Source organism: Camellia sinensis, chromosome 2 (genome assembly GCF_055761805.1).
Source record: "Camellia sinensis isolate YWXY chromosome 2, ASM5576180v1, whole genome shotgun sequence".
Taxonomy (NCBI): domain Eukaryota; kingdom Viridiplantae; phylum Streptophyta; class Magnoliopsida; order Ericales; family Theaceae; genus Camellia; species Camellia sinensis.
Window position 1 is genome coordinate 58,522,832 of NC_138962.1, and position 72,089 is coordinate 58,594,920.

At 42.0% G+C, this 72,089-nt stretch overlaps 2 protein-coding genes across 3 annotated transcripts; one reads left to right on the forward strand and one right to left on the reverse strand.

Moving 5' to 3' along the window:
* Positions 1–699: 699 nt before the first annotated feature.
* LOC114315988 (disease resistance protein At4g27190) lies at positions 700–8,183 on the forward strand. 2 transcript variants are annotated; one of them, XM_028262624.2, is made up of 5 exons: positions 700–979; positions 1,113–1,190; positions 2,481–2,582; positions 4,820–7,805; positions 7,884–8,183. In XM_028262624.2, the coding sequence occupies exons 4-5, from the start codon at positions 4,939–4,941 to the stop codon at positions 7,888–7,890; spliced, it is 2,874 nt and encodes a 957-aa protein (XP_028118425.2). In that variant the 5' UTR covers positions 700–979; positions 1,113–1,190; positions 2,481–2,582; positions 4,820–4,938; the 3' UTR covers positions 7,891–8,183. The 2 variants fall into 2 exon arrangements, with proteins under 2 accessions (XP_028118425.2, XP_082770645.1); XM_082914519.1 differs by having other exon boundaries at positions 822–1,190.
* Positions 8,184–48,882: 40,699 nt separating this feature from the next.
* LOC114315963 (uncharacterized) lies at positions 48,883–56,014 on the reverse strand. Its single transcript, XM_082909893.1, has 5 exons — positions 55,862–56,014; positions 50,319–51,032; positions 49,666–49,743; positions 49,362–49,518; positions 48,883–49,262 (listed from the first exon to the last, which is right to left on the reverse strand). Exons 1-5 carry the CDS (start codon positions 56,012–56,014, stop codon positions 48,883–48,885), a joined length of 1,482 nt encoding a protein of 493 aa, XP_082766019.1.
* Between the last annotated feature and the right edge of the window lie 16,075 nt (positions 56,015–72,089).

A 72,089-nucleotide genomic window follows, 5' to 3' on the forward strand; every position in this document is an offset into this window, starting at 1 on the left:
AACAATATTTGTATAAAAATCTAACTTATACAATAGTACCCAAATCAATTAAAATTTTACAAAATTAAATACAAATTACCCTAATCACTTGATTAGGGTTTCATCTTAACCCTAAGATTAGGAAATTAGTTCGACATAATTGTAGAATTATCAGTCTACAAAAGAAACACTCTCTACACTCTCACTAATTATTCTTCCCAACACTCTTGCCGTCCTCGCCCGAGCTCTTCAATTTATAAACCTGCAAAACAAAAGCAAATAATAAAATAAAAGATGAAAGTTGGCAGATCAATTGTCTTTCTCTTTTTTTTTTATTTTTTATTTTATTTTTTTATTTTTTATTATTAGATATATAATGATGATGTTGGATGGATATGACGGTGGGGTGAATCACTGAATTTTTTTTTTATTTTTTATTCTATTTTATAATATAACATTAAAATATATTATTTATAAAATTTATGTACAAGCATTTAAAATATAAATAAATACATAAAATTATATAAAATTATAAAATAATATAAATAAATAGACTAATAAAATGTATATTAGCAGGTTAATTGTGTAACATTTAGGTATTGATCAAAAAATTTGGAGATCAAATTAAAAAATGCATGAAAGATTGTGGTAAAATGATATTTGCTCAAACTAAAAACTAAACTGATTCACAAGTGAGGTCTGCAAAAGGATTTTTTTTTTTTTTTTTTTTTTTTTTTTTTTTTTAATCTGTGCAAAAGGAAAAATTATTGGTTGGTTTTGAGAAGTCATACGGCGGTGATCCTCATCAATCACAAACTAATATGCTCCTTATGCTTTCCAATAAATAACAAAAAGAAATCATGATTCTATTTTCTCGAACAATTACAATACATGTAAAGCATCCCTGACGCTGATCGTGCACGCCAATAAACTTCTCAAAAGATAACTAGACTTCCTCAAGTCAGCAATGGCGCGCTCTGCAATGTGGACCCTAAAACCAGTATGAATGCTACTTTTCCTATTTTGATTCTTAATTTTCTTTCATTTTCTTTTCCTATGTTGTTGGCTGAAGTAAGATGAGAGCCATCTCCGATTACCTAATTCTCCTTCACCCACCACCCATTTTCCTTCAGAAACATACAAATTATAACCGAAATTCCAGTGGCTTTTGTTTCCGATTCCAGTTGCTTTGTATTCAACGCATAGATAAGGTATATTCGCTCTTTTTTTTTTTTTTGGTTCCTTCAGTGTTGCTTTCTCTCTTTTCTGATCCAGATAATAGGCATCAATTAATTACTAGGATTCTAAAATTCGTAAGTTTATTATATGCGTCACGAATTGATGCTTTGGATTGATTCATTCGATATTTGAATATCGATGTTCTGGTTTAGAGTTTAACAGAATTTGATGCCTTTACGACTATTTTGTAGTTCTAAAAAATAATAATAATTGAAAATTATAATCTAACAAAATTTTTGGATTTTCACCATTTTTTTAAGGGGGAATTATTGCTCAGGGTTGTTTTTAAAAAATTATTATATATTAATGAAAAAATTTATGATATTAATTATTAATATTTGTGATGTTTTCTAAATACTTTTCACTGACACCATGTCAATGTAATTTCCGCCTTTTTTTTAAATCCAAATCCAAATCCTTATTTTCTTTTTTGAATTTATTGGGGATAAGTCTATTTCTATGGGATCATGCATTGGGTCTTACAAATGATTTTTTATAGAGATAAGAATATGACTAATGAAATTATTTGGTAAGAAAGATAAATTATTGTTTTGAAGATTTTTTTTTTTTTTTTCCTATTTTTATCTCACTATTGCTGGATCATTGCCTTGCCTTGCCGGCTGCTGGTGGTGGTGGTGGTGGTGGTGATATGAATCAGGATCCCCTCCTTGCATTTCCTCTTTGATATCAAAAAACATGTGTTCGGAAAACTCGAACTAAAAACTATTTTTTTAAAGAATTTAATAAACAGTTTTCCGAACACATGCTTTCTGATATCTGATCAACTTGATTTTTTACATGTATGATATACTGAACAAATCTTAAAATATAAACAGTTTAGATTATCAAAATTAGGCCTAAAAGTGGGCCCAATGGGCTTGCAAGTAGGAAATGCAAAGAGGGGATCCTTGCTCGTGGTGATATGGACAGATGGATAGATTAGGGGACAAATAGGGGACATGTAGACATATAAAGGGATGACACGTGGATAAATAGTTGACACTTGGAGAGTTAGTTGGACAGTGGACAAATAGACAGATAAGTAGGGTAAATCTTTCAAATTATTTTGTTCTTTTGGCCCAAAAAAATAGAATTTGGAACTATTATTCCAAAAATTTTAAAATTAAACTTATGACTTGTGTGCCTTTTATTTTTCTTCATTTTATGTATTTATTTAATTATGGTTGTTCCTCTCAAACCTTTTTTCTACATTGATCTTGAACTAAAAGGCGGAACCTTTGATCTTTTGATTTTTGGAACAGGAGATTCCGTGGAAAGCCTCCAGCGAGTCTTGATGGATTTTTCTACATTGATCTTGAAGTGATTTTACGGAAGATTGAGATTTAATTTTATAAAAGTTGAAGGTACGATAATGATTTTACTTTTCAACTCTCAAACTCTTAATCCTATAACTTTAAAGTAGTGTTTGGTTCTTTAGAATGAAATAGAATAGAATAATTATTCAGTCAAAATATATATTGTTATATTTGGTTGATTTAAAAAAATAATAAAAAATAGGAATTTTTTTTAAAGATCCCTGATATTATAATTTTATAAGATAAATGGCATATAATATTTTCATAATAGTTATGAGTTTTCAACATTTTCACAGAAAAAATTCGACTCTAAGAAATTTCGGCCCCAACATAGAGAAATTTCAATTTTCACATAGAGAATTTCACCGAGGGACCTTAGCTAATAAAAAAAATATTTTGGACCTCTCTCCTAATACACAAAGTTGGAGAGGGATGTTTTCCTAATTTTTCTTAAAATTACAAATCATTTCACTATTTTCTTTGTTTTTAAATAGTGAAATTTCTACCTTCTGATCAGATAGTCAAGTTTCACTAAATTTGGATAATGACAAAAGATGAACTTGCTCTCTCTCTTTCTCTTCACATATATATATATATGTGTGTGTGCGCGCGAGAGAGAGAGTATGTCACATAGATTTATTATAATTGCCAATGTGGTTGACCACCCTGCATTTGTAGAGGTTTATTTTTTATTATATATATTTTTTTCAATCAAGGGAGCAAACTTACTTTACCCATATCTACAAAAATAAAAATAAAAATAGGAAAGAAAAGGAAAAATAACCAAATTAAACCAAATCAAATCAAACTTTAAATCCTATCAAATGGGATCAACTAAAGAAAGGGAAAAATGGTTGGAAAAATTTACTTTACCCCCCTTATATTCTAAGGCTCAAGCACTTTACCATCTATAGTTTATTTTGATAAAAAACACTCATATAATTTTGAACTAAAGTTCAAATGTTAATTTTTCTATCCAAATTGGATAGGAAAAACAAATAAAGTCAAAGTTGAATTCAAATGAGAAAATATTATGTTGCTCTTCACTTCATCTTCTTTATTTAACCTATGTCAAAACCATAATCCTAACTTAACAACCCCCTCTTACCGCCCTCTTGTCACTGTCCACCACCTCCCAAGCCTTATAGTGCCACGTGCTGCAGTTGTGTAAAAAATTGACTTTGTATAGCAATAGCTAAATACTGATTTGATGCATAACTACATTTGTTTTTTTGTTTTTTTAACAATCTTATTTCTAGCTTTACAAATTATTATTAGTAATATACTCTTTAGCTGCTTTTTTTTTTTGTAATGGTTAGTGAAAAGTCAAAAGCTTTGAAGTATATATAACTTAAAAATATAGAGTACAAAATATGAGGCCTCCTCTAATTGGGGTTTTAAAGCAATGTCCAATGGCCATAATGGTCCTTGGCATGTAAGTTATGAAGTACTGATATACATACGAGATACTGAGAATATATGATATGATATGGTCAAGGAGATATAACAAAATCTAAGAAAATAAGATAGGGGTATGGCTAAGATACATTTGCAAAAAAAAAAAAAAAAAAAATATGTTTATAATTTTTACTATTGTATTATACATAAACTCAAAGAATGGTAAGAATCTATTTTTAAGAAATTAGGTATTTGTTTAAGATCCCGCAACAACTACTTTACTTTTTTTAGTGGGTCCTATATAAATTTCATTTTAATATCATCAAGTACAAACAATTTATATTGTCCTTATGTTTTTCCTCTTTCACACTTGTACGCAAATTTACTTGTTTAATTATTGAAATATGATTCAATATGATTATTATTTGCTTTCTAAAAAGTATAGTTATGGATATGGGACACATATATGACTCATTAAGGATATAGTAATTAGATAGATTCTGAGAAAGTATGGTAGTACTTTAATTTTACTGTTTTTTTCTTCTATAGAAAGTAACCATAGCATTGAATTTTTTTTTCTTGTATTTATCTTAACAATTATACTCTAATGCTATGCAAAAATGGGAATATAAAAAAAACAGTATATGGGAATATACTCTATATTTTTAAAATCTGGCTGACTATAGGTTTATCCTTTTCAAATGAAAGATCCATTAACCATTCATATAGTTTCAAAAAATGCCACCAGTATATGGGAATTCTGTTAAAAAATAAAAATAAAAATAAAAATGTAAATGATATATTTCCTGTACATGGCTGACTGTTTTAATCCATCCTTGCTGATACTGTTTCTTTTTCTTATTTGAACTTCTCTGGTACAAGTTCAGTGTTTCTCAATGACGGCTGAAGTAGCAGCAGCAGCAGCAGCAGCAGCAATGGGGCATTGACCCAAGCCAAGACAGCATTCTGGGCTCCAATTGTGGACACAATTGCCTCTTCAAATGACATGGAGGAGATTTACACAGCATTAAAGGAGGCAATTGCAATGTTAGGTGCTAAAAGGGATGATCATCAAAATGCAATCCAAAGACAAAAGATAAAGATGCCTTCTAAAACTTATGATCAATGGATTCACAGAGTTATTAAGACTGAAGAAGAAGTGAAGAAACTACTAGCCAGATATGATAAACAAAGTGAAAGCTCACAAACAATTTGCTTTCTTCCACGTTCAAATTTCAGCAATGAGATGAAAAAAAAGGGTGAGAAAGTAATAAAACTTTTGGAGGATAGCAATCAACTTGGAAGTATTTTGGTTGATCAACCACTGGAACCTGTTATCAAGCTGATAGCACCAAATATAAAAAAGTTTTCAACACTTCAAATGCCACTAGAAGAGACATTGGATTTGCTGAAAAAAGACAAAGTTAAAGGAATTGCAATCTCCGGAATGATGGGGACTGGGAAAACAGCCATTATGAAGAACTTGAACAATCATGAAGAAGTAGCCAAAAGATTTGATATGGTCATGTGGATAAAGGTTTCAGCAGGGGAGAGCAACGAGAATTTGGACATGAGCCAGTTGCAAAAAGCTATTGCTAAAAGGTTGAAAGTGGATATGGAAGGCAGTGATTCTGATGACATTGCCGAGAGAACATCAAATGAGTTGAACGGAAAAAGGTATTTGCTACTTCTGGATGACGTTAAAGCAGACCTTGATATACATCAAATGGGAATCCCTCCTTGTGAGAATGGGAGCAAGATCGTATTGACAACTAGAGAGAGCCATATTCGTTTCCCAAGAGTGGATAGGGTGGTCAAGGTGACATATTTATCTCCTAAGGAATCATTCAGAATGTTTCAAGATGTAGCAAATTGCCCAAAACTTAAAGATGATCGTGAAGCAGAGGCATGTGCGTGGAAAATAATCAGAGAGTGCGGTGGTCATCCACTTTTAATAAATATAATAGCGAGTGTGTTCCAAAAGAAAGACTTGAAATTATGGAGTGAAGGATTTAAAAGCTTGAAAAGATTTTCAGAAAAAGGTCAACATGAATTGAAAGAATTGAGGAATGTGATAAAATTCTGTCATGATGATTTGGAAGATACTCAAAGGAAATGCTTACTATATGGTGTGTTATATCCTGAAGAAATTCCCATTTACATAGATTGTTTGTTGGAATGTTGGGAAGCTGAAGATTTCCTTGGAAATGGTGGTGATTCAAGAAAGGCATATATCAATGGAATTCATATATTGAATAGCCTTAAGGACAAGTCATTACTCGAGGAAGATGAGAGTCGAAAGTATGTTATGATGCACAAATGTATCAGACAGGTACTCTTATATATCTTGTCAGATGATCCTAACTCTAAACTTTTGGTGCAACAAACGCCCCCAGATGCAAAATGTTGGAGCGAAAAGATATGGATCTCTTTGATTGAAAACAAGTTTGACAAGTTACCGGATTGCCCAAATTGTGGCTCGCTCTCCACACTCTTCCTACAGGAAAATTTGGCTTTGAAGAGTATTCCTGCATCATTCTTTGAGCAAATGACTAGTCTCAAAGTTTTGGACTTGTGTCATACAGGAATTGAGTTATTACCATCATCTCTATCACAAGTGATTGGTCTCAAAGTGCTTTATCTAAGGTATTGTGAATATTTGAAGGAACTCCCATCTAGTTTCGGAAAACTTGAACATCTTGAAGTGCTTGATATCCGGGGCAGTGGGTTCAATAATATACCGTCTTATATTGGAAATTTGAATGGTCTAAGGCATTTTCGAGTTTCCTTTGCCAAATGCAAAGGTGAAAATGATACTACAGAGGTGGAGTTTAATTGCAATGTGATTTCCAAGCTTTCTAAATTGGAAGAATTGGTCATTGATGTGAAATCACCGAGACACAAATCCAATAAGGTGGTAGTGAATATCATAAAAAATGTGGTTACTTTGAAAAAGTTGACAAAACTTCAGTTTTGCTTTTTAGATGAGGTTGTAGATGTCATTGAGGTGGAGACTCCTACTACTGATCTCCGAATCAATGTTCCTGAAGCAAATATTCTTTACACTTTTATTGAGGAAACCAGCTCATGGAGAAACATCAGACACATCCGGTCATTTCAATTTTTCATTGATTGCCCAGACTCAAAATACCCTTGTATTCCTAAATTTTATGAATACAAAAGGTATGTTAGATATTGCAATGGTGAAGGCATCAATCATCCAATTTTTGAGGTCCTCGCTAATGTTGATGCATTCGATTTGGTGAACAAGAAGGACATCAAGCAACTATCAGACTTGGGAATTCCAAGCATGAAAGAGGTACAAGGTTGTCAAATTGAAAGTTGTAGTGCACTTGAAACAGTTGTGGACACTGTAATATTGCCCAACGTAAAGCATTTATACATGAAGAATTTACCAAAGTTGCAAAACATTTGGAATGACCGAGTGGATCTTGCTAGTCTAACCAAACTGAAGACTCTGGTTTTGAGTAGTTGTCAAATGTTGAGAATTATTTTTCCTTTGGTTGTGATTCAACATATTCGTCAAATTGAATGTTTAAAGATTGAAGACTGCCCAGAAATTGTGGAAGTAGTCGAGCAATCTGCAACCACTGGAAATCAGGAACTTTTGCCAAAACTGAGAAAAATAGTACTTTGTGGCCTGCCAAAGTTGGGAAGTATTTGCACAGATGAGTCATTGAAGTGGCCAGCCTTGGAGAAGGTCAAGATTCATAGTTGTCCAGCCTTGCTCAAACTACCATTCAGCAAAGATAATGCGGAGAATCTGAAACTTATCCAAGTAGAGCAGCAGTGGTGGGAGAATTTGCAGAATCGAGAGGTCAAAGAGCAACTTCAACAATTTTGCACCTTCAGGTAATGTTTTCATCTTTATAGTGTTTTTGTCAAAATAATTTGCATAGTTTCCTACCTAATTCTAAGCTTAACATGAAGATCCTAGATTATACAACCGTGGTGTTCATGAGTTGGTCCAAAGAGCTTTTCGAGAGATCATGTTCTTAGAAGTTTGGGTTTCTTTGCATCCTCCTTCTGTTTGTTGATACATTCCAGTGGTTGTGGAGTTCTCCTGTTTGGTTTGATTTCCTTCTTGTTTTTGTTCTGGTTGTTCTCTCATTCTGTTTGGCAAGACATATATAAGAAATTAAAAACCTAAATATGATGATGAAGGCTTAAGCTTCTTGTATCATATTATTATTTATAATTTGAATCACTATTTTGTGTTTGTTTGAGACATTTAAAAGTTCATAATACTGTTGCTCTCTCTCCATAATTATATCATACCATGATATTTTATTGTTGTTGTCCTTGACAATGAAAAAAAACCCTGGAAGTTAATTTTAGCCAAGGGGAAAGGGGACAGGATGTTGGGGATCATTTCCATGAATTTTTCATTTGGTTGACTCAGTTTAACACATTATGATTTGAAAATCTCATTTAGTGAATGCATAATTCAGCCGAAAGTTGTGATATTTCATTCAATTTAATTACATCAAACATGGTGCAACATTATTGTGCAAATCAAGTGCAATTAAGGTACCGTTTTTTTATATTTATTTTTTCTTAGTTCTTTATATTTTTGGTCTTAATAAGATTACATCTAGATTAAACAATTCTTTTAGAATTACTATTGTTCACATGATTCATATTATATTATTTTAGTGGTGGCCATTTTTTAAATAAGTCGGTAATTTTTCTACCATAATATTTGAATTTCTTCTAGCTTGCTCTGTGTATGCAACATGATAGGGACTAGCTTGCACTAGCTAGCTAGATATATATATATATATATATTTGAGTTTTAGGTAATTCACAAAGCTTAATTTGGTTTGGTTATAAAGTTTAATACTTTTGATTATTTTGAGCATTTGTAAGGTTTACATTTGTGATGATTTGCACCATCACTATCACTTTACTTCATATCTTACCTGTATTTGATTCATTTCACCATTTTATTTTATATAGCACATGTAGTCACCCAATAAATGTTTGTGTTGGGTAGGACTTATCATATTTAAAAAACGACAATGCTACGTAGCTCAAATTTTATGGCTCAAAAGTGGCTCAAATGGCCAAAACGACGTCGTTTTGAGTACAGAACAACATAAAAATGCCAAAACGACGTTGTTTTGGCCATTTGAGCCACTTTTGAGCCACAAAATTTGAGCTACGAGACATTTTCCTTTAAAAAATTAGCGGTCTGCACATGTGATGCATGTGCAACTTGGAAAAAAATAATATTATAAAAATAATGACAAAGAAATATGTTCATATTGTGTGTGTCACTCAAATAGTAAGAGTCTTTATTATTAAACTCATGGTCATGGTTTTGAGTCTTGTCCTCCTCTTTATATAATATTTTTACAAAAACTTGGTATTTTGGAAAAATTCAAAATATGTGACACTAAAGTGTCAACACACAGACCTTCCCTGTCAACACCATCACAGACCTTCCTTTTATATAATAGAGTAGATAATGGGATTCAATGTCACCATACCTTATAAAAGGTCAAGGAAAAATATTTGGGACCCCCACAAAAGAGGACCCCCCTTCCCTGTCAACACCATCACAGACCTTCCTTTTACATAATAGAGTAGATAATGGGACTCAATGTCACCATACCTTATAAAAGTCGCGGAAAAATGTTTGAACCCCTACAAAAGAGGACCCCCACTGATGTATTGACCATTGATGTGTTTGAATTTTTTTTTGAGAATTGTGTCTGACAGTGAAATGAATGGTTCATATCATTTTGAGAGTTGTGGGGGTTGTGTTTTGTGGGGGTCTCTATCATTACTGAAGGTCAAGAGTTTTCACCTACCACTAAAACATTCCGTAATATTTAACCTTTTATTTTAAAGGTGTATATACTTAATTAGTTTCTAATCATATGCAAGAGTGCCACATAATTTAATTGGTCAGATTATATTTTCTGACATGAATTAGTTTAGTTTTGAGATTCATCCCATCCCACATAATTTGTAACTCAACAATACGAGTCATTTTGTTTGGCTAACTTCCCAAGTCTCGTTTGCTATGTTCAAATTTTAAAATTTTGAATTTTTGCAAATGAAAATAATACATAGGAAAAAGAAAATGAAGTGAATATCTATTTTTCTTAAATAAATTCAATATCTAAATAAAGTCTTAATTTTGTTGTCTTGGTCCGTTTTGAGCAATATATATATTTTTATTCCATGTATTTCTTTGAGACAACAGTATTTTTTTTTCCCCGATATGCATGTACTTTCCAAATAGATAATTTCAACCAAGGATATAGTGAATCCACCTCCCCTCGTTTAAATCGAAAACCCAAGCATACTCGTGCAACAAATAGACTCGTATTTAAATGATATTGCTTTCATATCATGCCTTAATTTTCTTTAATATAACATAATCTACACTTCTATTGTCTTGGTTCAATTTTTACAACGAAAAATGTTATATATAAATGAATTTCTTATTAAATTTTTATTTACCTCTAAAAAAATTAAAATAAATAAGAGCAGATGTCAAGTCTGATTTGAAATTCAAATGAATATATCCAAAGTCCAAAATCAAAAAACCATCATCGCGTAACAATGGTGACAAAAAACCAGCAGATGTCAAGTCTGTGTATTACCACTATGCTTGTGCCTATGTTGCCATTTGACTTTTTCTATTGGAACAAAAAATGTTGCCATTAGTTTAAAGACACAAAGTTCTTGATGCATGAAAGATAAAAGAAATAGAGAGAGCGAGAGTTGTAGTATCTTTGTAAGTCACTCATCAAGAGTAATGAAAGAGGTACATTTTTCAAAATGCATGAACAAAAAGTGAAAGAAACAACATCAGCAACATCAATGACTACAAAAATACGCAAGATCACATTCATATCAAAGCGTAGATATATAGTTTCAGTCTCAAGCTTTAGCAAATCAGAAAGAAGTTAACCTCTTGTAAGAATACAAAAGAGCAGGCACACAGCAGGCCAGCCTATTCAAAGACATCAAGACTCACAAGCCATCAAATTCTACTTGAGGATATATTATTAATGTTAGGGAAATATATGATTTTTTCACTAGTGTAAATCAATTGAAAGGAAATAAAATAAAGCAAAAAAATTAAATCAACAATGGTACAGATTTTTATGTGATTCCCTCAATATAAGGTACATTCATGGGACCATAGTCCGATTCCAATATCAATAGAAAGTTTAAAAACAACTACAATGGAGACAGTGTAGAAGACACAAGAGAATGGACCAAAATAGCTCCCACCAAAACTACAGAGTGCTGCCCAAAAAACAGTCCTTCGAAGCAGAACCAAACAAAGCTTTGAACCTCACGGCAGAGACAACAACCAAACGGATCACCAAGACTTGGACTGTCTTTACCACACAGCACTACTTCAATGAACCCACCGAAAAATAGATATGATGTATATATATACACTTGCCAATAAACAATACAAAGTGTATTGTTGTCCTTTGGACTTCCAATGAGACAAATAAATATACTTGCCACCAAAGCATGCCAAAGGCTTTATACAATACTCAAATGTAAAGCTGTCAACAAAGTTCAACTAATACCAAACTCAATTAAATATTTTTTGGGTAAACTAATTAAGAGGGCAATTTATGTCGAAATTAGGCCGAGCTAAGACCATCTGTTGAATGGACCGAGCTAGGTACACACTCTTGGTCATTGGGCTGCGCTGTGGGCAGAAATGAGAATGGAGCAAGCTCGGTCATGGACTGGACGGATATTCGGCCCAAGACTTGGATCGAGGTGGTTATGTTTGACCAAGCAAGATCGGGGTATTGAACTGGTTATCTTGGTTGAATATTTCTGGTTCTGTCTGGTGTGGGGCAAGGCCATGCTAGCTCGGTTTAGCTGCTACTGAGTTGAGGTAAGGAGGTTCGAGCCATCTCACTTGGTTGATAGTAAGTAGGGTGTTATCAGGATAGGTATTATCCTTGGAAGTATGATTCCTATTGGAGGACTCTTTTAAGGAGGATTGGAGTCCTACTAGGATTGTGCCATGGGAAATCTATAAAAGCTCATGACATGACCTATGTACAGGTATCACAATTCTTATTCTAAAATACACAAAGTTTATTGTCTATTGTCTTATTGTTGACTTAGGCTTCGGAGGGGTTTCTGGACACACCCGCCGGCTAGCTCAGGTTTGTGCTTTCAGGTAGCAAAGCGACGACGTTTGAAGGAGTGCAAATTTGATCAACAAGATTATATGAGAAAATTATTTCGTGCTCATACAATTGGCATCATTTGTGGGAAAACACAAAGAACAAACCTTTTGATTAAGTTTCTTCTTCCATTAAGTTCAATGGTGCACAATGAAGATTTACCACATTCTGCCATTGATGGGCAAACCCCGAAAGGGGGCGGGAGACGCGAAGGTCTACCTTTTGTCCTGCCCACGGAGAGACAAGTGAGATAGACGAGGCTCAAGTCCGTGTTGCTCTCAAAGCCCTAACAGACAGAGGCGAATGATGGATCTCCAGGTTCTGGAGGATTGCATGAAAGAACAAGATGAATTGATATGGAGGATGGCGGCAGACATGAAGACTATGAAGCGCCAAATAAAGGGCAAAAGGGTGGCGGAAGAAGGGATGGGCAAGAGCAGAGTGCACCTTCGCCACTTAGAAGATCATGATAGGCAAGTCACACCATCTCAGACAGAAAATAGAAGCCTAAGGACAGGTGACACGCAATCACGAACCTCTAGGACTCGTTACTCCTGGTTTGAGAGGACGAGGACTGAGAGGTCGTATACGGAGGGAAGCAGTTATCGGCCCTCCCACACGCACCAAATGACATCTAGGCACACGGAGTTGCCTAGGTCAGCAGACCTGCATACATTAGAGGAGAGGGCCCGATGGAGGGAGGACACCCAGGCTCGCGACCCTCGTAGAGTTTCAGCTCTATAGCGATTGGCTCCTGTGGGAGCCAAGTATTAGGGAATATGAAGAGGCCGAATAATATTCATGAAGAATCAAACTATATACACGGTATTCGGCCCCATCTTATATAAATTCAGACATCCTAATTGGCCACATAACCATTTCAACGAGAAGCTGAATAACTAATTGTACGATGGATTAAACGTGGGCCCGACCCAGAGGCACAAGAGGAGATATAAAAAGAGGAGCATCAACTATAGAGAGGTATGTGAGAACTAATACATTTAACTTAAGATACAAGCTATCACGAGAGTATACACTAACTTATCCGTCAGAGTGTTAATTCCGGCACCCTCGACCGGAGTGTTTGTTTCTTTTCAGGTTACTAGATGAGGATCTCGAGCTTCTCACTAGATCAGAAGAGTATTTCCAAACCACTTCTCCACAATTGGCGCCGTCTGTGGGAATACTCCAGCACATCCATGGCGGGCGTGATGGAAGATCCTCCAGTAGTCGCTGACGACCTTACACCACGAGTTGATACCACTCCAAGTGACATGCTTGGCTCATAAAACATTACCGTACGAAGAGCCTTGAACTTCGACTGACCCTCGACTTTAGCACACGAAACAATGCAAGCGATCATGGAGCAGGCAAAGCAAAATGAACAGAGGCTGGAAAACATGATCGCTGAGAACGAGTGCCTCCGTCAAGATTTGGCCTTAGAGGTGGCAAAATCCCAATAGGCCACACGTCAAGATCCGGGATGACCTTCGAGAGGGGATGGTCAACAACCACGGGTTCGGAGACAAGATAGTGACAGTGACTCTGAATCATTATCCACAGAGCCCAAAAAAAAAGGACGAGTAGAGACCTCCAGTTCCTCTGACGAGAGTCCCCGTGCACGGAATAAGCGAAGACGAAATGGTTCAGACGAAGAGGACCAACATGATCCCTTTGTTCGACAGATCGCAAAGGCAGTACTACCCAAAAAGTGCAAAGCTCCATCATTTACACTATATAACGGAAAGTCGGATCCCACTGATCACATCCGTCATTATAAGCAAGCCATGACGCTGCATGTAGATGATGAGGCTCTCATGTGTAGAATATTCCCGAGCAGTTTGGGACCACTGGTCGTCAGATGATATTACAAGTTGGAGCCGGCGTCTATTAAGAGCTTCCATCAATTACAGAAATCCTTCAGGGCAAGATTCATCACCAACGAGGTCAAGCCGAAGCAAGCCGACTCTCTCTGGGCAATGCAGATCCAGCCAGGGGAAACCTTACGAGCATATTCGGCACACTATTGGGAATGCTTCAATCTTATGGATGACGCCTGCAACGACTCCATGGCCATCATCGCCTTTAAAATGGGGTTGCACCCTGATAGTGCCCTCCCTAGTTCCTTGACTAGAAGACCCCCCAAAACAGTATGGTCGTTGATGAAGAAAGTTGAGGAATACTGCAAAGTGGAAGATGATGCTCTGCGGGTTAAAGCTGGAAACAAGGCCAACAAGATGGCCCCTTCTGAAATCGTTCAACCAATAAATTCTGTGCCATCACAGAGCCTTGAACCACGGAATTGGGCTAAACGAGAAAGACGAGACTCACGCCGATCAAACGACTAATGTTCCCACCGAGCCGGTGAACTGCTTCAAGTGGATAGCTGGCACACAAGGCGCGCGGGCAAGAAATATACGAAGTTATCAGAGCTGATCAGCACGATTATGTCTAAAGTTCAACACCTTCCATTCTTCAAATGGCCATCCAAAATGGTGGGACCTCCCGACACAAGGAGACGGGATAGGCGGTGCGAATATCACAAAGACCACGGCCATGATATTGAGAGTTGTTATGCATTGAAGGATCACATTGAGGAATTGGTACAAGATGGTCGGCTTAAGCAGTATGTCCGAAGAGACAACCCAACCAAAACAATAGCTTTACGGCAAGATTCACCTTCACTCGACGTAATCCATATGATATATAGCCTGCCGACTTTATCTGCGGTACATATAATTCAGTCGCATCTTGACCCCCAAAAGAAAATCACCCCAGCCAAACGGCCCCATGTAGCTCCGAGTATTACCTTCGACGATTCAGATTTGATCGACGAAACACTCTCCCACATTGATCCATTGGTCATCGAACTGCGCGTAAACCGATTCACCATCGAACGCGTTTTCATAGACCAGGGAAGTACTTCGGAAGTTATGTACTACAAGACCTTCACCAAACTCGGCTTTAATGAGTCGGACCTGTCTCCAGCTCCCTATCCATTATTCGGCTTCAATGCTAATCCGGAATATCCATTGGGCAAAATCACACTTCCAGTTCGAGCGGGCTTCCGATCGGTTGATGTGCAATTTTTGGTTGTGAAGCTTCCTTTGCCGCATAATCTCATCATGGGGTGAACTTGGCTACATACCATGTAGGCCGTGCCAAGCACCTATCATCAATTACTTCACTTGCCAACTGAACGCGGCATTGAACATATTCGTGGTTCCCAGAAATCGGCGCAAACATGTTATCTTCTTGCCGCAAAGACTCCAAGAGAGCTGGAAGTGAATTCTATTGAAGTACCGGATAGAGAGAGCCTGGACGATGTCGGGCGACTCCCTAGTGAAAAGGCGATCGAGGCTCTGGATCGAGTTGAAATTGATAGGAATCTTGACAAGTTCTTTATGGTCGGTGCCACCCTGAATAAAGTCGATAGGCAGCAGTTGATTTCCTTCCTACTCGGCAACATTGATGTATTCGCCTGGTCGCCGTATGAGATGCCCGGGGTGGAGCCGTCTGTTTCTCAGCACCATTTAAATGTTGATCCCAAATGTAAACCAGTTATTCAGAAAAGCCAGCGGTCTGCCGCGGAACATACTATAGCCGTTGTGGAAGAAGTTGACCGGTTGCTTGTTGCCGGGGCGATCCGGGAAGTGACCTATCTCACTTGGTTGTCGAATACTGTGGTTGTGAAGAAGAAAAATGGGACTTGGCGTGTTTGCGTAGATTTCACTGACTTGAACAAAGCTTGTCCAAAGGATTGTTTTTCCCTCCTCAGAATAGACCAACTCGTCGATGCCACGGCACATCATCGACGTATGAGCTTCCTGGATGCCTACAGAGGCTACCATCAAATTGCCATGCACCCGAAGGATCAGGACAAAACTACATTCCTCACCCCGAGAGGAATCTATTGCTACAAGGTTATGCCTTTCGGACTGAAGAATGCAGGGGCAACTTACCAAAGATTAGTCACTGCCATGTTCAAGGAGCAACTCGGTTGTACTATGGAAGTGTATATTGACGATATGGTGGTGAAATCCAAAGAAGAGAAAACTCACCTAGCCGATCTGGAAGAGACATTCGGCATTCTTCGCAAGTACAAAATGAAGCTGAACGCCTCCAAATGTGCATTTGGGATCGGATCCATCAAATTCCTTGGCTTCATTGTTAACCACCGTGGAATTGAAGCCAACCCGAGGCAAATTACAGTAATCCTAGAACTCGGCTCCCCCTGGTCGGTCAAAGAAGTTCAAAAACTGATGGGGATGGCCGCCGCACTCAACAAGTTCATCAGTCGCTCCACAGATCGCTGCCGACAATTCTTTCATACCCTTCGGCAGGGTAAGGCTTTTGAATGGACCTCCGAGTGTGAAGCCGCTTTGAATGGTTTGAAGATATACCTCCGATCAGTTCCTTTCCTGACAACTCCTTCGGCAGGCGATCTGCTCATTTTATACCTGGCAGTTTCTGATCGGGCTGTCAGCGCCGTACTAATAAAGGAAGAACATGGGGAACAGCGGCCAGTCTATAATGTGAGCAAGGCAATGGTTGATGCCGAAACACGTTACCTCCCGTTGGAGAAACGCATCCTTGCACTCGTCATGGCCACAAGAAAACTGATGCATTACTTTCAGGGACATACCATCGGGGTACTAATGGACTATCGCCTCCAGTCAGTACTTCGTAGTGCGAAAGCATCGGGGCGTGTCTCAAAGTGGGCTCTTGAGCTCGGCCAGTATGACATTCAATTTCTGCCTAGGACTTCAATCAAGGGACATGTGCTTGCCGACTTCGTTGTCGAATTCACTAGATGCCTTTCCGACTTTAAGTCCGACCAAATTCAACCTAAGCCGAATTGGAGAATTTACGTAGGGGATATTTGGCAGTTGTATTGTGACGGCTCATCCAACCAACGGGGCAGTGGGGTCGGAATAGTTATCATGGTTCCCAACAGAGCAATAATCGAACAGGCTGTGAAACTCGGCTTCGAAGCATCGAAAATGAGGCCGAATACGAAGCCCTGCTAGCTGACTTACAGAATGCACATCTTCTGGGTGCTCGGCGTTTGCTTATATTTTGCGATTCGAAACTGGTGATCAATCAATTGAAAGAGGAGTACGCAGCCAAAAACGACCGTATGGCAGTTTACATGAAAATAACAAATTCCTTGCTGGAAAAATTTGATCATCATGAATTAAACCAGATAACCCATGATCAGAACACACATGCAGACGCCCTGGCTTGCCTTGCCTCCGCCATTAACTCAGAGATTAAACGAACAATTAAAGTGGGTTTCATCCCTAAGCCGAGCATTGGCCCTTCAGAGGAAGTCCAGATCAATGTCATAGAGTCAGGTCTGAGTTGAATGGACTTCATTGCTGCGTTCCTATCTTCCGAACAACTCTTGTCGGATAAGAAAGAAGCGCACAAGCTACGAAACAAAGCCCTGTGATACTACTTGGATCCACAAGGGAAGCTTTACAAAAAATCCCTTTCTGGTCCATACTTAGAATGCGTTCATCCGGACAAAGTCGAGGAACTCCTGTCAGAGATACATGAAGGTAGTTGTGGTGCCCATTCTAGCAGGCGCTCTTTGGTTCATAGAGCCGTGACACAGGGATATTATTGGCCGACAATGAGAGCTGACGCCGAATGTTATGTGAAGAAATGTGAGCAATGCCAGAAATTCTCTCCTTTAACCCATCTGCTTGTTGAAGAAGCTCTATAACCAGTCCTTGGCCGTTCGCCCAATGGGGACTTGACATCGTCGGACCATTACCTCGCTCCCCGGGCAACAAGCGGTTTTTGATTGTCGCGACGGATTATTTCACGAAATGGGTAGAGACGGAGGCACTGACGCACATTTGAGATACATATGTGAAGCGTTTTGTATGGAGAAATATCATAACGCGATTTGGCATCCCAAGGGCACTTATTTTAGATAACAGCACGCGGTTTGATTGCGGTGTCTACCGAGAATTGTGCAGCAAGTACGGCATTCGGCCCTACTACTCCACCTCAGCTTATCCACAAAGTAATGGTCAAGCTGAAGCCTCCAACAAAGTTATTTGGACGGCATTAAGAAGAGGCTGGAGAAAGCTAAAGGCAAATGGGTCGAAGAACTGCTGAGCGTGTTGTGGGCTCATCGCACTACTCCGAGGCGATCCACTGGAGAAACGCCATTCGCTTTATGCTTCGGAACCCAGGCAATCATCCCCCTGGAGATCGGCCTCCCAACCTTGAAATCAAAAGTTTTTGACATGGGCCGAAATGACATGATGCTGGCCTATTTGACTCTGATTGAAGAACGAAGAGATCGTGCCCTTGCATCCATGACACGATATCAGCAGTAGCTTGCTAAGTCGTATAATCAACATGTTCAGCTACGCCGTTATGTACCAGGGGAATTTATCCTAAAGAAAGTCCTTCATGCTGCCAGGAAGCCAGCTGATGGAAAGTTAGGTCCCAACTGGGACGGCCCCGATCAGATTGAATCAATCGCGAGAACAGGGGCATATCGGCTCAAAGACATGTATGGAAGAAGCCTGTCACGACCTTAGAATTCCACGCATTTGCGTAAATTCTATCATTAACCCGACTTGTGGGGGCATGATAACTTGTTTTGAGTGTTCATCATGTACAAATTTTAATTTTACAATGCAAAGTCTCTTATTTCTTCACTAAGAAATTCAATTCAAGTTAAAGTCTCCGAATTCGGAGTCCTATCCGTGCAAGTCACGTTTGGGCTGAATAAGCTTCCGGATTCGGAGCGCCCTTCGTGGATATCACGATTAGCCAAGTTAAAGTCTCTGAATTCGGAGCCCCATCCGTGCAAGCCACGTTTGGGCCGAATAGGCCTCTGGATTCGGAGCGCCCTTCGTGGAGATGACGATTGGCCAAGATAAAGTCTTCAAATTCGGAGCCCCATCCGTGCAGGTCACGTTTGGGCCGAATAAGCCTCCGAATTCGGAGCACCCTTCGCGGACAGCACGACTGGCCGAGTTAAAGTCTCCGAATTCAGAGCCCTATCCGTGCAAGTCATGTTTGGGCCGAATAAGCCTCCGGATTCGGAGTGCCCTTCGTGGACAGCACGATTGGCCAAGTTAAAGTCTCCGAATTCGGAGCCCCATCCGTGCAAGTCGCGTTTGGGCCGAATAAGCCTTTGGATTCGGAGCGCCCTTCGTGGAGATCACAATTGGCCAAGATAAAGTCTCCGAATTCAGAGCCCCATCTGTTCAGGTCACGTTTGGGCCAAATAAGCCTCCGGATTCGGAGCACCCTTCGTGGACAGCACGATTGGCCAAATAAAAATCTCCGAATTCGGAGCCCCACTCGTGCAAGTCACGTTTGGGCCAAATAAGCCTCCGGATTTAGAGCGCCCTTCGTGGACATCATGATTAGCCAAGTTAATTGAACTCGGCGCGCATTGTGTAAACATGATTAAAACGCGCACGCATAGTTGGCAAAGGTTGGAACATGCAAGCATTTAAAGGAAAATGTTGCGCTAAAATTGAAATATGCAAATATGAAACATGCAAATATTTAAAACATGGCCTTTCATTAAATTAACCAATAAATACATAATTTGCTCCCAATGTGCGTTGGAACGTTTACAATGTCTAGTTTAAATCGGCATCTCCCTCATCATCACTCTTCTCGATTTTGAAGGCTGCAAAGGGAAAAAGGTGATTCTGATATAGCGGTGACGTCGAATCGATGCCTGTTGCCCGGAGAGCATCCAAAGGCTGAAGGGCCTTGATTTACCCGTGCCTGAATCCACGATTCTCACATCGGCAGACCTCCTCAGTGAGTTTTTCCTTGGTCTTCTCTATCCTGACCTTTCGACCATCATGGAAGCCTTTTTCAAAAGCCCTGGACTTGGCAGTCTTAATCGCGAACATGCTGGCCGTATCCTGATCGGCAATCGCATGACTTATTAGCCGTTGGGTCACCTTTTCCTCCACGATCGGGTTAGACTCTCCGATCGACTGTTCCTCGGCAGTCTTGACCTTTCTTAGCTTGCACTCGGCCTTCTTCGCGCGAGCTTCTAGGCTTCGAATGCATTTGTCTCTCTGCTCTATTCCCCGCCGAGCGGCATGAAGGTGCATGCCGATTTCATAGGCGGTGTATAGCCCCTTCACCGCCCCATGGATGCCATCTCGAAACACCTAGAAATACTGTCGACTGACCATCGACTGCTGGACTTTTGGTGGAAAGATCTGTCGAGCGAACTTGACTGCCACATTTGGGTCCTGAACGATTGAATCTGCTTTCGTCATCGGTTCGTTCCCCACAAAGACCGCAAAACTTAGCTGGCACGGTGTTGCATCGGATTCTCCCCTGAAGCGCGGTTGAGGGGATTTCCCACGTTGCTGCTTTTCCCTTCGGGGGACCTACTCCGACGACGAGGGGACTGGCGCCTCTCCCGCTCCCTTGATGTCCTACTGCTCGTGTGCATGGGCTCGCCACTTTGATTCATCTCTGCATCAAGCTCAGCCAATGTCTTCCCCTCTCCTCTGCTGTTGAAAAATAATCTTTTTGACATTCAAACTTGTTTAACCCTCCTCAACAGACTGGCTTGAGTCGTTTAGTCTGAGCACACTAATGGGACCTACGCGCACGAAGCTTTCACCCCATTTATTCCTTACGGATGCAGTGCCCCCGAGGCGATGTCATTAATGTTGAACTCCAAAAGTCTCACACCATGAATTAAAAGTATTCAGCGTTCCAGTTCAAACGTTCACTGGGGCAAAGGCAGATTTATTAATCTATTAGGCGTAACTATCAGAGCTCAGCCGAATTTCCACTGTGCCCCAACAATCTTCTGAACCGCCGTTGTCTTGTTCATTAACTTGCTGGGGCAAGGGCAGATTCATCAATCTATTCAGCGTAACTTTCACAGCTCAGCTAAATTTCCACTGTGCCCCAGTAATCTTCTGAACCGGCGTTGTCTTGTTCATTAACTTGCTGGGGCAAGGACAGATTCATCAATCTATTTGGTGTAACTATCAGAGCTCAGCCGAATTTCCACTGTGCCCCAGCAATCTTCTGAATTGCCGTTGTCTTGTTCATTAACTTGCTGGGGCAAGGGCAGATTCATTAACTTATTCGGCTTAACTTGCTGGGGCAAGAACAGATTCATTCACTAATATATTCAGCTAAGTTACAACACTTTACAGTTATGATTAATTCGGTAGCTTGCTCCATTCATTTCATAATTTTCCATCTTAGCTGCTGACAAGCACATTCATTGAGCACAAAAGGCAAAGATAACTTCCGTTCATAAACTGTGCACAAATAGTAAAAATAATTTTCATTCGTAAATTGAGTACAAATAGAATTCATTTTACAAATGAAAACTACCCTACATCAGCTTCTCACAACAACGAATAATCAAAAACCTAACACACTTAGTAAAACCTACATATGCTTAATACCAAAAACAAAATGGAAAATATTCAATTCAGTCTTCGAGGTCAGACTCCAGCAGCTCAACGTCTACCTGCTTGTACAGAATCGGCTGTTCCAATACCACGTTAGCAGCAGACAAGGCTTTGAGCCAGCCGTGTTTGAACCCTCTATTTTCAAATTTCGGCACTTCTTCAACATAGTCCGCCAGGGCCGCATCCTTGCCAGCCTTGAATGACTCGGAAAGAGCAGACTCTGCGCTCGCCTTTAACCGATTCGACTCTTCCAGGTCGGCCTCCAGCTTGGCAATCATTTCTTTGGCCAATTTGAGAGCCTCTTCATTTGCTTTGGCCCTCTCCTCGGCGGCCACCCTCAGTTCATTAGCAGTCCTGGCCTTATCTGCTACGTCATCGGCCCTAGCTCTCTCGGCCGCCACTTTCGCGACCTCAGACTCGGCTCGGAGAGAGGCCTCAGCTGCCTTCCCTTTCTCATTCTCTAACTCGGCCAAAAGAAAGCCGATCTGCTCGATGGTGTTATGCTGGCGACGTCCAATCTCGGCTATCCTCCCCGCCGCCTGCAAAACAAAGGATCAGTAGGCTAATATAAACTCTTGGTTATCCTTGCAAAACTACGAAAGATCACGTACCAATGTCACCGATTGAGCGGCCAACGCGATGGCCAGAACATCGGCCTCTGCCCTAAAAGTTGCTCTGTCAGCCAGCAGAGACATGGAGGAAGCCAGGCTCAAGGCCACAACTGGATCTCTTATAGTCGAGGCATCGGAGCCAACCGACATGTTTTTTATCCTTGGTTGAACCACGAATGGTACAACCGAATCTGATTCTTCCAATCGAGGTCGTTTGTTCATTGGGTCTTCTGAATAGACGGCTTCGCGATCGGTCAGACGCTTTTCACCCCTCTGCTCCATTAATTGATCCTCTAGTTGATCGACAACAGGTTCCACCTCGACCACTTCATTTTGGACCACCTCTTCAATAGGAACAGATGGAGGAGTTTCCTCCCTAACGTCAGGTGGAGGGGGAGGAGGTTGGATTCGCTCGGCTTCAGCCCTTTTTCGGGTAGCCATCCTCTCGGCGTTTCACCGTTTGGCCAGTTGGCTGAGTAACTCGTCGGCCATGCTATCAGGGCAAGAGCCGGGTAAGTCCCCTAGGTTTGTAAAAATGTTTTCGAATGAGACGTCCCCTTGGCCTGAGGTAGACGGAGGGTCAGACAAATTGAGTCCGGCTTCCTCAAAGGCCGAACTAAGAGCCTCGTCTACCTCGGCCTCCAACTGGCTCGGATCCTCAGCGTCCTGATTGGCGGCCTGTTCTTCCACTTGTTCCGAATTCGAGTCTTCTAAGCTGATTTCCTTTAGACTTTTGAAGCTAGGAAAGATAAGGGCCGTAAGATGATCTTCGCCTCTCAGAATTGGAATGTGGTTCGCCGCCGAAAAGGTTGCGTAAGTCGGCGCGTATCTCAAGAGAATATGGGCCACCCTCCATTGTTTTTGAAGATTTTGACGGCCAACGAACTGTAGAGCGGCTTTAATGTCTACAAGAACGGCGTCGTCGGCTGAAACCAACACTTTCTTCAAATCCCTACCTTCACAGACATAATAGTAAGTACACGGAAGGAAAGCCGAATACATATAGGGTAATGAGAGAGACTAGTGTGAGCTATATGGCCACTTGGTTCACCTTGCGCCTTGGCACGGGATCTAGGCGATTTTCACCCTCGTCGAATTCCTAGTTGCTTCGGACAATGACCATCACGTCGTCAACACGCTTGCCAGAGCTGGCAAGCATAGTCGCTAGGTGATGATCGGTATCCTTGGCCCTGATAAAATAGCGTCCCAGACGGCCAGTAGACTTGGCTAAGGCATAACAATGCTGCATAGCGGGTATGCCTAGGTTAATCCTGAGACGAAGGTTCAACTCTATGATCCCCATTATGATTCGGAAAAAGTTCACGTCAGGCTGGGAAGGGATTAGACCCCAATGACGAAGGACGGCCCTAAGGAATGGATGAAGGGGGAAACGGATTCCGCCCTCAGCGATTGATAAGAGAAGGAAGACGATTGTGCTTTCGTCAACCCTCTCCATGTCAAGGGTGCTATCTGTCACGAGCGACAGATGGACGTTGTCTGGAATAGAAAAATGGCGTCGAAAGCCAGAGATCCGACCCGTAGAAAGGAGGTCTTTCAAATGTTTTGCCATTTTTGTTAATCTAAGGAACACTAAAAACTAAAAGCAATAAAAAAAAAGGGAGTCGAGATAGGGAGGAAGAGAACTTACAAGAGAAGGAGGAAGCAATAAGAAATAGATAGAGGTTGCAGAGGTATATCAGAGGGTAGACCAAGAGCTTCAAGTGTCCGAAAGGATGTACATGCATTCGAAAAGATAACAAAATTTTAAATCATAATAATAAATGAAGTAAGCGCACGAAGAGGCGTGAAGTTGTAATGATGATCGAAAAGCGTGTGCATTCTGACACATTGGGATGAGGTTAGTAGCCGAATTTCGGCTCTGACTTTTCGAGCCTGAAGCCAAACATGACAACCAACTGTTGTTAGTGGGAGTGTTTGGGGGGCAATTGTGGGAGCTGAGTATTAGGGAATATGAAGAGGCCGTATAATATTCATGAAGAATCAAAGTATATACATGGTATTTGGCCCCATCTTATATAAATTCAGACATCCTAATCGGCCACATAACCATCTCAGCGAGAAGCCGAATAACTAATTGTACGATGGATTAAACATGGGCCCGACCCAGAGGCCCTAGGGGAGATATAAAAAGAGGAGCATCAACTATAGAAGGTATTTGAGAACTAATACATTTAACTTAAGATACAAGCTATCACGAGAGTATACACTGACTTATCTGTTGGAGTGCTAATTCTGGCACCCCCGACCGGAGTGTTCGTTCCTTTTCAGGTTACTAGCTGAGGATCTCGAGCGTTCCATTGGATCAGAAGAGTATTTCCAAACCATTTCCCCACAACTCCTAGGACACATGGGAGTGTCGAGGTAGGGATGCCAATACCACGCCTTGCTTACGAACCAGCAAATAAAGTATTAGCAAGGTTGCAGAGCTCGCCATTCGTTCCAGCAATTGAGAACGCATCATTACCCTCAAGCTTCCACCAGCCCAAATTCACTACTTATGAGGGGAAATCAGACCTCTACAAGCACTTAAGCCACTTTCGCCAGGTGATGGCCGTGTATCGACGAAACGAGGCCCTAATGTGTATCTTGTTTCCTTCCGGCCTTGGTGACCTGGGTTTAACATGGTTTGGAAGGTTGCCAGAAGGTAGCATAGCCTCATAGGCGCAATTGGCGGAGGCATTTGTGACCAGATCCAGAACAAACACCAAGACGCCAGTGAAGATTGACCAGCTGCTCTCCATAGACATGGGCGAGAAGGAAACATTGAAGTCTTACAACAGTCGATATTGGGAGACTTTCAATCAGATTGGGGATTGCCCCACGAACCTCGCTATCGCATAGTACAAACGGTGTTTATCGGCATGCAAGAAGTTGAGGGATTCAATGACGATAATGTCACCCCTCACAATGGAGGCCCTAATGGAGAAAGTACATCAGCACATCCAGGTAAAAGAAGATAGTGCCCGCGCTAAAGCAAAATCTGGCACAACAGCGATGCCGGATAGAAAGACAGCAGCAAAAGTCAACACGGTCAAACAACCGAGCAAAAATGGGCGAGGCAAACGAGCCAACAGAGAGGACCCCCAAGCGAGGAAGTTGAGAGTCCATATTGCCATCACCACGGTATTCAATAAACCTATCTACCAGATTCTTAGCGAGATACGCAATGAACCCTTCGTTCGGCGGCTAGGCAAGTTGAGAGAAACGCAGATGGGCTACGATGAGAGGTACCATTGCACCTTCCATGATGAAAGGGGCACCAAACGAAAAACGGTACGCCATTGAGGCAACATCTGGAGAAGCTAGTGGTCACAGGCCACTTGTTGAAGGAAGAACACAACCAGCCCCCCAAGACCGTAACAGGTCGGATGGGATACCGGTCGACGGTCCGCCTCAAGGCGTAATCAATGTAATACATGGGATTGTCGAACCTGAATGGGTATGTGAACTTAGAGGGATGATCAAAAAGGCTGAGCACTTGAGAGAGGTACTAAGTGCATAACCTACCGTCAAAAGGGAAAAAACAGAGGCAACGAACGCCATCTCCTTTTCTGACAAAGAGTTAGCAAGGTTACAATGCCCTCACAACGATGAATTGGTGATTACTTTGCGCGTCAAGAACTTCGACATCAAGCGGATCCTAATTGACCAAGGGAGCTCCTGCGAGATAATGTGTTACGAGACCTTCAAGCAACTAAAATTGGAGGACAGAGACTTGGCACCCACAACATCTCCCTTAGTTGGCTTTAACTCAATGCCAGAATGGCTGGTGGGCAAGATAATTATGCCAGTCAAGGCAGGAACGATGATGAAACATGTGGAATTTTGGATATTAAAAGTCCCTTCCACTTACAACATAATCTTGGGAAGAGCATTGTTGCACGCCATGTGATCAGTGGCATCAACTTACCATCAGGTGTTGTAGTTCCCTAACAAAACTGGAGTGATTGAAGAAGTCTTAGGGGACCAAATCATGTCAAAACAGTGCTTCATTACAGTAAACGACAGCCGGGCTACAAAAGGGTTTGTACAGATGGTAGAAGAGCCAGAAAACAACGAATTCGCAGACGTTGGCAAAACAGCCAAACAGAAGGCAGTGGAAGACTTGGTAAAAGTACAGATAGATGAAAAAAACCTAGAGAAGTTCTTTTTGCTCGGCTCGTCTCTGTCCAGCACTGAGAGAATAGAGATCATGGAATTTTTGACCTCTAACATTGAAGTGTTCGCTTAGATGCCGTATGACATGCCTGACATTGACCGTAATTTCATCTGTCATCAACTCAATGTCCATCCAACTGCCAAACCAATTATACAGCAAATTCGCCGATCGATACTCCACCACGCAGAGATAGTGGCGGAGGAAGTGGGAAACTTGCTGGAAGCAAGGGCAATTAGAGAAGTACACTATCCCAGGTGGATTTCCAACACTGTAGTGGTGCCAAAAAAGAATGGCAAATGGCGCGTCTGCATGGATTACAAAATAGTTAACAAAGCATGCTCGAAAGACAGCTTTTCCCTACCATGAATAGACCAACTGGTGGACCTAACAGCAGGGCATAACCGACTTAGCTTTCTTGATGTGTATTGCGGTTACCATCGATTGCTATGTATGAACCAGATCAAGAGGTCACGTCATTTACAACTCCCAGAGGACTATATTGCTACAAGGTCATGCCCTGTGGCCTAAAAAATGCAGGGGCTACATTCCAACGGATGATCACCAAAATGTCTAAACCTTTGTTAGGCAGAACAATGGAGGCTTACATAGATGATATAGTGGTCAAAAGCAGAGATAAGGGGGACCATCTGAAGAACCTAATTAAGATGTTTCAAATTTTGAAATCCCACAAGTTACCACTGAACGCATCTAAGTGCGCATTCGGCAAATTCCTGGGCTTTCTGGTGACCAACCGGGGTATAGAAGCTGAACCCTCTCAGATCAAAGCCATCCAAGATCTTGAGAGGCCCAACACAGTCAAGGAGGTGCAACATCTCACTGGCCTAGCAGCTGCACTAAATCAATTTATAAGTCAATCGTCTGACAGGTGTCGACCGTTCTTCCAGGCACTAAAGGCCAAGTTTGAGTGGGATGATGAGTGCAACCGTGCCCTGGAAAGCTTGAAAGACTACATGACCTCTTCTTTATTGTTAGTGACCCCAGTACTAAGAGAGGAGCTCTTTTTTAACTTAGCAGTTTTCCAACATGCAGTTAGCGCAGTGTTGGTGAGAACTGAGGAAATACAACACCTGCCTATCTTTTATGTGAGCAAGACATTGTTGGGCACTGAAACAAGGTACCTGCCATTGGAAAAGCTGGCCTTAGCCTTGATGATGGCTTCAAGAAAATTGTCGCACTACTTCCATGCCCACACGGTGATTGTCTTAACGGCCTTCCCCTTAAAAACCTTGTTTGAGAGGGTTGATTGTTATGGACGAATCTTGAAGTGGGCAGTGGAGTTAGGTGTCACGACCCAAACCCGGCCCTATGGGTTTAGCACCGTAACCGGCCAGTAATCCGAGATTACCGAAGGCTTGCTTAACAGTAGAACAGTAAAACAGAGTTCAGGGCCCGGCGGAAGCCAATACAATAAATAAATAATGTCCATTGAGCTGTGATAGTCTGTATGCCAAAAAGATTTTTCATGCATTCATACATACAAACAGTACAGTTTATACAAAATTTACAGTCACACAGTACAGGGACCTAATCCCTTGATAACAGTACAGTTAGTAGCTGACAGTCTATACAGTAATCCAAACAGTATGGAGACAGACGGGGGAAAAACAAAACACCCCAAAGCCATAGCATGGCAACTCGGAACCTCGCAGTGAGGCACAAAGGCTGGCTTGACAAAACTGGAGTCTAACCCACGCTCCTAGCTCTGATCTGGTGGCTGAGCACCTACATATATATACATAAACAGTGAGCTAAAGCCCAGTGAATAACATAATGCGTAAAGAGGTTAAGAATGAAATGTCCTTACAGTAATGATAGCAGTTCATTAAACAATACTCCAGTCTTTCAGTTAGAACAGTTATTCAGTCATATGTGGTACATCCATTAGCATAACAGTAAACAGTAGGTCTTAAAGACCGAACAGTAATGATGGCCATCAATCAGTAAACAGTAGTGGTTCCACAAGGGAACCGACAGAGATCTCTATAACAGTAGCAGTAACAGTATACAACAGTTGCTAAGGATGCCACAATACATTTCAGAATATAGGACATACATTCAAACAATTAACAATAATTACTTCAGAAAACAGTTTCGTTAAACAGTCAGAAAACATTCTCAGTTGAACATATCTTTACACAATTGTTACTCACAGAGTTTGGGCTACAGTATGCTAGAGCGTGTCTCCCCAATCGCCAACCCTACACAGTTCACTGGTTGAACACACACTAAGCTACACAGTTGGGAAATATCATAACTTAATCCCTAATTTGCCTTAGTGTGTTCTTCATCTATATCCTCAACAAGATGCCTTAGACTAGGCCTAATAATGCCTAGGATGAGATGAGGATGCAAATATGTGATCAGAAAACAGTTTCAGGATTTTCGGAAAAACAGAGTCCCGCTCGAGCTCAGGTTTCCCCGCTCGAGCGGACATGCAACAAAGGTACACGCTCGAGCGTCAAATCCCCCGCTCGAGCGTACTGCAAAAGTACTGGATGGGTGAAATCTCCGCTCGACGGACGCTCGACGCCCGCTCGAGCTTGAGACACATGACTCCGCTCGAGCGCCCAATCCTACGCTCGAGCGGACTGTAAAACAGTGCAGAGATACTGGATGCTCGGATTCCACGCTCGAGCGTCACTTTCCCCGCTCGAGCGGGAGTGCAAAATCTGGAAATTCCAGATTGCACCTCCAAGCTCAAACTCAAGCTTAAATGCATCAAAACCGATCCTCTTGGGCCCATTTTCTGGAAAACTCTTATAAACTCATAGTTAAACATGATTCAAAACTCAATTTGAGAAATCAAAGCCCAAGGGTGTTTAATTCAAACCCAATTTCAAACCAATTTCATGAATATGGAGAACATGCGAACATGCATGAATTCAAACCAATTCAAAGCTTCAATTCCATGCTCTAGTGAGCCAAATCTTTCAAAAACATGATGAGTTCATGGTCTCATGTAAAAATATGAGCATGCATGTACAATTTTATGAAAGACAACTTCAAAACTTCAAAATAAAGGCATGCATGCATGAACTAGGCTCCAATTCAACATACATGGACCAATTCAAGGCTCAAATCACTAGAGGTTCAAGAACTAAGCATGAACAAGTTCAAATACAACAATGAGAGGTTGAATTCCTTACCTAGAGCTTCAATTACAAGTGTAGAAGTCCAATTAGGCAAATCTCCTATGATCTCTTCAAGCCTATCAAGCCAATTCTCTAGAACAATTCTGCTCTCTCACTTCCTCTCTCTCTAGTTCGGTGGTGTGCTCAAAATGTGGCTGAAGAAATGTTTTGTAATGCAAGGCTAAGGCTTAAACAAAGTTTGGTGTAGTGGCCCACTAGAGGTTAGTTTGGTAAATAGGTCCAACTATGCAATTTAACTCATTAACCTAATTTAATCATACCTAATCAGTTTTCAGATAATTATGCTATAAAATCACATAATTTCCAATGATCCCAAAACATCAATCTATTTTCGATTCGGCTGCCGATAAGGCCTTCATTTTACAGTTTAAACATAAAAATACCAACAGATAATCAAACAATCGAACGGACAAAAATGCAATACAATAGATATGCTCAGTCAATTCAGTTCCAGTTTTCAATCAGTCCATTCAGTACTTCAGTTAGTTCAATTATCTGTCATAAGCAGTCTAGTTTAGCAATAATCAGTAGGTAATTCAGTAATTTTTTTTTTCCAGTAAGCAGTATGGGGGTTGTTACAGTCTCCCCTCCTTATAAGGAGTTTAGTCCTCTAAACTCGAGTTACCTTCATTCTGGGAGAAAACAGGATCAAGCGGGAACAGATCAGGATATCGCTTAGCCATGTCATCTTCCCTTTCCCAAGTGGCATACACACCACCATGGTTCTGCCAGTCAACTTTCACTAGCGGGATCTCTTTGTTTCTCAGTTTCTTGATCCGTCTGTTTACAATCTGTATAGGCCGTTCCTCGTAAGTGTAGTCATCACTCAACACTACCCGAGTAGGCTCAATTACATGGAAGGGATCCCGGAGATAATCTCTTAACATCGAAATGTGGAAAACATTATGCATGTGCTCCATTTCAGTAGGGAGCGCAACTTGATACGCCACCGGATTAATTTTCTCAATAATCTCATACGGTCCGACGTATCTTGGCGCTAACTTGCCTTTGACTCCAAAACGAGTCTGGCCCTTCATTGGTGTCACTTTCACAGAAACGTGGTCACCCACTTCATACTCTCTGTCCCATCTTCTGACATCCGCATAACTTTTCTGTCTACTCTGTGCAGTTTTCAGTCTTTGCTGTATCAGTTTTATCTTTCCAGTCGTCTCATATACGATCTCGGGCCCAAGCAAAGGCCCATCTCCAACTTCTGCCCAACAAATTGGAGATCTACATTTTCTACCATACAATGCCTCGAAAGGCGCCATACCAATACTCGAATGGTAGCTGTTGTTGTAGGCGAATTCAACTAATGGCAGATGACTTTCCTAATCTCCCTGAAAATCAAGGACAGACATTCTCAATAAATCCTCTAGAGTTTGGATGGTCCTTTCTGACTGTCCATCTGTTTGAGGATGATAGGCACTACTCAGCCTCAATTCAGTACCCAATGCAGTCTGTAGACTTTGCCAAAACCTCGATGTAAACTTCGAATCCCTGTCAGAAACAATAGACACAGGCACTCCATGCAGTCTCACAACTTCATCAATATAGATAACAGCCAGTTTGTCCGCATTATAGATTGTCTTGACAGGTAAGAAGTGAGCAGATTTGGTTAGTCTATCAACAATAACCCAAATTGAATCCATACCTTTTCTGGAGCGAGGTAACCCAACGATAAAATCCATCATGATATGCTCCCATTTCCACTCTGGTACGGGTAGGGGTTGCAATAATCCGGCAGGTCATTGATGTTCAGCTTTGACTTGTTGGCAATGAAGACATTTGGACACAAAGTCGGCAATTTCTTTCTTCATTCCCGGCCACTAGAAATTCTGTTTCAGATCTTGGTACATTTTCGTATTCCCCGGGTGGATAGACAATTTTGAATTGTGGCCTTCTTGCAGAACTCTTCTTTTCAGTTCAGTGTCATTCGGCACACACAGTCTTTCTTGAAATTTCAGTACATTGTTCTCGAATTTGAAACCCGGTCTCGGCTTAGACTCTCTTTCTTCGATGATCTTTTTCAAGAAGTCATCCTATTGCTGTTTCTCTTTAATTTCTTCTATCAAGGCTGGTTGAGCAGAAATAGCGGCTAGCGTTCCACCTTGTTCTCTCAAAACAACTTCAATTTCAAAATTTTCAAGGTCACCAAGCAGCTCTTTCTGTCCGGTGAGCAAACAAGCTAAGTTGGCAATTGACTTTCGGCTCAATGCATCGGCAACAGTATTGGCTTTTCCTGGATGGTACAGAATCTGTAGATCGTAGTCTTTGATCAGTTCTAGCCATCTGCGCTGTCTCATATTTAGTTCCTTCTGTGTGAAGAAATATTTTAAGCTCTTGTGGTCGGTGTATACTTCACATGTCGCCCCATACAGATAGTGACGCCAAATTTTCAGTGCAAACACCACCGCAGCAAGTTCCAGGTCATGGGTCGGGTAGTTCTTTTCATGTGGTCTCAACTGTTGGGAAGCATAAGCAATAACTCTCCCATTCTGCATTAATACACACCCCAAACCCTTATGAGAAGCATCACTAAATACAGTATAACCATCCGTACCTGAAGATAAAGTCAAAACCGGTGCAGTCACAAGTCGAGTTTTCAACTCTTGGAATGCTGATTCCCTTTGGTCAGTCCAGTCAAATGATGTCCCCTTCTGAGTTAACTGAGTCAATGGTAGGGCAATTTTGGAGAAATCTTTGACAAATCTTCTATAATATCCAGCCAATCCCAAAAAGCTTCGGACTTCAGTCACATTTGTTGGTCTAGGCCAGTTCACTACAGCTTCAATTTTCTGCGGATCAACAGAAATTCCATTTTTGCTAACAACATGCCCTAAAAACATAACATGGTCAAGCCAAAATTCACATTTAGACAGTTTAGCATACAGTTTCTGTTCTCTTAGGGTCTGCAGGGCAAGTCTTAGATGATGTTCATGTTGTTCTATACTTTTGGAGTAAATCAATATGTCATCAATAAATACTACAATGAAATCATCAAGGTATGGTTTAAAAATTCTGTTCATGAGGTCCATAAAAGCAGCAGGGGCATTCGTGACTCCGAATGGCATAACTAAAAATTCATAATGGCCATACCTCGTTCTAAAAGCAGTTTTATCAATGTCTTCCGGTTTAACCTTCAGTTGATGATACCCCGATCTGAGATCAATCTTGGAAAACACTTGTGCACCCTGTAACTGATCAAATAAATCATCAATACGTGGCAATGGGTATTTATTTTTCACAGTTACCTTGTTCAATTCACGGTAATCAATGCACAGTCTCAGCGAGCCATCTTTCTTCTTTACAAACAAAACCGGTGCACCCCACGGTGAAGTACTGGGCCTGATAAACTTCTTGTCTAACAGTTCTTGCAATTGCACTTTCAACTCCTTCAGTTCAGTTGGGGCCATTCTGTAAGGAGCTTTCGATATCGGCTGTGTACCTGGAATCACATCAACGGTAAATTCAATCTCCCTGTCAATCAAATCCCCTGGCAGATCATCTGGAAATACATCTGGGAATTCCCTGACTATAGGAATACAATTCACATCAGTTTTAACACTATCATCAGTAGACACAGTCAGCACAGAACACAGATATCCTTTACACCCCTTTCTAATTAATTTAACAGCTTTCACTGACGAAATCAAATACGGAGGAGGTACTACTCCACTCCCATTAAACACAAATTCAGGCAAACCAGGTGGACGAAAAACAACTTGCTTGGTCACACAATCAATAGTGGCATGATATTTTTGTAACCAATCCATCCCCAATATTACATCAAAATGATCAATGTTCAATGGTAGTAAATCAATAAACAGATGCATATCCCCAACAATGATTTCACATGCAGGGTACATATAAGCACATGTCATGGATCCTCCTACGAGTGATGATACGGCTAGCAGATAGTTCATGGGTTCTAAGGGTCTATTCAATTTCCGTGAGAAAGCATGCGATACATAAGAATGTGTAGACCCCGAATCAATCAATACATATGCATTTTGTGTACAAATAGAGAGGATACCTGACACCACGGTTTCAGTATTTTGCACGTCTCCCGGTACTAGGGCGAACACTCGGCCCTGCCTCATGGGCTTTTTCCCGGTAGCTTTGGGGTTAGGCTTTGGTGCTACAGTTGACGCTGCTGCGCTTGGCGTAGCTTTGCTACTAACTTGCAGAGCGGAGGGACAGTCTCTAACCATGTGGCCCACTTTGCCACATCTATAACAGGCTCCGGATATTTTGTGACAAACCCCTTTGTGCTTGTTGCCACATACAGAGCAGGGTGGAATGAACCCACTCCCTTGGCTGGGGCTAGTTGTCGACCCCGTATTCTGTTTCTTGTTGGCCGGGTTGTGCTTGCCTTTCTTGAATTTGAAACCCTGCCTTTTACCATGCCATTCAGTTGTTGGTGTTTCAGATTGTTTCACTGCTGCAATGTTCGACTCGGCCATCAATGCCCGGTCGAGAACACCCACAAAAGTCGGTAGTTTCAAAACACTTATTCGGTCAAGTATTGCAACATTAAGGCCACCCTCAAATTTTCTGGCCTTCTTGTAGTCAGTGTCCACCATATGTGGTGCATATCTGGCAAGCTCAGTGAACCTTGCTTCATATTCAGCCACAGACATTGTACCTTGTCTCAGTTGTTCGAATTCAGTCACTTCCCTATCCCTGACACACTGTGGGAAGTACTTTTCAAAGAAGGACTCCTTGAACTGAGTCCAAGTCATAACAGTATTTGTATCGCGGATCAACATCCACCACCTTCTAGCTTCTTCTTGTAGGGTGAAGGTAGCTAACAATACTTTATTCGCTTCTGAGCACGGAAACACTTCAAATAGTTTTTCTGTTTCAAGCACCCAAGCTTCAGCCTTTAACGGTTCTAGTCCTCCCTGAAAGGATGGCGGTTTCATCTTGCTGAATTTATGGGTGAGAGCAATAATATCCCCATCATTCACATTCGCATTAGGTTCCGGCTGTACCGGAGGAGGAGGAGGTGGGGCCTGTTGGTTCTGTTGTTGTTCAAGTCTAGCAGTTATCAGTTCCATCATTCTTTCCATTCTTTCCATTCTTGCCTCGGTAGATGAGGATTCAGGTTCATTTGCATTGTCCATTTCACTATAAGCAGTTATAACAGTTATAGCAATTGTAACATAAACAGTTGCATATTTAGACAGTTATCACATCAACATGTATTCAGTCATAACATAGCCACACACTTTTCAAGTTCATGAAATGCCCTAATCACTTTTCTAGGACACCCTATAGCTCATTTGGACACGTGTGTGCGGTATGACTCGTGGTTAAGTATCGCTCTGATACCACTCTGTCACGACCCAAACCCGGCCCTATGGGTTTAGCACCGTAACCGGCTAGTAATCCGAGATTACCGAAGGCCTGCTTAACAGTAGAACAGTAAAACAGAGTTCAGGGCCCGGCGGAAGCCAATACAGTAAATAAATAATGTCCATTGAGCTGTGACAGTCTGTATGCCAAAAAGATTTTTCATGCATTCATACATACAAACAGTACAGTTTATACAAAATTTATAGTCACACAGTACAGGGACCTAATCCCTTGATAACAGTACAGTTAGTAGCTGACAGTCTATACAGTAATCCAAACAGTATGGAGACAGACGGGGGAAAAACAAAACACCCCAAAGCCATAGCATGGCAACTCGGAACCTCGCAGTGAGGCACAAAGGCTAGCTTGACAAAACTGGAGTCTAACCCACGCTCCTAGCTCCGATCTGGTGGCTGAGCACCTACATATATATACATAAACAGTGAGCCAAAGCCCAGTGAATAACATAATGCGTAAAGAGATTAAGAATGAAATGTCCTTACAGTAATGAAAGCAGTTCATTAAACAATACTTCAGTCTTTCAGTCAGAACAGTTATTCAGTCATATGTGGTACATCCATTAGCATAACAGTAAACAGTAGGTCTTAAAGACCGAACAGTAATGATGGCCATCAATCAGTAAACAGTAGTGGTTCCACGAGGGAACCGACAGAGATCTCTGTAACAGTAGTAGTAACAGTATACAACAGTTGCTAAGGATGCCACAATACATTTCAGAGTATAGGACATACATTCAAACAATTAACAATAATTACTTCAGAAAACCGTTTCGTTAAACAGTCAGAAAACATTCTCAGTTGAACATATTTTTACACAATTGTTACTCACAGAGTTTGGGCTACAGTATGCTAGAGCGTGTCTCCCCAGTCGCCAACCCTACACAGTTCACTGGTTGAACACACACTAAGCTACACAGTTGGGAAATATCATAACTTAATCCCTAATTTGCCTCGGTGTGTTCTTCATCTATATCCTCAACAAGATGCCTTAGACTAGGCCTAATAATGCCTAGGATGAGATGAGGATGCAAATATGTGATCAGAAAACAGTTTCAGGATTTTCGGAAAAACAGAGTCCCGCTCGAGCTCAGGTTTCCCCGCTCGAGCGGACATGCAACAAAGGTACACGCTTGAGCGTCAAATCTCCCGCTCGAGCGTACTGCAAAAGTACTGGATGGGTGAAATCTCCGCTCGACGGACGCTCGACGCCCGCTCGAGCTTGAGACACATGACTCCGCTCGAGCGCCCAATCCTACGCTCGAGCGGACTGTAAAACAGTGCAGAGATACTGGATGCTCGGATTCCACACTCGAGCGTCACTTTCCCCGCTCGAGCGGGAGTGCAAAATCTGGAAATTCCAGATTGCACCTCCAAGCTCAAACTCAAGCTTAAATGCATCAAAACCGATCCTCTTGGGCCCATTTTCTGGAAAACTCTTATAAACTCATAGTTAAACATGATTCAAAACTCAATTTGAGAAATCAAAGCCCAAGGGTGTTTAATTCAAACCCAATTTCAAACCAATTTCATGAATATGGAGAACATGCGAACATGCATGAATTCAAACCAATTCAAAGCTTCAATTCCATGCTCTAGTGAGCCAAATCTTTCAAAAACATGATGAGTTCATGGTCTCATGTAAAAATATGAGCATGCATGTACAATTTTATGAAAGACAACTTCAAAACTTCAAAATAAAGGCATGCATGCATGAACTAGGCTCCAATTCAACATACATGGACCAATTCAAGGCTCAAATCACTAGAGGCTCAAGAACTAAGCATGAACAAGTTCAAATACAACAATGAGAGGTTGAATTCCTTACCTAGAGCTTCAATTACAAGTGTAGAAGCCCAATTAGGCAAATCTCCTATGATCTCTTCAAGCCTATCAAGCCAATTCTCTAGAACAATTCTGCTCTCTCACTTCCTCTCTCTCTAGTTCGGTGGTGTGCTCAAAATGTGGCTGAAGAAATGTTTTGTAATGCAAGGCTAAGGCTTAAACAAAGTTTGGTGTAGTGGCCCACTAGAGGTTAGTTTGGTAAATAGGTCCAACTATGCAATTTAACTCATTAACCTAATTTAATCATACCTAATCAATTTTCAGATAATTATGCTATAAAATCACATAATTTCCAATGATCCCAAAACATCAATCTATTTTCGATTCGGCCGCCGATAAGGCCTTCATTTTGCAGTTTAAACATAAAAATACCAACAGATAATCAAACAATTGAACGGACAAAAATGCAATACAATAGATATGCTCAGTCAATTCAGTTCCAGTTTTCAATCAGTCCATTCAGTACTTCAGTTAGTTCAATTATCTGTCATAAGCAGTCCAGTTTAGCAATAATCAGTAGGTAATTCAGTAATTTTTTTTTCCCGGTAAGCAGTATGGGGGTTGTTACATTAGGGTAGTTCGACATTAAGTTTCAACCAAGAACCGCCATAAAGGCCCAAGCTTTGGTAGACTTCGTCGCCGAGTTTGCACCAGGAAGTCATCATGTTTACCCGATCGACTTGACTGAGTCAACCGAAAGGAGGAGAGATGGGGAAGAAGGAACAGATCGCAACACTGCCAGCAAGGACTCACCTAAAAGTAAATTCTTGAGACAGTTAGACAGTGAGGATTAAAACCCAATGACAGACAATAACTTGGAAAAAGGCATTAGCAACGCCCCTGATCCCAAGACATCATCAGATCCCTCCACTTACTAGAAGCTATTCGTCGGAGAGATGTGGAAACTCTTCATGGATGGAGCATCGAACAGGCATGGTGCTGGACTTGGCATAGTTCTTATCTCATCGGATGGGCTAGTAATTGAACATGCAGTCAACCTTGGCTTCCTTGCATCCAACAAGGAGACAGAGTATGAAGCATTATTAGTGGGTTTGAAGTCAGCATTTCACATGAAGGCCACTGAGCTGATGGTATACAGTGATTCACAACTGGTAGTCAACCAGATTTCAGGCGACTACGAAGCAAAGAATGATAGAATGGCTAAGTACCAAGAGTTGGTCAGAAAGGAAATCATGAAGTTTGAAGTAGTTCGGATAGAGCAAATTGGTCGAGAGGAAAATAGTCAAGCAGATGAGCTGGCTAGTTTTGTGTCAATGGCAGATACATATATCCCACACCCATTGTTGATTGACTACCTATCCAGACCATGTATTGAAGAGCCCAAAGCAGCCGAAACATGTTGCGCCGAACTAGGCCCTTCCTGGATGGATCCCATCATAATGTTTTTAAAGGACGACATGTTAGCTGAAGAAAAGAAAGAAGCCAACAAAATTAGAGCAAAGTCGTAGAGATTTTGGCTCTCCCCATCACTAGCATTGTACAAAAAATCCTTCACAGGACCATATTTGAAGTGCGTTCATCCCAGCAAAATCGAGGCATTTTTGTTCGAAATACACGAAGGTGTTTGCAGAAGCCACCAAGGGGGGAGATCATTGGCCTACCGAGCAATTTCACAAGGGTATTGGTGGCTGTATATGCAAGCAGATTCAGAGAAATATGTCAAGAAGTGTGAGAAATGTTAAAAGTTCGCACACCAAATACATCAACCAGCCAGAGAGCTTCTACTATTGACCAGCCTGTGGCTCTTTACAATGTGGGGCCTGGATATAGTAGGACCGCTCCCAACTGTGCCCAGTAATAGAAAGTTCTTTCTCGCAGCAACGGACTGTAGCACGTCCGCGAGGGACCTCGCTACAGTTCGGACTCGATTTGTGTCACGGTTCTTAATCTGAACCAAAGAGTCCAAATCCGGCAAATCGTTTTGAGAAACAGATTTTTTTGAAAAGTAGTGCCAAACATGGACTGCTTTGCCAGATACAGAGTCGCCACCTAAATATTTTAAAATGGGAGAATTTAGGAAACCCTGACTCGGTGCCAAAGGCCACGCGTCCGTCATCACCGGAGTTGCCTCGGCTCGGGAGCTAGGGTACGATCGGGGAAGGTCAGCTATGAGCACCCCCTCTCGCCCGATCCGAAGATCGGCCTCTACTAACCGTGATATCTAATTTTGAAAACGTTATATGTTCTTATTCCATTTATTAGCCTAGAATTACTATGTTATGCGCACAGCACACCAGTATAGACTAGATTGCCTAATTTGGAAATAAACATTGCATATCCGTTCGTTTTGAAAAACTTTTTGGAATTTGCTACTCGCAAGTAGGCTAAAATACGGATTTCAACGAGTTTTTCCAACTCAGACAATCCAACCTTCATCCACAGGCATTCAAACAGTTTATCACATAAGCATCTAGCCACATGGTAAACATGTTGTCATGGTAGCATTCACACTCATGCGATATGCTAAAGCAGGGATATACTTACATCGTACTCCGTGCCAAAACAGAGAACTCATTAGTAATCAATGCATGATCCAAGTCCATGTTTTAAATGTCTAATGCAACACATACAGGATACGTTTAGAGTAGGCTCGGCTAACCTAGACATGGCATGTGAAATGCAGCCAATTGATGCACGTATTCAATTTGAAATTGAAGTACAAATACAGTTAGCATGATGTACCGAGCCCGGTGCATGCAAGACAAATGTATGGATGCACGCATGCATAGCATAAGGTATGCTAATTTAAACATGACCTATTACTAACCATCAAAGCAGGTAAGTAAAAGGGAAGAAAGAAGTGGGGGTTGGAAGACATACACACCACTCACACACACTTATTACAGATTTGCCCTCGCCCGGAGGGACCAAATAAATAATACAAATTAATTAACTACGCAAGTTAATTAAATATTACAAATTGCCTAATCAATTAACAAACTAATTTAAACTAGGAAAAGCAGTAAATCGCCTCGGGAGGAGAGCCAGATGCAATGCTTGCTCGGGTCTCGCTCGGAAATGCACTGCCATGCATAGGCTGCCTCTGTTTTCCCTGCTCTGCCTCTCCGAAGACTGCCAAAGTCTCAAGGATGCTTCTCTGGATATTGGGAATCACCACCGGCTGAGTAGAATTGCCACCGGCAGTGAATTGTGGTCATCGGCACAAAATGAATCCATCGGCTGGTGATTTACTGCCGGTCGGCAATGTATACTGCCGGTCGGCAAAGAATGCCTGCAGAACCTGCAACTCACAGCAGCAGAGGACAGAACTTGCATGGCAATACAATTCAAGAAATGTATGCACCAATCATGCCCCCTATCATGTTTGTGACTCAAAAGGGCATGTGTCTCGATTCTCGGACCGCCGATCATGCATTTCCATGCATGATGGCCCAAAGAATCAAGTGTGCAACTTTCATGTTAAATGAAATGCAAACCAAACAAACGAACCAAGGCCCAATTCCTATCACCAAGTCAAGGAACAAGGTATGCATGCAAGATGCAATGCAACCTAGGCATACAAGCTAAGGATGCAACATGGCATGGCAAGACACTTATGCAAGCATACAAGCAAACATGAGGCAATGTAAACTGATGAAAAGGTGGACTTAGACATGATTTAGGCAGCTCTAAATAGGCCTAAAACAGTGGCCAAAAAAAAAAAAAAAACCAAGGAATTGGGATCAAACATACATACACACATGCAAGTAAGTTGGACTAATCACTTAGGCATTAAATAAGCAACTCTAAGGCACACTTGAAAAGGGTTATCATGGACAATTAGCATGCAACATAAGCTCTGAAAATCATGTTAAAACATGGTGCCAAACCAAGCAACAAAGCAAGCTAAACATGCAACATTGGTCCAAACATGCATAAATGCTAAAACATGGAGTATGCAAGGCAAGCTTCCAAAGCTTCAAAGAGGCATCCAAGGCAAACATATGAGCATGTCAAAGGGACTGAAATAACATGTAGGGTGGTTCCAAATCATCGAAATGATGCAGGCAACGCATACTACGCATTCACCTACTTGAAGCATACAAGCTCAAATACAAAGGAGCTATACTACGCATGCCAAGATCAACCCAAACAACTATGGACAGACCTAAAACATGGCAAAATGAGCACAAAACCTTCACAAGGCTAAACCTAAAACATGCTAGAGCAAAGGCTAACAACCTAAGGCATATTAAGGCAATAACAAGGCATTACATGGTAGGTATGCTAAGTATGCATGGTGTACCAAAACCAACACACAACAAGGTTATATCATGGCATAATGAGCATGGGAAACAGCCAAGACATGATCAATACACACTCTAACATGATGCTCCCTCAAGAGGCCAAAAATGGTCCCTTTCAAGGACAACAAGGAGAGGGGGTGGCCCTCCCCTTTTTGGGACTTCAAGGCACCATCCTTACCACTGAAATCCCTCAAGATTTCAGTAGTAAGGAGGCCCAAACACCAAAATCCCGGAGCTCACTCAAAATGGCTCAAAATGGGGCCTCTCAAGGCCTAAGAGGGGTCAAACACCTCCAAACCACAAAACACTCTAAACAAACAATTTAGAGGGCCTAAAAACAGAACTTTTTTATGTTATACACTAAGCACAAAAACAGTTCTAAGATAGGTCAAAAAGCAATGAAAAAATGGGGAATAAAAGGGAAGTTTCTCACCCTTGTAGATCACCTTCACAAATGATGCTCCAACAGCTTCTTTTAGGTTGAAACCAGCTTCAAAACCTTAAAAACAACCCTCAAGAGGTCTCAGCTCCAAGGGATGGTGTAATGGTGGGTGCTTGTGAGCAAAAGTGAGACAAAACACACACACTAAGGCTAAAATGAGAGAGAGGTATAGAGATAGAATATATATCAAACCCTAAACCTAAAACCAGAGCTCTCACAATGTTTTTCTCTCTCAAGTGTCTAACCCTAGAGCCAAAAGGGGAGGGCTCCTCTTATAGAGGAGCCAATCTTGTAAAGCTTACAAGGTAAGCTAACAAGGGGTCCATCCCTCCATACACGTGTATGGAGGGGAACAAAATGACATACAGCTGTCTTAAAATTTTTGCAAAAGCAGATGAATAGTAATCGGCTGCTCAAAATTGCCATTTTGTAAAAAAGGAGTGCCGACCGGCAACAAAAAGTGCCGACCGGCAATATACATTGCCGATGGCAACAAAATACCAGCCGGTGGCCCATGGCCATAGCCGGTGATGTGTGGGGATGCCTCACAAGGCATTCACTGCCCCTCCAAGGCAAAACACAAGTGTTTGGTGCAAAACCAGACACTAAACAGTCGAGTTCGGAGATCCTGAGGCAATGCGCGTATCCGAGACCTCCGGGAACTCCAAACGAACACAAACATGGATGATCACCGGGTGTTCAAACGGTGACGTCCAAGTCTTGAGGACGGTCAAAAATGGGTGTCTACACGGACTATTTCAGAAAGTGGGTGGAGGCAGAAGCACTTACATCTACAAAAGAAAAAGACGTCAAGAAATTCGCCTAGCAGATCATCATAACTTGGTTTGGCATACCCAAGGCTTTAATATCTGACAATGACACTCAGTGTGATGGTAGGATCTTCAGGGGTTTTTGTGAAGAATACAAGATAGAATTCTACAACTCCACACCAGCATACCCCCAAGCTAATGGCCAGGTCGAAGCTTCCAACAAAGTAGTCTTAGATGGCCTAAAAAAGAGGCTAGAAAGTGCAAAAGGCAAGTGGGCCGAGGAACTTACCCATGTTTTATGGGCTTACCGTACCACACCTCGACGGTCAACTGGCAAAACACCTTTTTTTTTGGCCTATGGCCTGGAGGCAATAATTTTCCTAGAAGTAGGCCTCCCCACTCTTAGGAGTGAAAATTTTGATCCAAACTTGAATGGGGAGGCCATAGCCCTAGAACTTGACTTAGCCGAAAAAACAAGAGAAATGGCATTGGTGCACATTGCCTCATATTAACAAGAATTGTCCAGGAAATACAACAAAATAGTGCACCCAAGGTAATTCAAGATTGGAGACTAGGTACTGCGCAAAGTAATGGGCAACACTTTGGTACCTAAAGATGGCAAGTTAGGACCTAACTAGGAAGGATCATACAAAGTGATTGATTTAACGGGAAAATGGGCATATTACTTAGAAGATATGGACAACAAAGCTATTCCAAGGCCATGGAACACGGCCAATCTCAAACTGTTTTATTTTTAGCTTTTTCTTAAAACACTTATAATTTTTCTTTTATAATAAAACAAGTAGTTTTTTCCAGAAAAATTCTTTCATTTCTTTGTAAAAGTTGTTCATATTTATTACCGACTGGGGGCAATTAAGAAGGTTGGCAGGTTTGACCAATACTTAGTTCTTTTCTTCAGCCGAGATAAGGATCTATGCTAAAGAAGGTTGGCAGGTTTGACCAACACCTTTTGTTCTTCAGCCGAGAGAAGGATCTAGGCTCAAGAAGGTTGGCAAGTTTGACCAAACACCTTTTGTTCTTCAGCCGAGATAAGGATCTAGGCTCAAGAAGGTTAACAAGTTTGACCAACACCTTTAGTTCTTCAGCCGAGATAATGATCTAGGCTCAAGTAAATTTGCAGGTTTAAGCAAACCTATTTTCTTTTAGCCGAGATATGGATCTAGGCTCAAGAAGGTTGGCCGGTTTGACCAACAAAATTTTCTTCCTTAGATGAGATAAGGATCTAGGCTCAGGAAAGTTGGCAGGTTTGACCAACAATTAGTTCATTATTCAGCCGAGATAAGGATCTAAGCTCAAGAAAGTTGGCAGGTTTGACCAACTAATTTTTCTTCCTTAGCCGAGATAAGGATCTAGGCTCAGGAAAGTTGGCAGGTTTGACAAACACTTTGTTCGTTCTTCAGCCAAGATAAGGATCTAGGCTCAAGTAAGTTGGCAGGCTTGGTCAAACTGTTTTCTCGTAGTCGAGATAAGAATCAAGGCACTTATCTCGGTTAAAAAGGTTTTTGCAATTTCCAAAGTGGTTTTCAACCGAGATAACTATCCCGGCCAAAAAGGGAGGGCAAATATAAGGAATGACTGAACTAACTAAGCTGGCTAGGCAGGCAGTAAAACTAATACACTATAAAGTGGAAAAAGTGATGTAACCAAACAAACAGACGTTAAAAAAGAAAAGTTTTTTTCATTCATCAGATATTGAGTACAAAAGGTGGGGCTTGTAGCCCGGTTACATTCCATCAAAATAAAAGGAAAAAACACAACAGGGAATGTGTCAAGCAAATAAATCATCAAGGTCAGCGTCCAAGTTAACCCGGACCTCGCCACTAGGAAGGCCGGTCTGGGCAACTGCCTCGTAGGGTAGTTCGGTCGACAGCTCCACATCAACCGTGCTAGGCAGAGAAGGCTGACGACTGAGATTCGTGCTAGCAGGTGGAGCATTTATCAGATCAGGGGTCTCCTCTTCCTCCTCCCCCTTTGGTAGAAGCTTTTGTTGGACTGCGTTTGCGTAGTCCACCATGTAGCTCGGTATGTAGTGTGGGGGGGATTAACGAAAATGTCTGCGTCTGGTGCGTGACTGAGCTTCTCTAGCGCGGGTTTCTAACCACTCTTAAAGAAGATATCTGTTGTGGCCTCACATTATTTGACGTAGACTTCCTTACCCTCTTTGAAGCCGCGCTCTTCGGCATCTTCCATTTTCTTTCGAAGTGCCTTTATTTTAGCATCTTTCTTCTTCTCTAATTTAGCAAGCTCCCAAAGGTAGCGATCCTTCCGCTCAGCCAGAGCTTTTTACTTATCCTCCTCAACAGTACTAACAAGCTCGGCCAAGCGATCATGGTCAGTGCTCAGTTTTGCAAATTTTATTTGGAGCTTTTTTAGCTTGACTTCCTTGGTTTTGCCATCTGCAATGGCCGTCTTTGTCATTTTTCGCAATTGCAGGCCTCCACATCATACCCTAAATTTTTTTTTACAAACCAAGTGACAAGAAAGAAAGAAAACTATTCTAGAATTCAGGGTTACCAAAATAATCGATTTGTTGGCGGGTCAAATGGCCTTCAGCTCAATTAGGTGGGCGTGGTGCTCCATGTCGGCTGGGAGGCAGACACTCTTGGCTAAATTGAAAGCTAGAAAGTTGTCTTTCTCAACGCATATAGAATCTAACGTGGTCACAACTCGGCCCCTAAAGGACACAGTTGGTGTCCACGCCAAAGTAGGAGATGGGGTAGTATGGTGTCTGACGGGGGAGTGTTGAGGGAGTGTGGCCCAAACCTGCTCAGTTTCTTCCTCATCCTCTAGCCTCGGTGATTTGTTAGCCGAAGTACAGGGCCTCTTACTAGGCCGAGATGACGGGGCTTTGGTAGAAGAAAGGGTGACCACGGTCTCACGCGCCTGACCGAATGAAGGTAGCTTGGTCTGGGCCTCTTGATTCATGGCCGTAGTCTGTTCAGTGATGAGGGCACGAACAGCTCGCCTTTTCGCCATCTCTTGTTCTTCAGTAAGTGGTATTAGGTTGATTTGGGGTAGGTTGGGGTCCGGTTCTGGTAAGGGTTCAAGAAGGAAGTCAGTCACCTTAGTCTTTCTCCTCCTACTATACTGATAGGTCGGCTCGAAACTCAGCAGCTCGGTCCAATCTCGGTGGCGGTATCAGAATGCAGCACGAAGGGCATCTTGATTAGCATAGGCGTAATTTGATTTATGTTGGTTCAAATCTGCAAAAGAAACAAAAAACACGAAGGGTTAGCACGGTGGATGTTGAAATAGGAAAGGAAATTAAACTGGGATGCTCTTACCAGCTGTTCCTTTATTCCAGTTTATATTATAGCCCGGTATCTGGGCTTCCTGATCTTCAAAATGATCAGAAACCCAGAGGAAATCATCATCGTTTAAATATTTGTCTGGTGTGTTTTTGATAATTTTTTCTCGGCCTCTTCTTACTCTGAGGTAGTAAACCCAACCTTTGTCATTTTGGCTGAGTGAGTATTGATGAAATAGCTCAGCTAATCTGAGGTTGAGGCCGAGTCTGCAGTTTAGCTCGGCGATGCCATTTATTATTCTATAAGTGTTTGTGGATAGTTGGATAGGGCACAATCTGGTTTGCTTGAGAAATTCGCAGATGAGGGTCTATACAGGGAACCGAAGCCCAACTTCTACGATCGATATAAGGGTAAAAGGGACGAAGCCCGGCTTGCCCCAGGGCATGGTGTCCAGTGCGGCTAACTCGATATGTACGTCGTTAGGGATGTTGTATTCCCTTCGGAACTTGGCTATGGCACCGGGTGAGCTCTCCAGGAATCGGTATTTACCCATTTAACTTAAAAGATTGTTATGTTAAAATGAACACGGCTGCCTAGCCTGGTGTTGAGGTGACTTTGGATGGCTCGGTTGAGCAAAATCGCCCTGGGGCAAAGTGCAAAGATATGCCTGGCCAACCTAGTCGAGTCTGCAAAGTGGAAATAATAAGGGTTATGCCCAGTTAATGGACCGAGCTAAGTAAAATAGACAAAGCAAAATAAGCCTAGCTCAGCTTCAACTGGGTTACAGACCATTCCTAGTTCGGCCATGAAATAGAATCGGCTAAGGTCTTTAGCTCGGTTATTGATCATATAACTTGATTTTTGATCAAATGCATTTTTAGTTCGGTTGAGTGCAGGCCCAAAGGTCGCAAACAGTTGCCTAGTTCGGTCATAGCACGATTTGGGATCAACAAAACACAGTTCTAGACTAGTTCTTAGTCCCAATCAATGTATTTCCAAGTTTACTCATGGTGTTTCGAGGTTTTCTATATTGGTTTGGACCCTAGTGTTTATAAGTACATATTTGGTAACTGAGAGACTATCCTTAGAAATAAGTAGAAATAGTTACAAGGATGAAGAACTTACCGATTTGGGAATGAAATCCGAATCCAATCTAATGAAACAAATGCTGGCAGTGTTAAAGAAAGCAGAAGATGAGTAGGCCCAGTCTTGAGCGCAGGAAGATTAGGGGTTGAAGATTGGGAGCTTAGAGGAACAAAGGCTAGCAAGAGGGAAGATGAACAGTAGAGGCCTTTCAAAAAAGTGAAGCTATATAGTTGAGGCATAATGGGCGGACTGTTCAAATTTTATAGTACAAGCCGACTGTAACAGATGTACTTGACTAGTGGGGGCGTGCCACGTGTCCAAAGGAATAAATAATGTTTTAGACGTGTCTGAGTAGTGGAACGACGTGTAGAGAAACTGACAAGACGTTTCTAGATCGAACGAATTGGGAGCCCGGGTAATATTGAGCTCGGTTGGGGGCCAGTACATCTAGCTCAGCTGGAGAAGACTAATCCCAATCATGCATTGCAGATGGAATTAAGGGGCAATTGAGAGGGCAAGTTATGTGGAAATTAGGTTGAGCTAAGACCATCGGTTGAATGGACAGAGCTAGGTACACACTCTTGGTCATTGGGCCGCGTTGTGGACAGAAATGAGAATGGAGTAAGCTCGGTTATGGACTGGATGGATATTCAGCCCAAGGCTTGGACCGAGGTGGTTATGTTTGACCCAGGTAGGACCGGGGTACCGAACTGGGTATCTCGGTTGAATATTCCTAGTTCTGTCTGGTGTGGGACAAGGCCATGCTAGCTCGGTTGAGCTGCTACCGAGCCGAGGTAAGGAGGTTCGAGCCATCTCACTTGGTTGGTAGTAAGTAGGGTGTTATCAGGATATGTATTATCCTTGGAAGTATGATCCATAGGTGGACTTTTATAAGGAGGATTGGAGTCCTACTAGGATTGTGTCATGCAGAATCTATAAAAGCTTATGACAGGACCTATGTACAGGTATCACAATTCTTACTCTAAAATACACAGAGCTTATTGTCTATTGTCTAGTTGCTGACTTAGGCATCAGAGGGGTTTTTGGCACACACCCGCCGGCTAGCTCACATTTGTGCTTTCAGGTAGCAAAGCAACGACGTTTGGAGGAGTGCAAACTTGATCAACAGGATTATACGAGAAGATTATTTCGTGCTCATACAGGTACAGATTTTTATGTGATTCTTTTAATATAAGGTACATTTATGGGACCATAGTCTGATTCCAATATCAATAGAAAGTTTAAAAACAACTACAATGGAGACAGTGTAGAAGACACAAGATAATGGACCAAAACAGCTCCCACCAAAACTATAGAGTGCAACCCAAAAAACAGTCCTTTGAAGCAGAACCAAGCAAAGCTTTGAACCTCACGGCAGAGACAACAACCAAACGGATCACCAAGACTTGGACTGTCTTTACCACACAGCACTGCTTCAATGAACCCACCAAAAAATAGATATAATATATATATATATACTTGCCAATAAACAATACAAAGTGTATTGTTGTCCTTTGGACTTACAATGAGACAAATAAATATACTTGCCACCAAAGCATGCCAAAGGCTTTATACAATACTCAAATGTAAAGTTGTCAACAAAGTTCAACTAATACCAAACTCAATTAAATATTTTTTGGGTAAACTAATTGAGTCTTACACTTCACCAAGGATGTATACCCAACAATTAATTTATAATGCATGCTACCAATATCATTAGTATCTCTCAGCTTCTTCTCTTCAATGAACAATTCATTCTTCTGTCACAAGGGTCTTCAAAGAGTTTCCACCACCTGTGACTTCCACACAAAATGACAAACAATAACAAGGAATGTCACATTCTCTCCATCAATGAGTAATAAAATGCACTGCGAAAATGAAGAGAGAGAGAGACAGAGAGTAAATTTTGGTAAACATTTTGAATATCATCCACAAGCTTGTGGGAGATAACCGCTTCAGTGATCACTAATCTCATAGTTAGGTCATTGGAAGGTTTGACACTATAGTTGTAAGATTGTGTTTGGATCATTGATTTGTATAGAGATTTGAAAAAGAAAAGGGAAAAGGTGAGGCAAATGTAAATGAAATATATAAGTAAAAAAAAATTATCCATTTCCCTTTCCCCTTTCCCTTTCTTTCCCTTTCCAAATCTAAGATCCAAACATATCAGAAATGTCGGAGAAATTACTAATTCTATAATCTCTAAAGATATAAATGAATGAGAAATTACTAGGCCATTGAGATAGCTTTCAACCTTGCCTCAATAGTTGGAGTTAATCTAATCTTTTGTGAATTGAGCCATCAAATCCCCATCCTTTCTAAGTGGGACAAACACAGAAGCCAAATAATCTTGATGATCACTGCTCAAGTCTGATTCATGCCACTTTAGTGCACCCCACCATTCATTCTCTCCTTTGATTACCCTCAAATCTTTATTGTAAACTTTCATGGTAGAGACCTTTATGAGTTTCGGGCAACAAAAGATGACAATCCTTTCTAATTTTGGAGCGATGCATAGACCATTGGAGATGCTGACCAATTTTGGTAGCTCAAGAAGTAAAATCTTCTTCAAGTTTGGGAGAAAATGACCAGATTTCGAGTTAGAAAATTTAAGATCTACAAGGCTGCTGATCTTGGTGCAATCTTCAACTTTGAGCTCTTCCAAATTTGCAAGATTTCAACGCATGCCTATAGTGAAAACAGTAGTCAAACTGAGACATGTATGCAAGGCCAAAAACTTCAGATTGGACAAACAACCCTTCCCAACTGACCCTTGACAAATGCTCTCCATATTCTTCATGTAATGAATACTCAAGTATTGAAGTGACCCAAAGTACCATTTTTTCCTCATTAAAATACGAGTACTGTTCAGATTCATTACTATCATCTCCTTTACAATCTCCTTCTTGATAAACTATTCAGCATCAATGATGGTCTGTAACTCATTACATTTCACCAAGAAACAAAATTTCAACTTATCCATATTTTGGAGCCCAAACTCAGATAGATTGTTAACAGTCCAATGGTGTTCTGGGGAAAAGGCATTGGCATGTTTGAGTACCTCAATAATTTCGATTGGAATCCCTTCACCATTTACATACTTCAAGCCTTTCTCTGATTTCTCCAAATTGTTGAATTCCTTCTCAACCTCAAGTGGTAGACGAGACAGGAAGCGTACAACTTGATGACCAACTATAAATTTGAAGTTAAGGGTGTAATTTTGGCCTGTGGCCTGCAGGCGGTCTGAGGTGGGCCCGGTCCGTTAAGGCCCAAGCCCAGCCCGATGTCTTGGGTCAGGGCTTGGGCCATCGTTTTGAAGCCTGGCCTGGCCCATGGGCCCGCTCAAGGCCTGCCCAAAAGCCTGGCCCACCCGATGCCCAGTGATTTTTTTAATGGAAAATAATAAAATTTTGGTGGAAAAAATTAAAAAAATTGTTTAGGCTTGCCCAAAGCCCGAATACCCCTGGGCCTGGGCCTAGTTTTCTGGCTCGTGAACCGGGCTGGCCTGACTTTTTGGCAAGAGCCCGCAAGGCCCGACATGGGCTCGGCCCGGCCCGGTCCAAAATTGCACCCGTATCTGAAGTGTGTTAAAGCTGGACATATCAATGACGGGCTGTTCCGAATGAGTTCTTCAAATAATTCAATAGTGGGAAAATACAATTCAAGAGTTTGCAACTCTTGTAAGCTACACAAGTCATGTATAATAGTTTTTACTTCAACATCCCACCAATCCCCATCTGGATTCACATCAATGCGCAGTTCATTCATTCGTGAGAGTTTTGACAAGGATGCACTTGGAATTATTATGTCTATATGCTTACTCTCTTGGTAGTTATTTGCATATCTATAGAATGACACTTTTAGACAGCTAAATTTAATTAGTTTCTCAATCTCCTTTGGTAGATATATAATCTCAGTCCCTTGAAGAATAATCACCTCCAGATTTGTAAGTTCTTCAATTTTAGGTGGTAGTTTCATTAAGAAATCACAATCTCTCAAAATTAATTTCTGGAGTGCATTTAACCTGGAAATAGATTGCGGCAAAGAGTTTATGCTAGTATATGACAAATCCAAAACGTGGAGGGCAGACATGTCATGAAAGAATAGGAGAGGAGCATCCTCCAATTCTTTTCCTGCTAGCAAAATGATCTCCGAGGATTCCTTTCCACGTGAGTGTGGGAGCTTGTCTGTCATTTTAGTAATGAATTCCTTTCTTGAAAAAAGTGCCATGATGAGTCCCACTCCCAGTCCTAGTCCAACTATCTTTCTTTTGTTGTTCAACTGATCTAAGTCCATAGATAATCCTCCTTGTCGGCCAGTGGCTATAATACTCTCATCATTTTCAAGGAGGTCGGATATACCTAATGTTGCCTCATATTGAGGCATTTGCATTGGCAACTTAGTTGCAGAAACATTCAATTTTTCCTCCTAAAATAATTTTGCATCTGACACATATAAATTTTGTATTCTTTGGGCAGATTTTCTTATTTTCCTTGATTCATGGGAGTGCAATTTTTTTGGGTACTGGTGTCATAACCCGAACCCACCCCTATGGATTAAGGTCATAACCGGCCAGTAATCAAGAGACTCCTTATGGCCTTAAACCTAATTAGACATATTACGACAGAGTAAAGGGGCCAAAACGGAAGCAACTTAAAAATTTTGTCCATAGAGCTGTGCTTACACGGCACATCATAACATTTCACATATATTCGTTAATAACCCACATCAAAAGGAAGTTAACATATAAGTTTTACACAACAGGATCATTCAAGCCATAGTTAGCCAAACCAAAAGCTTATGTTCATGGTAAGCTAACATTTTCACCAAAGTAACAACAGAAAGACAAAAGAAACAAACAAGTCTCGTGCTTGAGACGTTTGGGCTGACTCCACAAACCTTGCCTTTTCTCACATAACTTCACCGAGGTTGGGTTTGAACATCTCTTTGCTCACCTACATACACATGAATGAGAGTGAGCGAAAGCCCAGTGAATAATATCAAATAAAGAAGATACATGAATGAAATTTGAAACAGATATATCAAACGACCTTAGGCCCATTCATGTTTCTATTGGTACATTAAATGGTTTCAAGCTTGAACATATCAAACGGCCTCTGGCCCACTTCGTCCTTAACAGACGGCCTCGGGCCCAATTCATTCATGTCCAACGGCCTTTGGCCCAATCATTCATGTCCAACGGCCTTTGCCCCAATCAATCATATCCAACGACCTTTGGCCCAATCAATCATATCCGACGGCCTTTGGCCCGATCATCATATCCGACAGCCTTTGGCCCAATCAATCGTATTCGATGGCTTTTGGCCCAATCATATGGCATAACGATTATTTGTCCATAATTTAAATTGACAAACTTAAGCAACTCAAATAAGAGTAAGTAATTGGACAAATAACATACTTCAAAATATCTTTACTAAGATATTACTCACAGTGTTCTGCCGGTGTATTCGTTCTTGTGCTCGACCCTATATAAATCAAAACACATATTGGGTCACAAACAATTCAATCCGTTCTTCACTTATACACTCCTCTTAGGCCTCTTTCTTATTTTCTTAATCCATTCACAATGCTCAATGCATGCCTAAGAGTGCTTAGAAATGAAAGAGAACGGAAAATGAAGCACAAAACATCTTTTCAAAATTTCAGAAACAGGGCTCCTTGCTCGAGCGGACCCCTTTTGGTTTGCAAATGTACTGGTTGCCTCATTTTTGCGCTCGAGTGTGACTTCGGACACTCAAGCTGAGAGTCAAAATGTGTGACTGGGCACTCGAGTGTGACTCTTACCACTCAAGTAGACATCAATGTCTACAAAAGTTCTAGGAGCTAGAATTTCACACTTGAGCGGCTCTTTCCCCGCTTGAGCGGACCCGATGAATTCTGGAATTTCCAGAATTATTCTTGAAGCTCAAACTTGATATTCAAAGGTTCAAAGTTCGTGTCTTTGGTACAAAATCATGGAAAAACATTACATAGCATAAAGATATAGGTTATTGAAAACCAATTGTCCAAAACTATGATCTAAATCTCAAATTAATCAACATTTCTCTTGGTATGGCCAAAGCTCATGCATTCAAACTTCATACAAGCTTCATATCTTCACAAATCTTTCATGCTTGTCAATTATTGACTCCAATCCCACTTTAAATGGCACAAATGATGTTCAAAATCATGGAATCTATTAGAATTATGCATGCATGTATGATTTGGTGTGATATTCTTCATGTTCTCACAATCAACTTCTAATTATAACATGAATCTTTTGAATTGAGTTCCATACCATGGAAATTCTTACATGCATGTAGTATATGACTTTCAAATCAGCATGAACCACATGTTTCATGCTCATATAAGCAAATTCATAACAATTCCTTACATGCATGTATACATTAACTTCAAAATCATCAAACACAAATTAATTCTTGTTCTTGGGCACTTATCAAGCTAGAATTCATGCAAGGATGAATTTAAACCCATGAAGTTGAGTTTAATTACTCACCTAGGAGCTCAAATCCTCTAATTCCTAGCTAATTCTTGAGTCTAACTTCCAAACCTTGAATTCTCTTGCAAAAATCTACAAAGATGGCCTCTCCTTCTCTTTCTCTAAACCGGCCCTCTCTCTCTCTCTAAAGGGTAAAATCTGATTTGAGCTCAAAACAATATGAGCTTAAGTATACTTAGCTCATTTATATAGGCCTTCTCTAATCACACTTAATTAGAGCTAATTAATGGTGCCCAATTGATTTAATTTAAGCCAATCGATTCGCTTCGAATCAGTTTTCAATTAAATTCCACCGTAGGCTCTAAAAATTATGCTAATCTCAATGGCATAGTCAATTCCAGTTTCTGTGGCCGCTAAGGCCTTAAATTTTCAATTCATAACAGTAAGTTGAACAGATTTTTCTACGGTGAACAGATATAAAGCGAAAACCACATATAATCATATAAATAGCACTCAAAATTACATTAAGCACATAATCACATTCACAATCAAGATTAATTAACATAATACGGGACAGAGTTATCACAACTAGATTCCCAATAGGCTAGTTTTCTTATGATAAGCTTAGTGATTTTCAAGTTTCCTTTGTTTATTGTATTCCCTTCATGAGAGCGAAATTTTTTTGGGGTATTGGATTCCCAATAAGCCGATTTTCTTATGATAAGCTTTATGATTTTCAAGTTTCCTTTGTTTATTGTATTCCCTTTTTCAATACTTACAAAATTTTAATAAATCCCAAACAAGCTTTTCCACACCTCACAAAAATAATAATAAATAAAAGACCAAGCTTCTCCCTAGTCCAAGGGTGCAGTTCGGGCCTATGACCCATTCATATAGAGTACTGTAGGGGAATATCAATTAAAAATGGTCAATTAAAATAGAGAGAGCACTTTTTTTTGTAGTCGTTTGCCTAAAACTGTTACTGTTGCTCAAAGAAAAGTAATTACATATTTGGGCATGTATCAATGGCACACTTTACCCTGTTTTTTTAAAAATAGCCACATATTTCCTACGTGATTTTTGACTAAAATGTTACAAATACATTTTCTATGCAAACTAACGATGAGTGTCTCACATGCCTATTTTGAGATTGGGGAAGAAAAACAAAATATTTAGTCAAAATTAGATTTCAATGTAAGAAGACAAGTTAGCCTTGTTTTACCTTTTTTTATCTGCTACCTATCTTAAAACCGTAATCCAAACCCACCCTACCCATATGGGCGTGACAACATTTGATTTCATCGAATCCTTTCTCTAGAATGAGAGTCTTTCTACTTTAGGGTTTTCTGGGTATCTCTTCTGGGTTTTTCCCAAATTTCTAGGCATTTTACTTTTTACTTTCCCTTTTGCTGATCCTTTTCTCTCGGTTGCATCCCATGTTGTGTAAAACATTGTGACTAGTCTTCACCTCCACTCTTGGGTTTGTATAGCTTCTACTCTCTAATGGCAATGATGCTTATAGACCTCCGTTGGAGCTGGAGGAAGGCACTGATGAATGTGTGGATTCTTCTTATCTTTGCCTGATACGGAAGATTTTGACCTCTAAAGACCTTAATAAGCAAGCAGTAACTCGTATCATTTTGGGGGTGTGGAAAACAAGAGTAGAGATCACCATGTCTTCATGGCCAGAGAATGTATTCCTATTTAGATTTGAGAGTGAAGAAGATCAGGCCCTGGTTCTGCGAAATGCTCCATGGTCGGTGACGGACAACTTTCTAGTGCTCCAACCATTGTCTGTGGGGAAAGCGATCTCTGAAATGGATTTTTCCTATTGTCCATTTTGGGTCTAAGTCCATGGTTTACCAATGCACAAAATGACTCGTCGTAATGGGCAAGTCATAGCTAATAGCATCGGGAAGTTGATTGGAGTGGAAGCTCCCACTGAGGGTCTACTTCTAGCTAGAAGTTTTCTTCGACTCTGAGTGAACATTAACATGTCCCAGCCCCTACCCAGATGTTGAAGAGACCTTCAAGCAACTCGCCGGAGAAGAGAGACATCTGGGTTAATTTCAAGTATGAATGTCTATTAGTTTTTGGTTATGATTACGGGAGGATAGGCCGTGACTGTACCTCATGTAAATTCGTGTCCCGCGAGGTAGGTTGGCAATCTAGGTATAGCCTTGAGCTCAGAACAGGGGTGGCTAGAAATTTGGGTTTGACAGTGGAATACTACCGCAATTATATTAATGAGATGGAAGAAAGCCTTCGACCTATTCTCCGGCGGCAGAACTCTCAGGTACTGCTGAGTGGGGAAAAGACGCAAGGTACAATAGATGAGGCTCAACCCGGTACGACCACTATAGAGGCATCATGTCTACAACCGTCACCACCACTCCACTTTTATGGGACAGACACCTGTCGTGCAACAGCATACCACATGTGGCCTTCAAGCAAGAAATGAAACAAATATGGTACGTCAGTCTCCCATCCCTCCTATAAGCATTGACGTACCTCCTACTAGTTTAAACCCATTTAGGCCTCCTCTTACGATTGTTACAACTTCTGGGCCCAGTATTGTAAACAGTAAGATGCAAAGCCCAACCAATTCTAGGCCAGCATATTATGTTACTAAACCAACGGATAGCCCCACTTCTCAATCTAGCCCACAATCATCTTTGTCCAACCACTCTTCCCTCCCTAATTGGTGGGGAGCCTCTATTTGCACACACCACTCCCCCTCTCCTCACACACTTAATGATATTTTTTTTATTATATTTTTATCCTAAAATAAAATTACCAAAATATCTCTTTCTTCTCCAACCAAAACCCTAACCCTAACCCTAATACCCAGCACAGTGCCTCCCCCTCCGATCATCTCCTTCCTCCCTCCGTCGCCTCCCTCCAGCTTCCCTCTTCTCGAATTGAAGCCCCACCCCACCCCATCATTCATCGCTCACTCACCCACCCTCCCTACCACCCTCGTAACCCCTCACTTCGGGACACAACACCACCGCCGCCACAGCTTCTACCCCTTCGCGACCCTCAATTCTGTACACACACACACACACAGGAGAACCTAGATCTGGAAAGAATCAACATCCGAAGCCCCCTTTTCGTGACTGAGAGGGGAGAGAGAGAGAGATCGAGGAGATGGGGTGGGCATCGCGGTAGTGTTGCCGGTGGGTGAAGGAAGGGATGGGAATGGCGACTGGAAGGGAGGTGGTAACGATGGTGTTGCGTCTCCGCCGGTGAGGTGGTTGCCGGCGAGGTAGTCGCCGGTTTGGAAGGTGTGTGGATTGGGAGAGTTGGAAAGTTGTGTTTATGGGGGATATAATTGGAATAAAAGTGTGTGTAATGAGTAAGTATTTTATTTTTTATTTTTTTAGGTGTGTGAATTAAGAAGGATGTGCAAATAGAGGATTGAGTGTGTGCAAATAGATGCTCCCCTAATTGGTGTGACACACCAAGTCCGTTCCTTAAGCCCTATGATATGCCACTGTGAATGGAGATCCCAGAAGTACGCGAGGAAGTGCCTGAATCCCTTAATCATGATGATCCTTTTTCGCAAGTCCCTTGCATTTATCCAATGGCCTCTCAGACTTAGTGTCTCGAAAGGGTGGTGGGTGGTGGCTGAGCTAGAAAAGCCATAAGATCCACGTTTATAATCAGCTGGAACTGTCAGGGGATTGGGTGACCCTTGACAGTCCAGATCCTCCGAGGTTGTGTTCAACCCATCACCTAGGGGTGGTTTTCTTGATGGAAACAAAGAATCGAAGATCTGTTTTGGAAAGAATAAGGAGAAGTCTGCATTTTCTAAATTACTGTTATGTGGATCCAAATGGCTCGGCGGGTGGTCTAGCTCTTTGGTGAACACAAGAGATGATATTAATGTCAGACAGAAGAATTGCAATCTCATAAGGTGTATTATTGCAGGCCCATGTATGGACTGGTTGGTTATCTCAAGATAAAGCATATGACCGAGTTTTTGCGGACACTAATGGTAAGAATGGGTTTTGACGGGGTGCGGGTCCAGTGGATTATGGAAATTGTTTCGACATTTTCTATGTTTGCAAATGGGTTGAAAAGAGCTGCCTTTATTCCAATGAGGGGCCTGCGACAAGGAGATCCCCTCTCCCCCTACCTCTTTATTCTGGTTACTGAAGGTCTTTCTCTCTCATTGTTGAAGGGAGTGCGTTACAAACAGCTATCGGGGATTAAGTTGAAAAAGGGTTGCCCCACTCTTACTCGTCTTTTCTTTGTGGACAATGCTCTGCTTTTTGCTAAAGTTAATAGGAGTGACTGCCAAGCCCTTAAGTTTATTTTGGAGGAGTGCGTCTTTGTTTTAGGGCAACTCATTAACTTTGAAAAGTCCGGGATCATCTTTTTGGCTAACACTTCAGAAGTAGTGAAGACAGAGGTTTGTGTGTTCATGGGGATTCCTCCAATGCGTGTTGGCTCAAAGTATTTGGGTCTCCCTTCCTGTTGGGGCAGGTCAAAGTCTGAAGCGTTTGGATTTTTGATTGAAAATGCTGTGGGTAAAATGCAAAGATGGAAACTGAAGTTGAACCCATACTGATTTCTTAACAGCCTACAGGGGTAGAACCCCTTCTTGGTTCTGGACCAATATCCTTCAAGGTCAAGAGCTTCTAAAAAAAGGGTTACGGTGGCAGATAGGCAATGGAAACTCAATCAAATTTTGGGATGATTAGTGGGTTCCTCAGTCTTGGAATTACGAAGTCCAAATGCCTAAACCGAGGGGGTGTCAAGTTCATTTGGTGAGGGATGTGGTCAACACAACCCTTAAAGATTGGGATCTTTGCAAATTACGAGAATTGGTGGGGCCCGCAGAGTCTAAGATCATTGCTGCTATCCCAATCTCTTCGGAAGGCCACGATGATTCTTTGGTCTAGCACTATATGAAGTCGGGAGACTATGAAGTCCTGAGTGGTTATCCAGTCACTCTTGAGGAACAACAATCCAAAGGTAACTCTAGAGCCTCTTCTTCGGTCCCACTCCCAAAGACCTTCTGGAAATTAATTTGGATGTTCCATGTCCCACCAAAAATTCATAATTTATTGTGGCGGGTTTGTTGCAACAAATTAGCTACCATGGAAAACCTTTTTCGCCACAGATGTGCCCCATTTCATGGTTGTCCCATTTGCGGAGTTGACGTGGAGTCGATTGAACATCTTCTTTTTCATTGTAGCTGGACTAGGGCAGTCTGGTTTGGGTCTGACCTGGGCTTCTTATCAGGCTATGGAGTCTTCTCCTCAGCTAAAAAATAGACTCTATCTATCATGGAACATTGTGTGAATGATAGAGAGAGAAAGGAAAGAGTGGGAATTGCAGCTGTTGTGGGTTGGTTTATCTGGAAGGCTTGAAACGAATGGGTATTCAATCACTCACCAGTAGACCCATTACAAGTTCTTCGTCAAACTTCATCCCTTTGGAGGGAAGTTAGCCTCCCCTGTTCTTAAGAGGTTCTCTCCTACCCAAAGTGTACCCCGTTTGTTCAACCCCATGCTAAATGGAAACCAACCTTCCAAGGCTGTCTTAAGGTTAATTGTGATGCGAGTTTCACCCCAGATAGGAGGAAAGCCTCGATTGTCGTGGTTCTAAGGAATTAGGAAGGAAATTTGGTTGATGGTAGTCTCTTTGGTCCAAGCTTCCTTAGTCAATCAAGGAGAAGCCAGGGCTCTTAGACTGCCATGTGTGTTCCTTCAAGCTCTTGGTCTCGTAAACGTCCAAGTGGAAAGCGACAATAAATTGGTCATTGAGCTAAGCACAGTAGAGTTGGTTCCTGTAGACGCGCCCGTGGGCCTCATGCTACAGTTCGGACTCAATTTGTGTCACGGTTCTTAATTTGAACCAAAGAGTCCAAATCCGGCTCCAAATCCGGCAAATCGTTTTGAGAAACAGATTTTTTTGAAAAGAAGAGCCAAACATGGACCGCTTTGCCAGATACAGAGTCGCCACCTAAATATTTTAAAATGGGGGGATTTAGGAAACCCTGACTCGGTGCCAAAGGCCACGTGTCCGTCATCACCAAAGTTGTCTCGGCTCGGGAACTTGGGTACGATTGGGGAAGGTCAGCTATGAGCACCCCCTCTCGCCCGGTCTGAAGACCGGCCTCTACCAACCGTGATATCCAATTTTGAAAACGTTATGTGTTCTTAATCCATTTATTAGCCTAGAACTACTATGTTATGTGCACAGCACACAAGTATAGACTAGATTGCCTAATTTGGAAATAAGCATTGCATATCCGTTTGTCTTGAAAAACACTTTGGAATTTGCTACTCGCAAGTAGGCTAAAATACGGATTTCAACGAGTTTTTCCAACTTAGACAATCCAACCTTCACCCACAGGCAACCAAATAGTTTATCACATAAGCATCTAGCCTCATAGTAATCATACTGTCATGATAGCATTCACACGCATGCGATATGCTAAAGCAGGAAAATACTTACATAGTACTCCGTGCCAAAACAATAAACTAGTTAGCCAACATGCATGGTCCTAGTTCATGTCAAATTTGACTAATGCAACACATACAGGATGCAATTAGAGTAGGCTCGGCCAACCTAAACATGGCATGTGGAATGCAATCAATTGATGCACGTATTCAATTTGGAATTGAAGTACAAATGCAGTTAGCATGATGTACCGAGCCTGGTGCGTGCGAGACAAATGTATGGATGCACGCATGCATAGCATAAGGTATGCTAATTTAGACATGCTCTAATCTACCATCATAAGTAGGTAAATAAAAGGGAAGAAAGACGTGGGGTTGGAAGACATACACACACTCACGCACACTTATTACACAATTGCCCTTACTCGGAGGGTCCGAATAAATATTACAGTCTGAATAATAAGCAAATAAATTATTACAGAATTTCTAATTTACTTAAAAGAATGAATACAAAAAAAGGAGAAAGGTGGCCACAGCCTCTGCCTCGGGATGCGTGAATGATGCATGCTCGAACTCGCCTTGCCCGGAAAGTCCGTACCATACCAAGGCTGTCTCTGTTTACACTGCCCTACTTCTCTGAAAAATGCCAAAGTTCTGGGACAGGTTTGTTGCATACTGCAGATTACCACCGGCTGGGGGAAATGCCCACCGGCAGTGCATAATTTCCATCGGCTGCTTCTGGAGTTATCGGCCATTCACCTATGGCCGGTCGGCATTGAATACTGCCGGTCGGCAGAAACTTCCTGCAGAAGACAGTTTTGACAGCAACAGAGAGCAGACAGTATATGGTATGGGATTTCAGGCACATGTGAGCATGGTCATGTTTCCCATCATGTGTTGAACTCAGGGAAGCATGGCCCTCGATCCTCGGGCCACCAATCACGCATTTCAATGCATGATGGCCAAAGAATCAAGTTTGCATTTCAATGTCAAATGCAATACACACAAAACATACAAGGGACCCAACCTCAATCATGGTTGATCAAGAGGTGAGGCAATGCACAACAATGCACATGCGACCTAAGCATGCAAGCAAACATACAAGCATGCAATGCAACTATATGGCACACACAATGCTAACAACATAACATGCACAACGCATTGAAACATGGCATACAAAATGCAAGATGGACTTATACCAATGTGAGTGGACCTCAGCCGCACTCACATCAGTGGCCATGAGATGAAAATGAGACAACTCGAAGTGCGTGCACGCGTGCACGCAAACCGAGGACCGAACCTACGGTACGGAATGCCACTCTAACAAGACATGGAAAAACATGGAATATGGCATATGATCATGCAATTTTCAGAGGCAAAATGAGATGCAAAACAGCCCTGAATCATGGCAAAATGATACCCGATGCATGGAACGAGTCTCGAAACATGAATTTTGGTGCATGAAATGGCCTATGGCTATGCAATGCATGCATAATTTGAACATGAAGTATGAGGACAGAAGCTAGGCAGCCCCAAAAAAAGAATGTTTACAGTTTAAAGCATGGCCAAACAGGGAACACAAATGAGGCTAGATTAGCATACAAAAATGGGGCCAAGAGAGGGGTAATGAAGCAACTCACAAATTCTGGCCCCAAACAGAGAAGGGGACTTCTACAATATTGAAGAGGGGCCAAAAATATGATGTATTACAGTTTATGACAAACCCCAAAAACAGATACTAGTATGCTCAAAATGCTATGCAAAATAATGGCACCAAGAGAGCTATAACATGAAGTATAAAAAGGATGTCCCAAACAGCCATAGACCCATAATGAAACATGAAGAGAGGGTCAAGATATGGCCATTTTCAGTTTGGACCAAGGTCCAAAAACAGAAGCTCAATAGGCTAATAAATCATGCAAAAATGGGGACCAAAGAGGGGGATAATGACAAGTGGCACATGGAGGTCCCAAACAGTGATGAGCCCTTCTTCAATATTGAAGAAGGGCTCAAAATAAGCCTATCTACAGTTTACATCATGCTCCGAAATAGATTACACATAGGTCAAAAATACTATGCAAGATTATGGCATACAAAGGGGTAATGAAGCAAGTGCAAAATGGGGGTCCAAAACAGGGTAAGACCCTTAATGAAAGGTGAAATAGAGCTCAAAAAAATGCCACTTTCAGTTTTGGTCGGAGCTCAAAACAGCAAGCAAAAGGGGCTAAGAAAACTTGCAAAAATGAGCTAGAAAGAGGGAGAAATCAACTCACCCTTGAAGACCAATCCTTTGCTGCCTCTTGGACCAAGAAAAACTGCCTCCTAGCCTCTGAGAAGACCTCCAAGCTGCTGGAATGGATGATGGTGAGGTTAGGTTATGAGGTGTAGGGTAATGGAGCCAAGAACCTTACACTTTGAAGCTAGAAGGGAGAGATACATAGGGAGAGAGTGTGTGTATGCCTCTGGAGTTTTCAGAACCTGTGCAAATGAGAGGGAGGTTCTCCTTTATAGGCAAAACAAAGTGTAAAGCTTCTTGAGGAAGCTAAACAAGGGTGCATATCCTCCATACACGTGTGTGGAGGATCCAGTCCGTGCCCTCCATCTGGCACAGCTGGCATACACTCAATCTGTAGAATGCTCCGGAAGGTCGTCGGCCAGCAAAAATGGTCGGTCGGCTAAAATAAATGGCCGGTCGGCACAATAAATTGCCGGTCGGATAAATAGAGTACCGATGGGTGGCCGATGAGGTCAAAAAGTGCTAGTGGATGTCCAGATTGAAACCCCGGAAGTTAGCTTTCCAATGGCGCAAACCTTGCATTAAAATTCCTCCTGTGGAAAAAGTTATGCCCATTTTGGTGAAGCCGCGCAGATTCGATCCAACCGGGATGATGCCCAACTTCAGCTGATCATATCTCCTCCACCCGGACTTGGCTTTAAGAGATTCTTGAATGCAAAATGAAGCCCCGGAAGTAAGCTTTCCGACGGTGGTGGCCCCATAGCTAAACTCCAAGTGTACAGATAGATAAGCCCGATTCAGCGAGGGCTGCTCGACTCGCTTCTACCTGGATTCATGCCGAACTTCTCCCAAACTAGTTTTCTCCTCTCCTTTCCTCTCTTCTTCAACTTCAAACCCCTAAGTAAGGTGTTTTGAAAGATTTCATCTCTCTTTCATTAATTTCCATTTTGTCCTTGCTCGGTTTATCGAAAAGCGCATCATTTGACGAAATGTGAGCCTCAGAACATTGTAGAAACTTTATTTCAAAAATGTTTTGAAAGAGAGGGTTTTAAGGTCTAAAAACCATCCAAAATAACTTTGGTCCAAAATGGGGTGTGAAGTTAAGATTTGTCTCTCTTCTTGCCGAAGAAACTGAACCTTTGCCCTGCACACCTGTCTCCACCAAGTAAACCATCAGTAACGCCCAAGTCTTAAGGGCAGTCAAAAATGGGGTGTCTACAGTTGCCCCTCTTTGACAGAACTCATGAGTCATGAAATGACGTGAGTGAATGTCAAAGCCCAAAGACGACCCATTTTTGATGAGGCCGAAGACTTGGACAAACAAACAAAATACAAATGAATGAATGGTTGTGCCCGCAGGCTGCCTATGTATCCCTTTGCAAGGAATCAAACCAGCGTAGTTTAGGGGCAGGATGTAAATGATATGCAAGAAGACTTTGATAATTGGACTTATACGCTACGCGAAGCCTATTTGAACATTGGACTTATATGCTACGCAAAGCCGGTTGTAATTGGACTTATACGCTTTCGCGAAGCCGATTTGTAATTGCACTTATACGCTTTCGCGAAGCCGGTTTGAAATTGGACTTATACGCTTTCGCGAAGCCGATTTGATAAAACAATGCAAGTGGAATGTGCGTGACAACGCAAGTGAAGAGGTGTGCATGACAATGCAACCTAAGATGAATTCCAAACAAACTGAAATCGTGTGGGGAAATGGGACAGGGAGAAACATAGGGACATATCCCGGTGTTTCGGAATGGTGTGAGCTTTGGAACGTATTCCGAACGCTTTTAACCGAAGAGGGAGAGACATAGGGACGTATCCCGAGGATTAGGGATATATCCCAAGGATTAGGGACGTATCCCAAGGATTAGGGACGTATCCCAAAGGTTAGGGACATATCCCAAGGATTAGGGACGTATCCCAAAGGTTAGGGACGTATCCCAAGGATTAGGGACGTATCCCAAAGATTAGGGATGTATCCCAAAGGTTAGGGACGTATCCCAAAGGTTTCGACAAAGGAGAAGAAACATAGGGACATATCCCGGTGTTTCAGAAAAGGAGAAAGAAACGTAGGGACGTATCCCGGTGTTTCGGAAAAGGGAGAGAAACATAAGGACGTATCCCAGTGTCTCGGAAAAGGAGGAGTGAAACGTAGGGACATATCCCGGTGTTTCGGAATGGTGAGAGAAACATAGGGACGTATCCCGTTGTTTCAGAATGGTGAGAGAAACATAGGGACGTATCCCGTTGTTTCGGAATGGAAAGAGAAACATAGGGACGTATCCCGGTTCTTCGGAAAGGTAAGAGAAACATAGGGACGTATCCCAGTGTTTCGGAAAGAGAGAGAAACGTAGGGACGTATCCCGGTGTTTCGGAAAGAGAGGAGAAACATAGGGACGTATCTCGGTGTTTCGGAAAGAGAGAGAAACGTAGGGACGTATCCCGGTGTTTCGAAAAGAGAGAGAAACGTAGGGACGTATCTCGGTGTTTCGAAAAGAGAGGGAAACGTAGGGACGTATCCCGGTGTTTCGAAAAGAGGGAAACGTAGGGACGTATCCCGGTGTTTCGGAAAGAGAGAAACATAGGGACGTATCCCAGTGTTTCGGAAAGAGAGAGAAACATAGGGACGTATCCCGGTGTTTCAAAAAGAAAGAGAAACATAGGGACGTATCCCGGTGTTTCGGAAAGAGAGAGAAACGTAGGGACGTATCCCGGTGTTTCAAAAAGAGAGAGAAACATAGGGACGTATCTCGGTGTTTCGGAAAGAGAGAGAAACGTAGGGACGTATCCCGGTGTTTCAAAAAGACAGAGAAACATAGGGACGTATCCCGGTGTTTCGGAATGGTGTGAGCATTGAAACATATTCCAAATGCTCATAACCAGAGAAGGTCTAACCCGTCGCACGCGCGAGGAGAAAGAATGATAATTGCAAGTGAAAAGGTGCATAACAATGCAAGTAATGAGCATAACAATGCTAGATAGATGTGCATAATCAATGCAATGAATGAGCATAACAATGCTAGTGAAGTGGGTGCATAACAATGCAATTGGAATGTGCATCACAATGCAAGTGGAACGGGCGTGACAACGTATATTTGGAACAAAATGCCGAATAAAGGAATACAAGTCTTAACAAGACCAATTCAAACACAACCTCCGATTTACCTCTCAGAAGGGTCACAATATATATTTCAAAAGGATACACCTCGTGCATGCCGACTGACGATGAGCTACACATCGAAGACATGAATTGAAAATTCCGCAGAAACAATTTGAGCTGAAAGTGGGTTACTCTTGCTTATACTTCCAAAACGCAGTTACTACCTTTCTTTCCTGGCAAGGACTGGTTTTCTGAGGGAGCACTTTGATTGCCATTCTAGCTTGAAGTAGACCTGATCTTGAGCTTGAGGTAGAGGCACACCCATACTTTGAAGTAGTGACAAGGCCTGAAGAGGTACATCCGGAGTACAATCACGAAATTTGCTGAAGGTGAAACACACTCAGATGCTTCGATTTTCCCTCTTTTCTTTTGCTTTGCAGTCCGGAACCTATATAGCTTCAGATAAATCCTGATTTTACTGTTCTCACATGACCTGGGTTGAACCCTACAGTTTTCGAAAGAACAAATTCCCTTTTTTGCACAAATGTGGAGAATGGCACAGCACTCTGAGCACACAACAAATCATTTTTTGAAATTGAGAAAATGAGTTCTCGACCAGGTATTGAGCCTACGACTGAACACAGCGAAAAAGACTCAACAACGAAAAACAAAAGGTAAACAACCTAAACACATCGACACACGCTCGGAACGACTCAAATCTAGAATCGAGACAAACAAAACAAGAGACACGACACACAGATGTGTTACAAAGACGAGAGACCTCTTAGCGTGCGAGGAGCCAGTTTCTCTGGATATTGTTTCCCACCCTTTTCTCATTTGTGATTCTCACGTCACTCTGGCACTCAATCTCTGTTTTTCTGAAAAAGCCATTTTCTCACTTTTTCTCTTAGCGCACATCTCTCTATTCTTCAATCTCTCATTTTTTATCCTTCCCCTAGGTGGTTGGTGGATAAACAAGGAGTTACAGGCTCTTGCCCCTAGCATTCTGCTAGATTCTCTTCTTCTGCTCACAACAGTGATCTTCTCCCACAGAGAGGTTGTGATGCGGCTGGATGTGCAGCAGATTTGCAATTGACATCGGTTGACGATGCTTTGCTGGGGAGTTTGGATGTGATCAGATCTGTCCAGATGAGGGAGTGGAATATCTTGATCCTTTCCAGTTTGTGCTTCGCACTTGGCTCGATACCTCGTTGCTCAAAGGATGTAAGAGTTTTCTGCCTTTTTGTGGTCAGCTTCGGGAGTGCCCTTCTTGGCAGGTAGAGTGCTTTTTCTGGCAGGTATGTTGATAATAGGGGAAAGACAGGACGCCTGACTCAACTGTGCCCCTAGTTCATCATTTTGACCATTTTTTGTTTTGGTTTTCTACTAAAAAAATTTTGACCGATATGAGAGTTAGATTAACACACTTGTTCGATTTTTGATTTGAAATCATGCAAGTCAGGCTATGAGCACAGAAAATTTTCCTTTTTTGGGTCCAAGAAATGGTCCAGTTTTTGGAAAAGATGGAACAATTTTCAAGAGAATTAGTCAACTTCAATAAAAATTCTCAAAAACTATTTTTGCAAACGGCCAATGCTTAACAAGCACGGAACCTACTTTTGAGACGCACAACCTCGGATTTGGAGGAAAATTTCCCCTTTGCTCGAAGAGAGCTGCATGGCAACGGAAAGTTGCCCCTTGTTTGAACGGCACCGCAGCGCATTGAATGGCAACGGAAAGTTGCCCCTTGTTTGAATGACACCGCGGTGCATTGAATGGCAACGGAAAGTTGCCCCTTGTTTGAATGACACCGCGGTGCATTGAATGACAATGGAAAGTTGCCCCTTGTCTGAATGGCACCGTAGTGTATTGTAATCAGTCCTCAGAGCGATGATTGCAACCGAACTCCCAGATACAGAAAAGACAAAGATGACTAGAACCATCACATGGACATAGTTGAATTTGAAGTATTTTACGGCTGGACTTCAGAATGAAGTTGCCTACGTATCCCAAAGATGGGAATCAAGCCTCACGTAGTTCGGGGTTAAGGTACACTCGGGTATTTAACCTCTCATTTTTATGATCTAACTTTTGCCAAGGCCGCCCTTTGCGGGTTTTCAACCTTGCGAGCTATATTCTTTAATTCTTTTTTCATTTCTTTTTCTCTTCTTTTTTTTTTTTTTCATTTTTTTTCTTTCTTTTTTCTTTTCTTTTGCATTTTTTTTTTTTGTATTTTTCTCTTGCTCTAACTTTTGCCTGGGTCGCCCTTCCAGGTTTTCGGCCCAGCGAGCCTCTCAAAGGGTAAAAGTGTAACAAGTCCATGCCAAATGGTTTTAGGGTTTTGAAGCCATCCGTATCCAGGAGAGTGGCTGTTGTATTGATTTACTGAAGGATCCATCTTCGGCTCTTCGAGCATATCTAACATTTTTGCCCCTAGTTTGAGGGGGGGCTTCTGATCTAGCTTTACAAGCTTCCTTTGATCTAATCTTCTTGATCTGACTTTGGTGCCTCTTGTTCGAGGGCTGCTTCAAAATGGCCACACAGGCCTCACGTTGTGGTTGACCGTTGAACGTTCTGAACTCAGGTTCAAGGTTTGAAAGTGAGGGGTCGAATCTCGAGGCTAAGAGCGATCCTAAGCTGCACAATCTCAAGAGCGATCCCATACAAGTCTTCACAAGACCGCGCAAAATATTTTTTGAAATTTTTTTAAGAAAGCGACAAATCGCTCGCGCTGAAGACAGTGTAGAACCAATCTGGATCAAGCCAGGGTCCTTCTCAGTACTCATATTAACAAGCATGATCTCAATCATTAAGGGCTTAGCATGCCTCTCTTTCTCTCAATTGATCAAGTTTTGCAAAACCTGAGGAATTCCTTCCTCTTCGTTTTTATCACAATGTTTCGAAAAAAGTTTTGAAAAACTTAGGTCATTGCAATGACTTCAAAGGCACAGAAAAGGCAGGCGAAGAGCACTGTCATTTCATTCAAACTTCTGGCACAACTGGCACACGACAGAAGCAAACACAAGAGTGTGAAAATCATTGCTGTTCCATTCAAATCTGTTGGCATAATTGGCTCCAAGGCAGAAATAGACTCAAAAGAAAGTAAAAAGACAAACACAAAACAAGATAGTGATGTTCGAGGTAACACCCCCGGAATCACCCGACTCCTACACAATAGGACTGACTCGATACGACAAGACAGACCTCGAAACAAAAGGACTGACTCAAAACAGACTCAAAACAACACAACAAGACTGACCCAATACCCAAGTCAGAATGTACAAAACTAGCATTCACAAATGCTCAAAATAGTGCGTGCCATACACCACATCTGGGGTAAACTGAGTGCCGCCCGCAGGTGGTCCAACCTCTGATCACATCACATTATCCCCCCACAAGTTCACTGATCAAGTGCCAATAGACTTTGTAGAGCTTGGTGCGGGGATGACCCCGTTGTCGATCAGATTTTGTATCTCGTGGCGAAGACGGACACAACTGTCGGTGTCATGACCGGTTTGTTGATGGAAGGCACAGTACTTAGCCGGGTCATGCTTTACAGGGAGAGGATCGGGTAGGGGCCGTTGTTCTAACGGTTTTAGATGTCCTTTCCTGAGTAGGACCCCTAGAGCTTTAGACAAAGGCATAAAGAGCGGGGTGAAAACCCTCTTGCCTCGGGGTAGATAGTCTGAAGTTCGAGGGTTTGAAGTGGATGCACCAACAAAGGGAGTGGCTGCTCTTGGTGTGGTGGTGGCAACCATGCCCACGTCTGAAGTCCTAGCAGCTGCGTCACCACTGGTGGTCGCATTCGAACTGCGGGTAAACGCCCTCCTAGGCTGCTCCTTCTCCTGATCAATAAGGCCCTGCTTCATAGCATCCTCGATCTGTACCCCCATCTCATGCAGATCTGAAAAGGTAGGGAAGGGGAGCACGATCATTTTCTGCATTAGTTTGGGTTGGAGGTTGCGCACAACCATCCTTATCTGGTCTTTGTCGGAAGGCCTTGTAGCCATCATTGAGGCCTTTGCTTTCCACCTCGTCACAAACTCTGAAAAACCCTCCTTTGGCTCTTGGCGGGTGACTTCAAGATCACGAGTTGTGACCTCAATCTGTGTGTTGTAGGAGTATTAATCACTGAAGGCCTCAGCCATCTCTTCCCAATTCTGTTTCACAGAGTTCTCCAATTTCGCATACCAGATTGCGGCAATCCCAGACATGGTTCGACCGAATAGTGATAGCTTCTGGGCTGTGGTCAAACCCATTGGTCTCAGGATATCAGAAAACAGGTGGAGGTGCACTATCGGGTCTCCAGAGCCATCGAATCGATCGATATGTGGCATCTTGAACCGACCCGGTAATGTCACCACTGAGTCGGTATAACCATCCTCTATGTCCGGAATGGGTTGAGTTCCTTGAGACTTCTTGAATAGTTTTTCCAGTTTACTCACCTTTAGTGCTGTGGGGTCCACCTCGAGCGCAAAAGGGGAATTCGGTAGGTTGGTTTGTGCTTTAGATAGCTGGGGTAGAACCGAGGGTGGGGCTAGCCTGACTGGAATGTCCGTATCATCCTGGACGTGGGTTGCCTCCCCGAGTATAGGAACTCTTGGTGGGGGAGGAGCCTGGCATGAAGTAGATACTCCAGTTTGCTGCTCTAACCTGGCAATTGTCTCTGCCTGCTGGGCTATAGTCACGGCTTGTTGCTTGGCGAATTCTGTTTGACGGACAGCATCTTGCTGCATGGTTTTCATACTATCCTGGAGTTGGCGCACCATCTCTTCCAAACTCGACATATTGTCCTGATCTAACTGAGCAACCGATATATCTGTGTCTGTAGTAGGCTCGGAAATCTCAACCCGACTGCTCAAAGATCACTAATCTGGTAGCTGTTGTACTGATGGTCTGTACCTGACTAGCCTTCTCTGGCCCTGATTACCCTTGAATTGGGTCTCTGACTTGACAAAGTCTATCAGCACAAATTCAATGTACCCGGGGGATAGTGGAGCCTTCTGAAGCTACAGTTCCAAGACTACCTAGCAAAAGAGAAAACAGCATCTCAGCTCAATTTCACTGGAACGGATATGAGCATAGCGGAACGACTGTACTCAATACTGATCACTGTTCCCCAAATTTCTATTCCCAAAATACTGAATCTGATACCCGCGGATATAACTGATTCTCAAATTCTGATACCGATGCCCTTAGGCCTGATGCCCTAGACTTGCAAACTGGCATGTATGTTCCTGTAGAGATACACTCTAAAAGCACATAGCAAGTAAGAGAGAGCCAAAACATCCCTATGTTGGGATAGGGTTTCCCTGTCCTATTTTGTCAGGAGCTAGGGTTTCACTATGCACGCAGCCGTTTCAAACAACCTATAAACGAGTAAGCAACCTGTCCTAGTTTGGAATGGTCACTATGGATTCTGAATATGCACTAGGTCGAATGGTCAAAAAGGGTGCCCCGATAAAACCGGGGTTTGTGTTCCCATACTGTCAGAGCCCATAACCGGTCAGCCTTATGGTCATGCCTTGACAAGACAAGCCTCCGGCAAACTGTTCAGGAATGGTAGATGGCAAACACGGTGTTCCTAGGCGTACCAATGCACATGCGATGCAAAGAGACACATAAGTGTAATCAAAACAGGATATCACGAGTTCGAGTCAAGCTCTCTAAATCCCCAGCAGAGTCGCCAGAAACTGTAGACGCGCCCGTGGGCCTCATGCTACAGTTCCGACTCAATTTGTGTCACGGTTCTTAATCTGAACCAAAGAGTCCAAATCCGGCAAATCGTTTTGAGAAATAGATTTTTTTGAAAAGAAGAGCCAAACATGGACCACTTTGCCAGATACAGAGTCGCCACCTAAATATTTTAAAATGGGGGGATTTAGGAAACCCTGACTCGGTGCCAAAGGCCACGTGTCCGTCATCACCAAAGTTGTCTTGGCTCGGGAACTTGGGTACGATTGGGGAAGGTCAGCTATGAGCACCCCCTCTCGCCCGGTCTGAAGACCGGCCTCTACTAACCGTGATATCCAATTTTGAAAACGTTATGTGTTCTTAATCCATTTATTAGCCTAGAACTACTATGTTATGCGCACAACACAAAAGTATAGACTAGATTGCCTAATTTGGAAATAAGCATTGCATATCCGTTTGTCTTGAAAAACACTTTGGAATTTGCTACTTGCAAGTAGGCTAAAATACGGATTTCAACGAGTTTTTCCAACTTAGACAATCCAACCTTCACCCACAGGCAACCAAATAGTTTATCACATAAGCATCTAGCCTCATAGTAATCATACTGTCATGATAGCATTCACACGCATGCGATATGCTAAAGCAGGAAAATACTTACATAGTACTCCGTGCCAAAACAATAAACTAGTTAGCCAACATGCATGGTCCTAGTTCATGTCAAATTTGACTAATGCAACACATACAGGATGCAATTAGAGTAGGCTCGGCCAACCTAAACATGGCATGTGGAATGCAATCAATTGATGCACGTATTCAATTTGGAATTGAAGTACAAATGCAGTTAGCATGATGTACCGAGCCTGTTGCGTGCGAGACAAATGTATGGATGCACGCATGAATAGCATAAGGTATGCTAATTTAGACATGCCCTAATCTACCATCATAAGCAAGTAAATAAAAGGGAAGAAAGATGTGGGGTTGGAAGACATACACACACTCACGCACACTAATTACACAATTGCCCTCACTCGGAGGGTCCGAATAAATATTACGGTCCGAATAATAAGAAAATAAATTATTACAGAATTTCTAATTTACTTAACAGAATGAATGCAAAAAAAAGGAGAAAGGTGGCCACAGCCTCCGCCTCGGGATGTGCGAATGATGCATGCTCGAACCCGCCTTGCCCGGAAAGTCCGTACCATACCAAGGCTGTCTCTGTTTACACTGCCCTACTTCTCTGAAAAATGCCAAAGTTCTGGGACAGGTTTGTTGCATACTGCAGATTACCACCGGCTGGGGGAAATGCCCACCGGCAGTGCATGATCGGCAGAAACTTCCTGCAGAAGACAGTTTTGACAGCAACAGAGAGCAGACAGTATATGGCATGGGATTTCAGGCACATGTGAGCATGGTCATGTTTCCCATCATGTGTTGAACTCAGGGAAGCATGGCCCTCGATCCTCGGGCCACCAATCACGCATTTCAATGCATGATGGCCAAAGAATCAAGTATGCATTTCAATGTCAAATGCAATACACACAAAACATACAAGGGACCCAACCTCAATCAT

Coding starts and splice junctions, on each gene's coding strand:
- LOC114315988 (XM_028262624.2), top strand. CDS start 4,939: ATGGAGGAGATTTACACAGCATTAAAGGAGGCAATTGCAATGTTAGGT.
- LOC114315963 (XM_082909893.1), bottom strand. CDS start 56,014: ATGAATGATGGGGTGGGGTGGGGCTTCAATTCGAGAAGAGGGAAGCTG. Junction 49,744..50,318: donor GGGATTGGTGGGATGTTGAA/GTAAAAACTATT, acceptor GAGGTTGAGAAG/GAATTCAACAATTTGGAGAA. Junction 49,263..49,361: donor TCAAGGGTCAGTTGGGAAGG/GTTGTTTGTCCA, acceptor CAAATTTGGAAG/AGCTCAAAGTTGAAGATTGC.